A 71,125-nucleotide genomic window follows, 5' to 3' on the forward strand; every position below is an offset into this window, starting at 1 on the left:
CATTGGCAACAACAATGAGATGGCCTACAGAGAAGAGGTAAAGCGCCTGACCACGGTGTGCTGACAATAACCTGCTCCTCAACACCAACAACACCAAGTGGACTTCCACCACAGTGGACTTCAGGAAGGCGAGAGGAGGCACACACAACCCCATCCACATCAATGGGATGGCCATCAAGCGTGTCTCCAGCTTCAAGTTCCTGGGGACCCGCATCTCCGCGCCGTACTGCTGCTGTCCACCGACTCGTCACACTGGATGCTAAACCACCTGCAGCTCGCCAGATCACGGTCCAGCTGGTCGGCCAAGTTCCCGGACATCGCAGATACTCTTCTTACCATCGTAGCTGCCCCCAGTTGAACATCAAGCGAGATTGGAGATCACGTCTTCAAGTACAGTTTTAGCAATTAACATCATTGCTTCTTTAACTACCTCCCCGTCTGAAAATGCCTTCTTCTTTTTAATCAAGAATTGCGTAGCTCTAAATGAGGCTTCGGTTGCTTTTTGGGAGGCTTTAACTGGCCTTGTGAAAAAAGCTTGCTGTTTGCACAAAGCTGCCTTTAACTCTCGGGCTTTTTCTGCTCGCAGTGCACTGCCCTGTGGGTAGTTAGCATGGTAGCTTGTGAGACACGTCGTGAAATGTCTCTCCACATTGTGCCGTTTCGCCGTCGCCACAGTCGCCCCGCAAATAAGACAAATGCATGCTCCTTTCACAGTGGTAAAAAAAAAAATCGACCTCCCATTCGTCGTGAAAATAATATGTCTTCTTTCTTTTTTCTGTGAAGAATCTAGGAATAACTTTTGATCAAAATCTCTCCTTCAACTCACACATTAAATTAGTCTCTGGAAGTGCCTTTTTTCACCTGAGGAACATAACAAAGATTAGAAAGCTACTGACGCGGCATGATGCTGAAAAGTTAATTCATGCTTTTGTTACTTCCAGGCTGGACTATTGTAATTCTTTTTTACCAGGGTGTCCAAACAACTCTTTAAGAAGCCTCCAGTTGATCCAAAATGCTGCAGCCAGAGTTCTGACAGGTAATGACAAAAGAGATCATATTACTCCTGTAATGGTGTCTCTTCATTGGCAGCCCGTTAAATTTAGAATAATTTTTAAAACCCTTCTTTTGATCGACAAGGTCTTCAGAGGCCTAGCTCCATCCTACCAGGAGGAGCTAGTGATACCTTACCAGCCCAATAGAGCGCTCCGCTCTCAGAATGCTGGTCTACTTGTGGTCCCCAGAGTCTCTAGGGGTAGAACATTTATCTACAAGGCCCCCCTACTGTGGAACTGTTAGGTTCAGATGACCTGAAACATGAGAAAAACAAATGAGGCAAAGAAAACAGTTTTGAATTTTACTTGCAAGGAGAACGGAGAGATGTGCTCAGTTACAGATCTCCAACACGTTCTGATGCACAAGTTCTGCCATCCTTCTTTTATTGAAATTAGGAGGTCCCTAGTTACACAGAATTCAATGTATCTAAGGGAGGGAGAAAACACAAGATAGCAGGTCCCAAACAAAGCAAAAGACTGTAAATCATAATGGTGAGATTATACGTAGGTCTTCACTGATTTGATTAGCTTAGCTCGCACACAGCACATTTTTCCATATCAGACAGATTAAAAGAACACCTACTGTGTCATGGCCAGCAGCTCTATCTCCAGTCAATGTCACTTCCCCACAGCAGCTGCATTTCTGTCGTCCTTGACCAGAGAAGTTCGAGTTGACATATCATATATTTTGATTGATACCTTTTCGCAACCTCCTCCACCCTCAAGTGCTTTAATTGTAACGAGGAGGGTCATCTCGCCAGGGCTTGTCCGAGCTGCGTGGCCCCGGACGCGCCGGCAGCAGAGCCCGTCGGTGGTCCGGTGCGGAGGGAGGCTCCGCTGCCCCGGACAGGGCGGCACGGGAGTCGCAGGTGGAGGAGAAGCGGGGCGAGTGTGTGCGGGACAGTGAGGTGAGTGGAGGGAGCGAGATCGTGGAGATGGTGGTGGAAATGAATGACGAGAGTGGTGAGGCACGGGGGAAGGTGGATTTAACTGGGCTGGTGGTTGATGTGAGTTGTGTGATGAGTGATGTGACGTGTGATTCAAATGAACTGGGGGAAAATGGTGAGGTGATGGGTGAAACAGTTAAACTGGGTGAGGCAGGAGAGACTGGAAACCTGATCCAAACAGGCGAGCAGGTTAGAGTGAGTCAGGTGATAGGTGAACATGGGGTGCCAGAGACAGCGGCTGGCAAGCAGGGTGAAGGAGAAGGGGGCATAGTGGAGCGAGGTGAAGGAGCAGTGAGCACAGGTGAGCGGGGTGAGGGAGGAGTGAGCACAGGTGAGCGGGGTGAGGGAGCAGTGAGCACAGGTGAGCGGGGTGAGGATGGAGTGAGCACAGGGGAGCATGGTGAGGGGATAGTCAGTACAGGGGAGCGAGGTGAGGAAGCAGTCAGCGCAGGTGAGGGCACAAGTGGCACGCCCGAGTGGTGGCTTGTTCCCGCAAAGCGGCGGAACAAGCAGAAAAGCGCCATGAAGGACAAGGGGGGCAAGACCGTAAGGCTGGAGGATACAGCAGCAGACACAGACACCAGCGACTGCGAGTCTATGTCGGACGGCAGCGAACTGTCCGGCACAATGCCAGAGGGCAGGAAATTGACCTGTACCCTTCAAGCTTGTTTAAAAAGTTCCTTACCCAGACAAAGGGCATGAAAGGCCTTGATATGGGAACATATTTTCCTTACAGGCTCCATTTTATCCGGTCAGTAAGCTTTTTAATTAGAAATAAGGCAACGTCAGGCCTCACCGACCCTGACATTTACAGGCTCAGGAAGCACATGGACAAAGCAAGAAAACAGCTAATTTGAAAAAAAAACATTTACCATGTTTCCTTGTACAGTACTTACTTTTTACTGTCTTTGATTTTAATCTTTCCCCTCGGCATGAACACATTCAAAATTGGAACGTTGAATGTCAACGGAGCCCGGGACGCAAGAAAACGGGCACTAGTGTTCGACACAGCAAAAAGAAAACGCATCGATGTCCTGTTCCTCCAGGAGACCGACAGCGACTGCGGCATAGAAGTGGACTGGGAGAAGGAGTGGGAAGGACAGGTGCTGCTGAGCCACAACACCACCCTCAGTGGTGGCGTGGGCCTCCTTTTTTCAAGGGGCTTCACTCCATCATCCCTGGAGGTGAAGGTGGCATGTGGTGAGGGGACGGTGTCTGACGGTGAAAGCGTGCCTCCAAAACCACTCCTTGGTTTTTATTAATATTTATGCTCCCACCAATGGTACAGAGAGGAAGAGAAAAAGTCAGCACTGTTTTAAATGGTTGTGGGGAAGATTTTTTATTCCTGGGTGGGGATTTTAATTGAGTCTTTTTTAGACCGCAACCATGCAGAGCCTCATCCAGCCTCGCAACATTGTCTGAGACAGCTGGCCTATTCTCATGGCCTGGTGGATGTGTGGAGGAGGATGTACGCAGACAGCAGGCAATACACTTGGTCCCGCTTGAGTGAGGGTAGGATCTCCTCGGCCAGACTTGACCGATTTTATTGTTTTAAACATAATTTTAGTGTTTTTAGGGGCTGTAGCATCACGCCAGTCGGTTTTACAGATCACTTGTTGGTTTTAGGCGAAGTCGCCGTGAAGAACATCTTGCCCAAGAGTGCATACTGGCATTTTAATTCCAGCTTAGCTCAAGATAACAGTTTTAGAGATGTTTTACAGCACTTCTGGTTGGGGTTTCGAGAGAAAAAAATCCGATTTTACGTGCCTAAGACAGTGGTGGGACCATGGAAAAGTAGAGATACAGCTCCTGTGCCAGCAGTATACTCTCAATGCCACGCAGGACACACGCAGGTCGATCAAAGACCTGGAGATGGAGATAGTGGAGCTAGAGGTGATTGGCAGCTCCACAGGAGATCAAGGGTGTATTGAAACCCTCCAATCCAAAAAAATGGCCTTGGCCAGCCTGCTGGACAGTCAGGTACAGGGTGCACTGGTCAGGTCCTGGATTCAAGACCTCACTGAGATGGATGCTCCCTCTAGCTTCTTTTTTGGACTGAAGAAGTGCACAGAACCTGATAATCCATTCACTGTTATCGAGCACAGGGCAGGAACTCGTAGAGACAGGCCAGATAAGGAAGCGGGCAGTGGAGTTCTTTTCCTCTCTGTACGAGAGTGAGTACCGCAGGGATGAAGGCCTGTTCTGCCTTTGTCCTGCAGGAGAGCGATGGTCACCCTCCTGCCAAAAAAGGGCAACCTGCAGGAGATTAAGAACTAGTGCCCTGTGTCTCTGCTGTGTATGGATTATAGGATTCTGTCCAAGACTTTGGCTTCCAGGCTAAGAGAAGCTATGGAGCAGATCATCCACCGGGACCAGACTTACTGTGTGCCTGGCAGGTTCATAGTAGATAACGTCCACCTAATTCGAGATGTTTTGGAAGTCTCTAGATCATTGGATGTCGACACTGGTCTCATTTCGCTAGACCAGGAAAAGGCTTTTGACTGGGTTGAACACACGTTCCTCTGGAAGGTGATGGAGAGGTTCGGGTTCAGCCCTGGCTTCATAGCGATGATCCGCATCCTGTACTGTGACATTGCGAGTATGCTGAAGTTCAATGGCAGTCTGGGTGCGTAGAGGCATCTGGCAGGGCTGCGCCCTCTCCGGAATGCTCTACGCTCTCTCCCTCGAACCCCTTCTCTCTAGGATCCGTGCAAGCGTGGATGGCCTGTTTTTACTGTCCTTTCACAGAAAAATAGTTTTATCTGCTTACACAGATGACATAATAATAATGGTGCGCAGCCAGAGGGACGTAGATATTTTATCTAATTTAACGGTTTTATTCAACCGCCTGTCTGCGGCCAGGAATTGGCTGGACACATTAGCAAAAGTAGAGGGGGAAATTCAGAAGTGGAAATGGCTCCGCCCCGCATGTCTTACAGAGGCAGGACTCTTGTCCTGAATAATCTGTGCTTTGGCACAGGCTAAATTGCATGGAGCCCCCCTCGGGGTTGCTAGAACAACTTCAGGCAAGAGTTCTGTCTTTCTTCTGGGATGGCATGCATTGGGTCCAGCAGGGGGTGTTGTACCTGCCTAGAGAGGAGGGAGGACAGGGCCTCATCCCCCTCTCTTCTCTTCTCCTCTCTCTCTACCCAGCCGGCCATCAGCAGGAGGGTCCCCCTACATGAGCCTGGTCCTGCTCAAGGTTTCTTCCTGTTAAAAGGGAGTTTTTCCTTGCCACTGTTACTTGTTTGGGGTTAGGCCCTGGGATTCTGGAAAGCGCCTAGAAACTGTTTTGATTGTAAAAGACGCTATATAAATAAAGATTGATTGATTGACTTATAGTTTCAGGCATTTAATGTAAATACCCATTTATAAAATATTTTCATAGTACAATCCTGTAAACAACAGTAAACTACTGTAACAATATAAACCACACATATTGTATTTATTAACTCATTATATCTGCACTTGCTGCTTCTTTTGCACTTCAGATGCAAAACTGCATTTTGTTGCTCTGTACCTGTACGTGTGCAATAACAATAAAGTTGAATCTAATCTAATCTACAGCTGGTCCAGAATGCGACTGTTCGACAATAGGTGAAGGCAGGTCCATCCCTGGATGAGTCACAAGTTCATTGCATTTGGGTGATTTGGTACCTTGCTCTAGGATAGCAGTATAAGGGGAAAAGACTGCAGCTACTAAGCCCCATTTCTCTGGAACCAGGTCCCAGTCTGGATCCAGGAGCAGAAACTGTTTCATTGTTTAAAACCTGACTTAAAACCTTCCTTTTTGATAAGGTTCATGATTAAGGTGAACATAGAACTGCTCTATTCTGCTGCTATAGGCTCAGACTGCTAGGTACTTATTGTCCCCCCAGGTATTTAATGTACCCCACGCCTCTCCCTATTTCTCTGTTCCTCATACACTTCCCAAATATATATTCTGTGCAACTGTGCAATTTGTAAAGCCCCCCCAAGGAAAAATCTTTGGGCTCTAAATACAATAAACTTGAACTTGAACAGGATGTTCCTCCTGCAGCGACACTGCTGACTTCTATCTCCAACTTGAAGGGTCAGGTGAAATCCAGTAGATCTCTACTGGAAGAGGTGTGCTGCAGAAGTGAGCATCACAGGGCTGGAAAGCATGCTGATGTTCAGTTAACCACAGCATTTTCATACTGGTTAGGCTAGTGAGAGGAGTAACAACATCAGAGAGGTTTCTTCAGAAACTACGATGGTACCATCAATCCAAAACAGAGGCGCTCACATCTGGTTTGGAGGACAGGATCTGCTCAGGTAGCCTGGATTTTGGTCTTATTAGGATGCACCCTGACCTACTTGCTCACCAAGACTGTGATCCGGCCCAAGTCACACTTGACCAAATTCAAGGTCAACCTTGCCTCCTTTAAACAGCAATTTATTTCTCTGTGTGTAGATGCTAGTACCAGGATTCAGAGCACATCATGACTCTATACTGGAGAAAACTATAACGAGTGAAAAAAGCAGAAATTTCAGTGGTAGGATAGGTTCACACATAAGGATTTTCTAAACCTTTAGAGATTTTCTATCTGTTAGTAAAGATCAAGATGAAAGACAAAAAAATCTATCATTGAACAGTTTTGATTGTCCTGTGAGTGATGTGTTGAGTACGGCAGTATGATTAGGATTCTGTCCCACCGGCGAACCACTAGCTATTGGTAGCACACATCAAGGTAAACAAATACTAATGTCCCCCTTCATTCATGCCAACAAGGACTTTGTGTTCAAAAGGTTCTCACATCCTGGGAATGGGCTGTGATGGAGCAGGAGGAATGACCTGATTGGGTTTTTTTGGTACACACAAGAGTGGCAGAAACAGGTGAAACCGGTCTTCAGAACTGGTGCAAAGACATGCAAAATGTGCTGATATGTCTTCTAATCCCAGGTGGCCACGTACCTCATCACAGCAAGACGAATAAGCCGTTATCAGAAGTCCTGTGGCACTACAACCTGCTTAATGGCATTCTCCAGTTTTCTCAGTTTCAGCTTCACTTTTGTTGTCTCATTATTGAAACACCTAAATGACTCAGGCAGGTTTAACTCATCAACTAACTTACACGACTGTGCACGTATTACAACACAAGTGGGAATGCTTAAGCAATACTTCAGGATAAGCCATAGCATTGTTGAGGAAACTTCCTTTACCTACACGTTCCTCGTGCCCTTCATTTACTCAGGGAGAAATAGACAAAGAATCAATTCTGAATCAATGACCTATGTGATTTTTATTTATGACAGAAAACTGAAATCACTTAAAGAGACTTCTGAGCACTGTGTCTCAGTTCATAAGGAAGGGCCCCGATCATCCTTGTGTCACGTGTATTTGTACCACAGCATGGGGGTCAACTCCTTCTGCTAACAGAACTCTATTTTGATGAATTCCTTTCCCTTATCTGGTCTTGATCCTCTCAAACAAACCCCAAGAACTCACAATCTCACATACCTTCCAACACTTTCAGTTTCTTCCCTTTAAAGCATTGTGATAAAAACAGTACACACAATGATTCTGAGCACAATGATCAATTCTCCCAAAACTCACACATGACTATATTTAAAATGGCTGAGTTGAGTTCTGACAGGAACTAGCCAGAGCCCACATGACTCCTGTGCTGATTGCTGATTGGAGGTGTCAGCAGGAGGCTGCAGGAGGTAAATGGAGCCCACAGCTTTCATGATGGATGCCTAAAACAGTGGAAGAGCAGCTGCACCTGCAGACATCAGGGAGCCACTTCACCTGTTCAACACAGAAGGTTCTCACTGCCTCCAGCCAACACCTGCTGAGCACCGCATGCTAACAGACTGCTGACATCTAGATTTTCTCAATTGCTTTTCTAGTATGACTCATTTTACTTATATTTAATTTTGAATTGATACAAAGACTCTGTCTTACAGGTTTGTTGCATAATAACAAAGTTTATTATCAGGACAAAATGGTGAACTGGTAATACAGAACATCTGGCAGGAATCTAAAATTAAAGCTGTTCTTTGGGCTCTTCTCAATGAAGAAGCTGCAGCAATATCTGAACTCTCTTGTTGGCAAATCTAGATGTTTTCACCCGTGTGGGTGCTCAGGTGCTGCACTAAATCACAATTCTGGGTGAAAGTTTCCCCACATGTTTCACAGACATGTGGTTACTCAACTGTGTGAATTCTAATGTGATACTTTAATACAGAACTTTGTTTGAAGGCTTTTCCACATGTTTTACACACATATGGTCTCTCACCTGTGTGAACTTTCATGTGGTCATTTAATGAAGTACTAGTTATAAAAGCTTTCCCACATGTTTTACACACATATGGTCTCTCACCTGTGTGAATTCTCATGTGGACATTTAATACAGAATTTTGTTTGAAGGCTTTTCCACATATTTTACACAAATATGGTCTTTCACCTGTGTGAACTCGCATGTGGATATTTAATGAAATATTATCTCTCAAGGCTTTCCCACATGTTTTACACACAAATGGTCTCTCATCTTTGTGAATTCTCATGTGGACATTTAATACACAATTTTGTTTGAAGGCTTTTCCACATATTTTACACAAATATGGTCTTTCACCTGTGTGAACTCGCATGTGGACATTTAATGAAGCATTATCTCTCAAGGCTTTCCCACATGTTTTACACACAAATGGTCTCTCACCTGTGTGAACTTTCATGTGGACATTTAATGAAGTACTATCTATAAAGGCTTTCCCACATGTTTTACACACATATGGTCTCTCACCTGTGTGAATTCTCATGTGGACATTTAATCCATAATTTTGTTTGAAGGTTTTTCCACATGTTTTACACACATATGGTCTCTCACCTGTGTGAATTCTCATGTGGACATTTAATCCATAATTTTGTTTGAAGGTTTTCCCACATGTTTTACACGCATATGGTCTCTCGCCTGTGTGAACTCTAAGGTGTCGCTTCAGTGATTTTGACAGTTTGAAATCTTTCCCACATGTTTGACAGATAAACAGTTTGGTTGCTGTTTCCTTAATTTTGTCGGCTGATGAGAAACAACCCTCTCTGGAATCTTTCCCACATGCTGAGTCAAGGTGTTGGTATTTAATAGTGGAATGTCCTTTCAAATCTGTCCTGACCTTTCCCTGTTGTTCACCTGTGTTACATGCAGATGTTTTAGCACCTGTGTCTGTATCACAGTCCACTGCTGACTCTGCTGGGCTGTTTACATTCCCAGTCTGACATTTAGGATGGTTCTGCTTCATGGCTTGTTTTGGCTCTTCAGCTGTGGTCCACCTGGAGTCTTCGCTGGTCCTGTTTTCCTCATCTTTGCTCTGAGATATATGAGGACTGTAGGAGAGCAGCTGCAGGTCACAGTCTGGATCTGGTAACACAGGGCTTTGAACTGTTGTGTTCACCTCAGGCTTTTCCTGGCTATGATCAGGATTCAAGCCCAGTTCACCGTTGTTCTCTTGCTCATGTATAGGAGTCACCATTGAGGTGTCCATCTCCTGCTTCACAATCAGCGACTCTCCGTCCTGATAACAGCAGGTTTCCTCCTGGTCCTCTTTGATTTGTGGAGGCTTCGACTCGTCCTGGTCTAGACTGTAGCTCCTATCCTGATGCTGGTCATCATCCTCTTCCTCCTTCCACAAAGGTAGCTGCTGTGAAAGCTCTGAAAATGCAAGAGAAATCATCAAGAATGGAAAGAAGCATGTGAGCATAAGCGATAGGTTTAGGGGCAACTGAACAAAGGGCAGTTTTTAACCATCCAACGAGCCACAACAACGGGCAGCTCACAATATCAATGTTCAAACCTGCAGCCTGTGAATTTCTGCATCTCTTCTCCAAACATCTGAAGCATCAGTCACCTCTGAATGAGTAAATCTGAGGCTGCCCTCTTTTTCGCAAACGTACATTACAAGAGAAAAACAACAGATGAACAAAAGATGTTTACTTGGACAAAACAGAACTAGAACAGCAGGGTAAAACCTGAACAGAACAGAAACCTTGAACAGAACCAGGCTCATAAGGGGGGACTCTCTTGCTGCTGATGGCTGGCTGGGCAGAGAGGGAGGAGAGGTAGAGGAGAGAACAGGTAGAGATCATGCAAATACGTTAATGACACTGAGCTGGGGCTGCACAGTGTGTATTAATATTAATATGTGCCACAATCACGTCACAGACCAGTCCTTGGAGTGCCACAAGTCAAGAAAAACTAGCTCCGCTTGCTTCAGCCTTGTCCACAGCCATAAAATGAGTGTGCATGCCACCAAAACTACACTTGGAAGCTGACACGGTCATCTGCAAGAGCAGCAGCAGCGGCTGCTTTGTGATTGGTGACATGAGCAGCAATAACCTCTGCTGCTCTAAAACAACTAATTTGGCCAGATTGTCAAAAGTATCTACCTGTAGTTTAAAAACAGTACACAGCTCTGAAAGTGTGTATTCAAATCCCAGGTGTCTCCCATCACTTTTCTTCTATGTCCAGAATTGTTGCCTGTGAGCCTCAGGAACCAACTCGTAGGTCTTTAACAGAGCTGATTTTACAGCCTTGCTACAATCAGAAACAGGCAAGAATGAACAGACCTGGATAAATCTTTGAATACACACAAACGTCTTAATCAAAGACAAAGTAGGAAAAGGTTTCTCTGTTTCGGTATATGAAAACATGGCTGCTATAATTTTTGGACTATTGAGCGCACGTGAATACAGTGGGACCTCTTACTTACGAAATTAATTGGTTCCGGAAGTTGTTTTGTAACCTGAAAATTACAAGTAGAGACATGTTTTCCATGTAAATGCCCTAATCCGTTCCAAACCCCCAAAAATTCGGACATAATATTTTTTATAAAATCATAAAAATGCATCAAAACATGTAACAAATACGTGTTACAATTAGATTACTGCACAATAAATGTAGGAATTCAGCGCAAGGATTCTCCAGGAACAAAATGAACTTTATTCCAGGCTAATCTTACATTAGCCGTCATTACTAGCAACGAACGTTAACACTTGTGGTAACACCGCCATCTAATGAACAAACATACATACACCCACAATAAATAAAAGTTAAACGAAGGCGACGCTGGGATACACACAAACTTGTACAGATTGGGTTTGATTGGGATTGGAAGATGCTAGGCAATAGCCAATGGCAGAGCAGCTACAAGCATGTTTGTGTTCGCTAAACTCCGCGAGCTGCAAGTAGCAGCGGTAGCGTATTTTTTCCTTTCGTATCCTAAAATTTCTTTCGTAACAAGAGGAAATATTTTCCCGTTGAGACGTTTCGTAACCTGAAAAGTCCGCATGTAGAGTTGTTCGTAAGTAGAGGTCCCACTGTATAAGCCGCACCTGAGGGCGTGTGCATGATGGATGAAATGACAGTTCAAAATCAAAACTAGTGTCTTCTTTGGTGCATAATCTTTCCCCACGTGTCTGTATCACTTTTGTGTTTACTGCTAGAGAGTGCCCCCGGTGGCCATTAGCCCATAAAACTCTATGAATTAACTGCACTGTTGTGTAGGCTGCAGGATTCAAATCAAGGGAAAAAAGTAGCGGCTTATAGTATAAAGAATTCCAGTAGTTAATCGTTATTTCATGTGTATATTTTAATTTTGGTAGAAGGCTACATAAAATGCTGGTTAGTTAACACAATAGACATATTTAACATACAGTATGTAAGATGTATTTGTAATGAAAGCCATCATGGCGCGCCTCACTCCACTACAGGATGGGTCACACATGAATCTGCAGGCAGGCTCGGTCCAGTTGGTGTGATGCGTGTTCACAACGTCACTATGCCAGAACGTCTCTTTCACCATGTTAGCCTATTGAAAATCTATTTTTGGGCCCAATGGAAGTAAATGACCTTTGCCATCTTGGCAGTACCTCTGTTCGGCCAGCAGGGTTTATGCGTTGAACTGAGGGGTAGTTCCTGTATCCAGCTGTCTTAAAATGCGCTCTGTCCAAAACCATCCCCTATACCTGAGGTAGTGCGCTCAGTGTATCCCACAATGCATTGCGAAAAGTCGTGTACAACTTATGCACCCTAACACAGTAATATATCCCATCAGCCTTTGTGGTATCACGTGACCACTTGTTAATGGTTGGTAAACCGGGGCACGGAGAGCTGTCATACAAATGTAAGAATTGTCCGCTATGTGTAATATGTTACTTTCTGGAAGCGCAGTGCTTCTTTCACTTGAGAAACATATTGGTGCATCCTGTGTAGTATGTTTTAGCCTTAAAGACATTAGCATTCAAGCGATAATAAGCATCTTTGGCTCGTTGCTCTTTCATACCATTTTAATTATACTGTACTAGAGGTTTCACACTTTCAGTGGAGAAGTAAGATATTGTTGGTGCGATATAAACATACTGCAGACTCATCAATTGGACTGATATCTTTAGCGAGTGACGGTGATGTCCATAGTTTGATCCGCAGCTGGGTGGAGAAGGACTAGCTGTTTTCTGAGGGTTCAATGCTTTCAACATTCCTCAGGTGGACATTGTGCAAAATGGTGCAACATGCAATCACCTTTGTGGCAAAGGCAGGCTTCACCTCCAAGGCTTTGTAAAATATTACCCAGCATCTGGTCATTGTCCTTTCTATGCTAGATTGAGCTTTTGCACGATGTATGTTGGCCGCTATCAGACCCAGTAGGTCTCCTGTACTCTCTAAATAGTGTTATCAACACTACAGACTTGGACATACAGGGATACCACCGTTCCCTATGATGCAATAACCCTCAGTTTTCTGTTAAAGTAACACTAAGCAGCTGCACCAGGGAGCTTGATCCTAAGGTGGCATCCATCTATACTGCCAACCACTTTAGCAGAAGCTGGTGATCCAGTCAACACCTGCCCTTAGAAAAAGTAATTGGACATATTTTCAGGGCAAGTACTTTATCTGAGAGCCAACAAATTATGTTTTCAGAAGGGATGAAATGTAGGCATCGTAAAATATTTCAACATAAAGGTGGAAATAAAAACCATAATCAACCATCATTGCTGTTTTTTCTGTCACAATTTGATTACATCTTGATCATAGAGCCAAAATAGTCCTAAGGAAATGTCTATTCCACACCAGAGGATAGGATCTCAAAAGAAACTTTAAAAAGATGATGAACAGATGAATAGACATTTTCCAATCAAAATCCAGTTTAAATTTTGTAAGACTTGATGTCACGATGTGAAAATGTCACTGAACTTTAATTTAATATCATTTTTTATTTGTTTTTTTTATTGATGTCAAAAATTTATAGGGGGAAATGATACATGAAGAAAAAAACAAACTAAGGGTGATTGTGTTATGTTTTTTTATGGGTTAGAATAATTAAATAGACTTGGCCGCTCTCGCCCGCGAACGGGTTCATATTTATTATGCAACGTTATGACGTCATTTAGCTTGCGCCATCGTAGTGTACGAAAACGAATATAAAATTCAGTTAACTCCATAGTGTACTCAATCCAACTCCCCGATGAAGTGAGTAGAGAATAGGGAACGAGTGTGTGGTTTCGAACACAGCGATGATCCATAAACTCTGTCAGCTACACAGACACAGAAGTGTAATGAGGTCGTTATTCTTTCAGATCAATGAACCGCGCTCACCAAGGAACAACAACAGCAGCAGCTATGGCCTGTTACCCAGCAACATGTGTGCTGCTAACTCTTGTAGCTTTGCTATTGCTCCCCCAAACATGTGGAGTTATTGTGTCAATACTCTGAGCAGTGGAGACACATTTGTTAGCTTCTTCATTGCTAACATCGCCACCTACTGGCCTGCCATGCTCACTACCTTTTCAGTCCTCAGAGGTTTACATTTAAATTGGTATAAATCAACATTTAGCGGCACATTTCCGTTGCAGAAGCACTGCTTCAGTGTCACAATGAACATTCTTCCATATTTTGTCTTGTTAAAGTCTTACATACCTGTCCTGTGTAACTTTATTTGGGGTCTCCAAACACTTTCCACCAGTCTGCGCTGATAATCGAGCTCTTCTTCACATCCGTCGAGCTTTTGTTGAAACACTCGGAATATTTCTTCAGCAGCAACAGTCAGTCGCTCCATGACGAACGTCCTCAAACACTCAACAGAAGACATTCTTGTTGCTTCCACACCACAATACGATCAAACATACAAAAACCGTCTGCTCAGAGCCGCTGTTACCGATTCCTGCCGAATGTTACACATTAAAGTTCCGCAAAAACAACAGCGGGAGCATTGGTTCCGGTGTGGTGTGTGTTACCCTGGGGCAGTGCTTCTCCATTATTTTCTGTAACAATCTCACACACAATCGTCGCCGCGACTATAAATAGTATTTGTCAATAAAATTGTTGTAAGTACACCTCTGCATAACACTGAATCCTCAACAAGGAAGAAAGAAAGAAAGATTTTTTTTATTTTAACAAAAATACTTTATTTCCAATTTGCACTGGGGCATAAACACCATGTTGGACACGCAGTACTGACAATAAATAAATAGAATCAACAAAACAGTTCCTCTACAAGGAGTTTTTCGCTGGGCCAACAGAGTTGGGCCGATATACAACTACAAACAAAAGTGGCTTTTGGGGATGGAGCCCGCCCCTGCTGGAGGGTCACCTCCAGTGGAGTATCCTACATGGGGCCGTTGCCCTGAACGCTCTCCTCTCCAGAATGAACACTGCTGTGTCGGACCAGTGCCCGTTTTGTTCTGGGCAAGAGACTGTGTTCCACGCGTACAGTGAGTGTGAGAGGCTCACTGTACTTTTTAATGTCATGAAGGGTGTTTTTAATGGTTTTAATGAAACCTTTTCTATTAGAACTTTTATTTTTGGTGCAAGATACAAGAAAGCCGCTCATAACAAGTGGCAACTCCTGAATTTTATCTGTGTTGAGGCAAAAATGGCAATTTACGTCTCCAGGAAAAACAAAATTTCAAAAACTGAAGATAGTGAGGCCACCTCTGTGTGGCGCTGCAATGTCCGGTGTAGGCTGACGTTGGAGTTTGGGTTTTATAAAATGATAAACGACCTCGGAAAATTCCACGATATATGGTGTCACAAAAACGTTTTATGCACTGTTACAGAGGATTTTTTGCACTTTGCACACCCCCTGGTGGGATAAATTGTATTGTATTGTTTTCTTAATATTTATTTATTTATCATTTTTTAATTGTGGTTGTTGGTATCATTATTATAACTATTATTATTGTTATTATTATTACTAATACTATTATTATTATTATGATTACTATTATTGTTGTTCTGTGTTTTTTTTCTAAAAAGGGTGTTTTGTGGCCCTGTGTAAATTTGTGATTAAAGTATTTTTGTAAAAAATCCAAAAAACAAATCCCTTCTCTTCTCTCCTCTCTCTCTACCCAGCCGGCCATCAGCAGGAGGGTCCCCCTACATGAGCCTGGTCCTGCTCAAGGTTTCTTCCTGTTAAAAGGGAGTTTTTCCCTGCCACTGTTACTTGTCTGGGGTTAGGCCCTGGGATTCTGGAAAGCGCCTAGAAACAGTTTTGATTGTAAAAGACGCTATATAAATAAAGATTGATTGATTGACTTATAGTTTCAGGCATTTAATGTAAATACCCATTTATAAAATATTTTCATAGTACAATCCTGTAAACAACAGTAAACTACTGTAACAATATAAACCACACATATTGTATTTATTAACTCATTATATCTGCACTTGCTGCTTCTTTTGCACTTCAAGATTCAAGAGAACTTTATTGATCCCTTTAGGGGGTGTCCACCAGGGAAATTAGCATCTCCAAAGATCTACAGCATCTACAAAATTTCCCACCACCATTTCACCCCATCAAACCTATTAAAGATAATAAAATATAAGAAAATAAGAAATAAAATAGAATAAATTAAAAATAGAATATGAATATAAATATAAAACTATAAAAATGTTCCAGTCCTTCTGTTGGCCCTCCTCCCCCCCAGTGAGGAGTTGAACAGTCTGATGGCTCGGGGGATGAATGAGTTCCCCAGTCTGTTGGTCCTGAACTTGGGGAGGCGCAGCCTCTGGCTGATCAGGCTTCTCTGGCTGTGGATGACAGTGTGCAGAGGGTGGCGGACATTGTCCACGATGCTCCGCAGTTTGTCGATAGTTCTCCTCTCTGCCACTGTCGCCAGAGGTTTCAGCTTCATCCCCACCACCGAGCTGGCCCGCCTGATCAGCTTCTCCAGCCTGGAGAGGTCTGCTTTTGTCGCACTCCCCCCCCAGCACACCACAGCGTAGGACAGGACGCTGGCGACCACAGACTGATAGAACATCCAGAGGAGTTTCCTGCAGATGTTGAAGGATCTGAGTCTCCTCAGGAAGTACATCCTGCTCTGGGTCTTCTTGTACAGCTGCCTCGTGTTGCTTGTCCAGTCCAGCCTGTTGTCCAGCCACAGCCCAAGATATTTGTAGGTCTGCACGCCCTCCACCTCCTCCGTTCCTATCTGAACTGGTCTAGGTCTCGGTCGGTCCCTCCCGAAGTCAATGACCAGTTCTTTAGTTTTGGAGGTGTTGAGCTGCAGGCCGTTGTTGTGGCACCAGGCAACAAAGTCCCTCACCAGGCACCGGTACTCCTCCTCTTGGTCGTCTCTGATACACCCAACGATGGCTGTGTCATCAGCGAACTTCTGAATGTGACACATTTCAGAGTTGTAACAGAAGTCCGAGGTGTACAGAGTGAAGAGGATGGGGGACAGCACAGTCCCCTGTGGAGCCCCGATGCTGCTGACCACAGTGTCAGACGTGATGTCCTTCATCCTGACGAACTGTGGCCTGTCGGTGAGGTAGCTGGAGATCCAAGCAACCAGGAAGGGGTCCACTCGCATCTGTAGAAGCTTGTCCTGTAGGACAAGGGGCTGGATCGTGTTGAAGGCACTCGAGAAATCCAAAAAGAGGATTCTCGCTGTGCCACTCCCCTTGTCCAGATGCGAGTGGACTCGGTGCAGCAGGTAGATGATGGCGTCCTCTACACCGACCTTGTCCCGGTAGGCGAACTGTAAGGAGTCCTCAGCGTGCTGCACCTGGGGCCTGAGGAGGTTGAGGAAGAGCCGCTCCAGAGTCTTCATCAGATGTGAGGTGAGTGCCACCGGCCGGAAGTCGTTCAGCTCACTCGGTCTGTTCTTCTTGGGGACAGGAATGATGCAGGACGTCTTCCATAAGGTGGGCACTTTCCCCAGCTCCAGGCTGAGGTTGAAGACCCGTTGTAGTGGCTCCCCGAGTTCAGCAGCGCAGGTCTTGAGGAGCCGGGGGCAGACTCTATCCGGTCCAGCTGCTTTTCGGGGCCGGAGCTTCCTCAGTTCTCCCCTCACCTGGTCAGCTGTGAAGCAGGGAGGATGTGGAGATGGTGAGAGCAGGGGGATGCAGGGAGGATGTGGAGATGGTGAGAGCAGGGGGATGGGGGTGGTAGAAGGTGGAAGGGTGGGAGGAGGGAGGTCAGCAGAGGGAGGGGAGGAGGGAGGAGGGGAGGCGGGGTTGGGGGAAGTTGTGGTGGGTGGCTGGTTGGAGGGAGGGGGGGTAGAGGGGAGCTCAGCTGCTGGGGAGGGGGGGGAGGGGTGGAGGGGAGCTGGGCTGCTGAGGTGGGGAGCAGAGGATTGGAGTGGAGTGGGCTGACTGAACCTGTTGAAGAATTGGTTCAGGTCGTTTGCCCTCTCCACTCCTTCCCCTTCCGTGCTGGTCTTGGCTTTGTGACCAGTGATGGTCCTGACACCTTCTCAGACGTCCCGCATGTTGTTATCAGCCAGCTTCTTCTCCACCTTCTTCCTGTAGGTGTTCTTTACCTCCTTCAGGCAGCGTTTCACCTCCCTCTGCGCTTCTTTCATCTCCTCCCTGTCTTTATTTCTGAAGGCCTTTTTCTTCTTATTGAGGACATCCTTGACTTCCTGTGTTACCCATGGCTTATTGTTAGGATAACACTGTACAGTCTTGGTGGGGACAACCACATCTACACAGAAGTTGAGGTAGTCTGTGAGACGGTCGGTCATCCCATCTATGTCCTCTTCATGTTCCCCCAGCAGTACCTCCCAGTCCGTGATGTTGAAGCAGTCCTTCAGAGCCTCCTCTGCTGCAGGAGTCCATCTCCTGATGGAGCGTGTGGAGGCTGCCTGCCTTTGGACCAGTGGGGTGTACTGGGGCTGCACGTACACCAGGTTGTGGTCCGACTTGCCCAGTGGGGGCGCTGTGCAGCGGAGGAAGATCACGGGTACAAGCGGCTGAAATGAGCTTCCTCCGTAGGGTGGCTGGGCTCTCCCTTAGAGATAGGGTGAGAAGCTCTGCCATCCGGGAGGAGCTCGGAGTAGAGTCGCTGCTCCTCCGCGTTGAGAGGAGCCAGATGAGGTGGCTTGGGCATCTAGTTAGGATGCCCCCTGGACGCCTCCCTGGTGAGGTGTTCAGGGCATGTCCCTCCGGTAGGAGACCCCCGGGAAGACCCAGGACACGTTGGAGAGACTATGTCTCTCGACTGGTCTGGGAACGCCTGGGGATCCCTCCGGATGAGCTGGAGGAAGTAGCTGGGGAGAGGGAAGTCTGGGCTTCTCTGCTTAGGCTGCTGCCCCCGCGACCCGACCCCGGATAAGCGGTGGAGAATGGATGGATGGATGGATTTTCTAAACCTTTAGAGATTTTCTATCTGTTAGTAAAGATCAAGATGAAAGACAAAAAAATCTATCATTGAACAGTTTTGATTGTCCTGTGAGTGATGTGTTGAGTACGGCAGTATGATTAGGATTCTGTCCCACTGGCGAACCACTAGCTATTGGTAGCACACATCAAGGTAAACAAATACTAATGTCCCCACTTCATTCATGCCAACAAGGACTTTGTGTTCAAAAGGTTCTCACATCCTGGGAATGGGCTGTGTTGGAGCAGGAGGAATGACCTGATTGGGTGTTTTTGGTACACACAAGAGTGGCAGAAACAGGTGAAACCGGTCTTCAGAACTGGTGCAAAGACATGCAAAATGTGCTGATATGTCTTCTAATCCCAGGTGGCCACCTACCTCATCACAGCAAGACGAATAAGCCGTTATCAGAAGTCCTGTGGCACTACAACCTGCTTAATGGCATTCTCCAGTTTTCTCAGTTTCAGCTTCACTTTTGTTGTCTCATTATTGAAACACCTAAATGACTCAGGCAGGTTTAACTCATCAACTAACTTACACGACTGTCCACGTATTACAACACAAGTGGGAATGCTTAAGCAATACTTCAGGATAAGCCACAGCATTGTTGAGGAAACTTCCTTTACCTACACGTTCCTCGTGCCCTTCATTTACTCAGGGAGAAATAGACAAAGAATCAATTCTGAATCAATGACCTATGTGATTTTTATTTATGACAGAAAACTGAAATCACTTAAAGAGACTTCTGAGCACTGTGTCTCAGTTCATAAGGAAGGGCCCCGATCATCCTTGTGTCACGTGTATTTGTACCACAGCAACTCACAATCTCACATACCTTCCAACACTTTCAGTTTCTTCCCTTTAAAGCATTGTGAAAAAACAGTACACACAATGATTCTGAGCACAATGATCAATTCTCCCAAAACTCACACATGACTATATTTAAAATGGCTGAGTTGAGTTCTGACAGGAACTAGCCAGAGCCCACATGACTCCTGTGCTGTTTGCTGATTGGAGGTGTCAGCAGGAGGCTGCAGGAGGTAAATGGAGCCCACAGCTTTCATGATTGATGCCTAAAACAGTGGAAGAGCAGCTGCACCTGCAGACATCAGGGAGCCACTTCACCTGTTCAACACAGAAGGTTCTCACTGCCTCCAGCCAACACCTGCTGAGCACCGCATGCTCACAGACTGCTGACATCTAGATTTTCTCAATTGCTTTTCTAGTATGACTCATTTTACTTATATTTCATTTTGAATTGATACAAAGACTCTGTCTTACAGGTTTGTTGCATAGTAACAAAGTTTATCAGCACAAAAGGGTGAACTGGTAATACAGAACATCTGGCAGGAATCTCAAATTAAAGCTGTTCTTTGGGCTCTTCTCAATGAAGAAGCTGCAGCAATATCTGAACTCTCTTGTTGGCAAATCTAGATGTTTTCACCCGTGTGGGTGCTCAGGTGCTGCACTAAATCACAATTCTGGGTGAAAGTTTCCCCACATGTTTCACAGACATGTGGTCTCTCATCTTTGTGAATTCTCATGTGGACATTTAATACAGAATTTTGTTTGAAGGCTTTTCCACATATTTTACACAAATATGGTCTTTCACCTGTGTGAACTCGCATGTGGACATTTAATGAAGTATTATCTCTCAAGGCTTTCCCACATGTTTTACACACAAATGGTCTCTCACCTGTGTGAACTTTCATGTGGCCATTTAATGAAGTACTATCTATAAAGGCTTTCCCACATGTTTTACACACATATGGTCTCTCACCTGTGTGAATTCTCATGTGGACATTTAATCCAGAATTTTGTTTGAAGGTTTTCCCACATGTTTTACACACAAATGGTCTCTCATCTTTGTGAATTCTCATGTGGACATTTAATACAGAATTTTGTTTGAAGGCTTTTCCACATATTTTACACAAATATGGTCTTTCACCTGTGTGAACTCGCATGTGGACATTTAATGAAGTATTATCTCTCAAGGCTTTCCCACATGTTTTACACACAAATGGTCTCTCACCTGTGTGAACTTTCATGTGGACATTTAATGAAGTACTATTTATAAAGGCTTTCCCACATGTTTTACACACATATGGTCTCTCACCTGTATGAATTTTCATGTGGTCATTTAATGAAGTACTAGCTATAAAGGCTTTCCCACATGTTTTACACACATATGGTCTCTCACCTGTGTGAATTCTCATGTGGACATTTAATCCATAATTTTGTTTGAAGGTTTTTCCACATGTATTACACACATATGGTCTCTCACCTGTGTGAATTCTCATGTGGACATTTAATCCAGAATTTTGTTTGAAGGTTTTCCCACATGTTTTACACACAAATGGTCTCTCACCTGTGTGAACTCTTAGGTGCATAGTTAATTTATCATTTTGTGTAAAGGCCTTCCCACATGTTTTACACACATATGGTCTCTCACCTGTGTGAATTCTCTTGTGGATATAAAATGAAGAATATTGTTTAAAGGTTTTCCCACATGTTTTACACGCATAAGGTCTCTCGTCTGTGTGAACTCTAAGGTGTTGCTTCAGTGATTTTGACAGTTTGAAATCTTTCCCACATGTTTGACAGATAAACAGTTTGGTTGCTGTTTCCTTAATTTTGTCGGCTGATGAGAAACAACCCTCTCTGGAATCTTTCCCACATACTGAGTCAAGGTGTTGGTATTTAATAGTGGAATGTCCTTTCAGGTCTGTCTTGACCTTTCCCTGTTGTTCACCTGTGTTACATGCAGATGTTTTAGCACCTGTGTCTGTATCACAGTCCACTGCTGACTCTGCTGGGCTGTTTATGTTCCCAGTCTGACATTTAGGATGGTTCTGCTTCATGGTTTGTTTTGGCCCTTCAGCTGTGGTCCACCTGGAGTCTCCGCTGGTGCTGTTTTCCTCATCTTTGCTCTCAGATATATGAGGACTGTAGGAGAGCAGCTGCAGGTCACAGGCTGGATCTGGTAACACAGGGCTTTGAACTGTTGTGTTCACCTCAGGCTTTTCCTGGCTATGATCAGGATTCAAGCCCAGTTCACTGTCGTCATCTTGTTCATGCATGGTCACCATTAAGGTGTCCATCTCCTGCTTCACAATCAGCGACTCTCCGTCCTGATAACAGCAGGTTTCCTCCTGTTCCTCTTTGATTTGTGGAGGCTTCGACTCGTCCTGGTCTAGACTGTAGCTCCTATCCTGATGCTGGTCATCATCCTCTTCCTCCTTCCACAAAGGTTGCTGCTGTGAAAGCTCTGAAAATGCAGGAGAAATCATCAAGAATGGAAAGAAGCATGTGAGCATAAGCGATAGGTTTAGGGGCAACTGAAAAAAGGGCAGTTTTTAACCATCCAACGAGCCACAACAACGGGCAGCTCACAATATCAATGTTCAAACCTGCAGCCTGTGAATTTCTGCATCTCTTCTCCAAACATCTGAAGCATCAGTCACCTCTGAATGAGTAAATCTGAGGCTGCCCTCTTTTTCGCAAACGTACATTACAAGAGAAAAACAACAGATGAACAAAAGATGTTTACTTGGACAAAACAGAACTAGAACAGCAGGGTAAAACCTGAACAGAACAGAAACCTTGAACAGAACCAGGCTCATAAGGGGGGACTCTCTTGCTGCTGATGGCTGGCTGGGCAGAGAGGGAGGAGAGGGGGGAGGACAGGTAGAGGAGAGAACAGGTAGAGATCATGCAAATACGTTAATGACACTGAGCTGGGGCTGCACAGTGTGTATTAATATTAATATGTGCCACAATCACATCACAGACCAGTCCTTGGAGTGCCACAAGTCAAGAAAAACTAGCTCCGCTTGCTTCAGCCTTGTCCACAGCCATAAAATGAGTGTGCATGCCACCAAAACTACACTTGGAAGCTGACACGGTCATCTGCAAGAGCAGCAGCAGCGGCTGCTTTGTGATTGGTGACATGAGCAGCAATAACCTCTGCTGCTCTATAACAACTAATTTGGCCAGATTGTCAAAAGTATCTACCTGTAGTTTAAAAACAGTACACAGCTCTGAAAGTGTGTATTCAAATCCCAGGTCTTAATCAAAGACAAAGTAGGAAAAGGTTTCTCTGTTTCGGTATATGAAAACATGGCTGCTATAATTTTCGGACTATTGAGCGCACGTGAATACAGTGGGACCTCTTACTTACGAAATTAATTGGTTCCGGAAGTTGTTTCGTAACCTGAAAATTACAAGTAGAGACATGTTTTCCATGTAAATGCCCTAATCCGTTCCAAACCCCCAGAAAATTCGGACATAATGTTTTTTATAAATCATAAAAATGCATCAAAACATGTAACAAATACGTGTTACAATTAGATTACTGCACAATAAATGTAGGAATTCAGCGCAAGGATTCTCCAGGAACAAAATGAACTTTATTCCAGGCTAATCTTACATTAGCCATCATTACTAGCAACGAACGTTAACACTTGTGGTAACACCGCCATCTAATGAACAAACATACATACACCCACAATAAATAAAAGTTAAACAAAGGCGACGCTGGGATACACACAAACTTGTACAGATTGGGTTTGATTGGGATTGGAAGATGCTAGGCAATAGCCAATGGCAGAGCAGCAACAAGCATGTTTGTGTTCGCTAAACTCCGCGAGCTGCAAGTAGCAGCGGTAGCGTATTTTTTCCTTTCGTATCATGAAATTTCTTTCGTAACAAGAGGAAATATTTTCCCGTTGAGACGTTTCATAACCTGAAAAGTCCGCATGTAGAGTTGTTCGTAAGTAGAGGTCCCACTGTATAAGCCGCACCTGAGGGCGTGTGCATGATGGATGAAATGACAGTTCAAAATCAAAACTAGTGTCTTCTTTGGTGCATAATCTTTCCCCACGTGTCTGTATCACTTTTGTGTTTACTGCTTGAGAGTGCCCCCGGTGGCCATTAGCCCATAAAACTCTATGAATTAACTGCACTGTTGTGTAGGCTGCAGGATTCAAATCAAGGGAAAAAAGTAGCGGCTTATAGTATAAAGAATTCCAGTAGTTAATCGTTATTTCATGTGTATATTTTAATTTTGGTAGAAGGCTACATAAAATGCTGGTTAGTTCACACAATAGACATATTTAACATAGAGTATGTAAGATGTATTTGTAATGAAAGCCATCATGGCGCGCCTCACTCCACTACAGGATGGGTCACACATGAATCTGCAGGCAGGCTCCGTCCAGTTGGTGTGATGCGTGTTCACAACGTCACTATGCCAGAACGTCTCTTTCACCATGTTAGCCTATTGAAAATCTATTTTTGGGCCCAATGGAAGTAAGTGACCTTTGCCATCTTGGCAGTACCACTGTTCAGCCAGCAGGGTTTATGCGTTGAACTGAGGGGTAGTTCCTGTATCCAGTGTGAGAAGAATTATTGTTGTTATTACTATTATTGTTTCAATGCTATAGTAAGTATAGTAAGTAGATTTAGAATGTTTAATCAAAAAGAATGTATGAGTGTTTGACTCAAGTATTGTAGCTGTTATGTTCCCAGCACTGGGAGGTATCATGTTCAAGGACACGAGGAAGTCGTAGAGATAGGAGGAGAAGGAATCATGAAGTTGTTTTGATACAAATGTTGTGTGAACCAAATAAAAGAGGAGAGCGAGCAGCAGACGGACGGAGTTGAGAGAGGAAGCTTGAACTGCTCGTCAGCTCTCCCTTGCAAGGCACTCCTGTTGTCTGTGTGGTTGATCTGAGTCTAGTAAACGAACAGCGCGGGTGACCAAACATCACCCTCACACCAGCTGTCTTAAAATGCGCTCTGTCCAAAACCATTCCCTATACCTGAGGTAGTGCGCTCAGTGTATCCCACAATGCATTGCGAAAAGTCGTGTACAACCTATGCACCCTAACACAGTAATATTTCCCATCAGCCTTTGTGGTATCACGTGACCACTTGTTAATGGCTGGTAAACCGGGGCACGGAGAGCTGTCATACAAATGTAAGAATTGTCCGCTATGTGTAATATGTTACTTTCTGGAAGCGCAGTGCTTCTTTCACTTGAGAAACATATTGGTGCATCCTGTGTAGTATGTTTTGCCTTAAAGACATTAGCATTCAGGCGATAATAAGCATCTTTGGCTCGTTGCTCTTTCATACCATTTTAATTATACTGTACTAGAGGTTTCACACTTTCAGTGGAGAAGTAAGATATTGTTGGTGCGATATAAACATACTGCAGACTCATCAATTGGACTGATATCTTTAGGGAGTGACGGTGATGTCCATAGTTTGATCCGCAGCTGGGTGGAGAAGGACTAGCTGTTTTCTGAGGGTTCAATGCTTTCAGCATTCCTCAGGTGGACATTTTGCAAAATGGTGCAACATGCAATCACCTTTGTGGCAAAGGCAGGCTTCACCTCCAAGGCTTTGTAAAATATTGCCCAGCATCTGGTCATTGTCCTTTCTATGCTAGATTGAGCTTTTGCACGATGTATGTTGGCCGCTATCAGACCCAGTAGGTCTCCTGTACTCTCTAAATAGTGTTATCAACACTACAGACTTGGACATACAGGGATTCCACCGTTCCCTATGATGCAATAACCCTCAGTTTTCTGTTAAAGTAACACTAAGCAGCTGCACCAGGGAGCTTGATCCTAAGGTGGCATCCATCTATACTGCCAACCACTTTAGCAGAAGCTGGTGATCCAGTCAACACCTGCCCTTAGAAAAAGTAATTGGACATATTTTCAGGGCAAGTACTTTATCTGAGAGCCAACAAATTATGTTTTCAGAAGGGATGAAATGTAGGCATCGTAAAATATTTCAACATAAAGGTGGAAATAAAAACCATAATCAACCATCATTGCTGTTTTTTCTGTCACAATTTGATTACATCTTGATCATAGAGCCAAAATAGTCCTAAGGAAATGTCTATTCCACACCAGAGGATAGGATCTCAAAAGAAACTTTAAAAAGATGATGAACGGATGAATAGACATTTTTCAATCAAAATCCAGTTTAAATTTTGTAAGACTTGATGTCACGATGTGAAAATGTCACCGAACTTTATTTTAATATTATTTTTTATTTGTTTTTTTTATTGATGTCAAAAATTTATAGGGGGAAATGATACATGAAGAAAAAAACAAACTAAGGGTGATTGTGTTATGTTTTTTTATGGGTTAGAATAATTAAATAGACTTGGCCGCTCTCACCCGCGAACGGGTTCATATTTATTATGCAACGTTATGACGTCATTTAGCTTGCGCCATCGTAGTGTACGAAAACGAATATAAAATTCAGTTAACTCCATAGTGTACTCAATCCAACTCCCCTATGAAGTGAGTAGAGAATAGGGAACGAGTGTGTGGTTTCGAACACAGCGATGATCCATAAATGATCTGTCAGCTACACAGACACAGAAGTGTAATGAGGTCGTTATTCTTTCAGATCAATGAACCGCGCTCACCAAGGAACAACAGCAGCAGCAGCTATGGTCTGTTATCCAGCAACATGTGTGCTACTAACTCTTGTAGCTTTGCTATTGCTCCCCCAAACATGTGGAGTTATTGTGTCAATACTCTGAGCAGTGGAGACACATTTGTTAGCTTCTTCATTGCTAACATCGCCACCTACTGGCCTGCCATGCTCACTACCTTTTCTGTCATCAGAGGTTTACATTTAAATTGGTATAAATCAACATTTAGCACCACATTTACGTTGCAGAAGCACTGTTTCAGTGTCACAATGAACATTCTTCCATATTTTGGGTTGATAAAGTCTTACATACCTGTCCTGTGTAACTTTATATGGGGTCTCCAAACACTTTCCACCAGTCTGCGCTGATAATCGAGCTCTTCTTCACATCCGTCGAGCTTTTGTTGAAACACTCGGAATATTTCTTCAGCAGCAACAGTCAGTCGCTCCATGACGAACGTCCTCAAACACTCAACAGAAGACATTCTTGCTGCTTCCACACCACAATACGGTAAAACATACAAAAACCTTCTGCTCCAAGCCGCTGTTACCGATTCCTGCCGAATGTTACACATTAAAGTTCCGCAAAAACAACCGCGGGAGCATTGGTTCCGGTGTGGTGTGTGTTACCCTGGGGCAGTGCTTCTCCATTATTTTCTGTAACAATCTCACACACAATCGTCGCCGCGACTATGAATAGTATTTGTCAATAAAATTGTTGTAAGTACACCTCTGCATAACACTGGATCCTCAACAAGGAAGAAAGAAAGAAAGATTTTTTTTGTTTTTACAAAAATACTTTATTTCCAATTTGCACTGGGGCATAAACACCATGTTGGACACGCAGTACTGACAATAAATAAATGGAATCAACAAAACAGTTCCTCTACAAGGAGTTTTGCGCTGGGCCAACAGAGTTGGGCCGATATACAACTCCAAACAAAAGTGGCTTTTCTGCCTTCCAGCTCAGATGGGTGATGCCAAGAGTCAGGCTTTCAAATGAACTGGAGCCATATTTTGGTCTAGGATTAATTAATAACTTGGAGTGATAGATTGCTGCCACTCCCCCTCCTCGACCAATAACACAAGGAATAAGATAATTAAAATGGGTAGGAGGAGTAGATTCTTTTAAGCTAACATACTCCTCCTCCTGAAGCCAGGTCTCAGTAAGACAAAATAAATAAACAGTCCACACTTAATTGTGATATCAGTTTCTCCAACTTGTGCTTTAGTATTAATTTTAATAAGATTTTGGTGATTGACCGCTCCCCTGCTCTGTGCTTGGTGAACTTTTAACCATGGAACAGAGACTACCTCTATACTGTTAAATATGTTATTGTTGGTGGATGAGGGTTCTATGGAAGCAGCAGAGAGGTGTGTAAGACTACAACTCTGCCTCCTGGTCTGGACCCTGGATTGTCAGGTCACTTTGGGTCTAATAGAATTAGCCAAATTACTAGAAATGAGAGAGGCACCATCCTGTGAGGGATGGACACCGTCTCTCCTAATCAGACCAGGTTTTCCCCAAAAAGTGTTCCAATTGTCTATAAAGGCCACCTGGTTTTCAGGGCACCACCGTGACAGCCAGTGACGAAGCGACGACATGCGGCTAAACATCTCATCGCTGGCCAGATTGGGGAGGGGACCAGAGAATGCTACGGAGTCCGACATTGTTTTTGCGTAGTTGCACACCGACTCCGAGTTAATTTTGGTGACCTCCGACGCTGGGTGTCGTTGGCTCCGACGTGAATAATAACTTTTCCAAATTTACGTTTATGTCTCGCCAGCAGCCGTAAATTTGCTTCTATGTCGCCCGCTCTGGCCCCCGGAATGCACCTAACTATGGTCGCTGGAGTTGGCTTCACGTAGCGCAAAACAGAGTCGCCAATTACCAGGGTCGGTTTCTCAGCGGGTGTGTCGCAGAGTGGGGAAAAACGGTTAGCCACGGGAAGTGGGTGGTGGTGCACTGTGGGCCTTTCTTTTGGGCTACGCTTCCTGCGAACCGTCACCCAGCCGCCCTGGCTAGCTGGCTGCTCGGCTGCTGCCGGGGGACCGCTAGCTGAAGCTACGCTAGGCGGCTCCGCTGCAGCTAGCTTCTCCTGGCTACCTGACGCAACTCCAGCTAACTCCAAGCTGCGGAACCGCGTCTCAAGCTCGCTAAGTCTCGCCTCCATAGCCGTAAATAAACTACACTTTCTGCACCTATTCCCTTCACTAAGGGAGGCAGAGGAGTAACTAAACATTTCACACACTGAACAGACAAAGACACCGGGTGAAACAGACGGTGAGGCCATGCTAACGCTAATAATCGGCAAAGCCCTGTATTTGTTTAATATGGGTTGTTTCTCACTGTTGTTATCAGGTGACTAGAATGTCCCAAGTATAGAAAGTAGGAAAGTGGCGCCACCATACTCCCTGGAGAAAGAACCAACAAAGAACACCAAAACAATACCCAAGTCCCTGACACTGTGTGTTCAAAAGGTTCCGTAATACTGGGAATGGGCTATGATGGAGCAGGAGGAATGGCCTGATTGGGGTTTTTTTGGCACACACGACAAAAGTGTCAGAAATCGGTCTTCAGACTTGGCTCAAAAAAAATGCAGTAAGACAAATAAGATGTTATTGGAAGTACAGTGGTACTACAACCTGTTCAAATGAATTTGCCAGTTTTCGCAATTTCAGCTCCACTTTCATTGTCACAAACTTGTCATTGGGACACCTAAATGACAGGTGGGCTTAACTCATTACCAAACTTACATGACTGTGCACGTATAACAACATAAGTGGGCAACACTTAAGCAAAACCATCAGGACAGGCTGGAGCACCACAGATGCAGCTGTAACATGACAAAAAACGGCAACATATCTGATATGGGCCCAAGGTGCTGATGACTTCGATGACTTGTTTACTCAACTGAAAAGGCCAGAGCCGAAAACCCCGGAAGCTTCCGTAAGTAATTCCAGTATTCTGTTTTGAAACAAACACAACAAAAAATCAGACACATTTCATTCATGTTTTTCTCTCGTAACGTGTTTGTGAAAAAGATGGCAGCCTCAGATTTACTCGTTCTAAGGTGGCCGATTTTTCAGATGTTTGGAGAAGAGATGCGGAACTTCACAGGCTGCAGGTTTGAACATTGATATTGTGAGCTGCCTGTTGTTGTGGCTCGTTGGATGGTAAAAACTGCCCTGTGTTCAGTTGCCCCTAAACCTATTGCTTCACACTGACATGCTTCTTTCCATTCCTGATGATTTCTCCTGCATTTCCAGAGCTTTCACAGCAGCAACCGTTGTGGAAAGAGGAAGAGGATAATTACCAGCATCAGGATAGGAGCTGCAGTCTGGACCAGGAGGACTCAAAGTCTCCACAAATCAATGAGGAACAGAAAGATTCCTGCTGTTATCAGGATGAAGAGCCACTGACTGTGAAGCAGGAGATGGACACCTTAATGGTGACCATACATGAGCAAGATGACAACGGTGAACTGGGCTTGAATACTGATCATAGCCAGGAAAAGCCTGAGGTGAACACAACAGTTCAAAGCCCTGTGTTACCAGATCCAGACTGTGACCTGCAGCTGCTCTCCTATAGTCCTCATATATCTCAGAGCAAAGATGAGGAAAACAGGACCAGCGAAGACTCCAGGTGGACCACGGCTGAAGAGCCAAAACAAACCATGAAGCAGAACCATCCTAAATGTCAGACTGGGAACGTAAACAGCCCAGCAGAGTCAGCAGTGGACTGTGATACAGACACAGGTGCTAAAACATCTGCATGTAACACAGGTGAACAACAGGGAAATATCAAGGTAGACATGACAGGGCACTCCACAATCAATCCTAATGACACCCCAAATGTTGGCTTGGCATGTGGGAAAGGGTCCAGAGGGCATCGCTTCTCATTGGCTGACAATAAAAGTGACAAAGGAGCCAGATTGTTTATCTGTGAATCATGTGGGAAAGATTTCAAACGGTCAACCTTACTGAAAAAACACCTCAGAGTTCACACATGTAAGAGATCACATGTGTGTAAAACATGTGGGAAAACCTTCAAAAGAAATTCTAAATTAAAAGTCCACATGAGAGTTCACACAGGTGAGAGACCATTTGTCTGTGAAACATGTGGGAAAACTTTCAGCATAAATTCAACATTAAAAATCCACATAAGATCTCACACAGGTGAAAGACCATATTTGTGTAAAACATGTGGGAAAGCCTTTACAGAAGGTTCTCCATTGAAACCCCACATGTGAATTCACACAGGTGATAGACCATTCATCTGTAAAACATGTGGGAAAGGCTTTATAGATTGTTCTTCATTAAATATCCACATGAGAGTTCACACAGGTGAGAGGCCATATTTGTGTAAAACATGTGGGAAGACCTTCAAACGACTTTCTGCATTAAATGATCACATTAGAGTTCACACAGGTGAGAGGCCATATTTGTGTAAAACATGTGGGAAAACCTTTCTACAAAGTCATGACTTGATTATCCATTCAAGAGACCACACAGGGGAGAGACCATATGTCTGTAAAACATGTGGGAAAGCCTTTAAAGATTGTCCTTCATTTATTGTCCACATGAGAGTTCACACAGATGAGAGACCATATTTGTGTATAACGTGTGGGAAATCCTTCAAACGAGTTTCTGCATTAAATTATCACATTAGAGTTCACACAGGTGAGAGACCATTCGTCTGTAAAACATGTGGGAAAGCCTTCAAAATAAATTCTGCATTAAATAAACACATGAGAGTTCACTCAGGTTAGAGGCCACATGTCTGTGAAACATGTGGGGAAACCTTCAGCCAGAATTGTGAGTTAGTGCAACACATGAACACCCACAGGAGTGAAAACATCCAGATTTGCCAACATGAGAGTTCAGATATTGCTGCAGCTTCTTCATCTCATTGCGAAGAGTCAAAATAAATGTTTCAATTTTTGATTCCTGCCAGATGTTCACTCTTTAGTCTTAATAATAAACTTTTTTACGATGGAACAAACCTGCAACACAGAGTCTTTATCGTTTCAAAATAAAGTACTGGTAATAAAAGAAAAACGATTGATAATATCTCCATGTCAGCAGTCTGTGAGTGTGTGGTGCTCAGCAGGTGTTGGCTGGAGGCAGTTAGAACCTTTTGTTTTGAACAGCACAAACTGGATACTATAGACAACTCTCCAGCTCTCAGGCTGGGTGATTCCATTGCCTTTGAGCCACTTGCTGCATCCGTCTGAACCTTAGTTGCATGATACAGACCCTTAAAGGCCCGGATGGCCCCAAAATCCAATGTGCAACCTTTGTTGACTGTCCGGAGGAGAGACCAGAGACCTCTGGATAGCTGTTACAGCTGGTCCAGCTTACCCAGGACCATTGTTTACAGAATGGCACTATGCGGGCTGCTGCTCGCAGGACCCACAACCTGTAGGACTTGGCTGCTTGGCTTCATACGCCGTCAGCAGTATCCCGAGTCACCACCGAGATCATTGAATGGTCACTTAGGAGGGATCAGTGAGCCACCAAGTCCAAGGAAAAGACAACAGAGTGGTTCAATGCAGCCGGAGAGCCAACTACGGAAAAGAAGGCTGAAGCTGGACACACTCAGGTGAAGGCTAAACAGGTCTAAATCCCACTGTAGTCTGAAGGTGACCATCACCTTGATGCCTGCAGGAAGTTCGGGAAGCTGACCGCTGATCAGATTGTGAAGTGGCTCAAGGAAGGCAAGCAGTCCTGGAAGTATGATCGCCAGTACACGGAGGATGGATGCACCCTCAATTGACTTTGTAAGACTTGTCAGGAAATGCACTTTACTGGACTGTACGAGCAATTCCTGGACACCAGTAGACAGGTGTACGCAATCTGTCTCCCCACTGTGGTGATACACTGCAGTGATACAGACATTGTTCGAGGTGATACAGACATTGTTCGAGGCTCTCTTAGGATTCCATTGGGTAACGTATTGCGTCACTTCCTGTTTACTCAGTATAGTTTGTTGGTACACTGTACACAGTGTTTGTTGAATTAACTTTATTTAAAATTAAATACTTGGGCAATTCTAGTTACTTGGAGCCTCACCATCTGTCTCACCCTGTATCTGTTCAGTGTGTGAAATGTTTAGTTACTCTTCTGCCTCCTCTAGTGAAGGAAATATGTGCAGAAAATGTAGTGTGTTTATTGCTCTGGAGGCGAGACTCAGCAAGCATGAGACACGGTTCCGCAGCTTGGAGTTGTCTGGAGTTGCATCAGGTAGCCAGGAGAAGGTAGCTGCTGCGGAGCTGCCTAGCATAGCTACAGCTAGCTGTTCACAGGAAGCGTTACCCAAACCAAAGGCCCAGGGTGCACCACCAACCACTTCCCATTGCTAACTGTTTTACCGACTCAGTGACTCACCCGCTGAGAAATCGACTCTGGTAATTGTCGACTCTGTTCTGTGCTATGTGAAGCTGACGCCAGCGACCATAGTTAGGTGCATTCCAGGGGCCAGAGCGAGCAACATAATAGCCAATCTAAAGCTGCTGGTGAAAAGTAAACGTAAATTCAGTAAAGTTATTATTCACGTTGGAGCAAACAACACCTGGCTTCGCCAGTCGGAGGTCACCAAAATTAACATGGAGTCGGTGTTCATTTATGCAAAAATGAGTCCAGACTCCGTAGCATTCTCTGGTCCCCTCCCCAATCTGGCCAGCGATGAAATGTTTATTTGCATGTCATTGCTGGCAGTCACGGTGGTGCCCCCAAAACCAGGTGTCTTTTGTAGACAACTAAAACAGTTTTTGGGGAAAACCTGGTCTGATTAGGAGAGACGGTGTCCATCCCACTAGGGATGGTGCCTCTCTTATTTCTAGTAACTTGGCCAATTTTATTAGACGCAAAGTGACCTGACAAACCAGGGTCCAGACCAGGATGCAGAGTTGTAGTCTTACACACCTCTCTGCTGCTTCCATAGAACCCTCATCCACCAATCAGAATCAGAATCAGGTTTATTGCCATTGTTCATGTAATACACAGTATTACACAAGCTAGGAATTTGTCCTGGTGTGACGCTGCGACATTCAACATAAAAAAGACAACATTAGAATAAGATAAATAAAATAAGACATATGTACAGTATATATATAAATAGTAAGAAATAGTGCAGGTCAATGCAGGAGTAATGTGATGTTCGTGAGTCCGACTGGCTGCTGTACATGGTGCTTAAGTGATAAGTCACTTGGTGTTCAGCAGCCTGATGGCAGAGGGGAAGAAGCTGTTCGTGTAGCGGGAGGTTTTGGTCCGAATGGACAGTAGTCTCCTGCCTGAGGGGAGGGGGGAAAACAGTCCATGACCAGGGTGGGAAGGGTCGGCCGTGATCCGACCTGCACGCCTCCGGGTCCTGGAGATATACAGGTCCTGGATGGATGGAAGCCTGCAGCCGATCACCTTCTCGGCAGCGCGCACGACGCGCTGCAGCCTTAGTCTGTCCCTGGCGGTGGCACCAGCATACCACACGGTGATGGAGGAGGTGAGGATGGACTCGATGATGGCCGTATAAAACTGCGCCAACATCCTGGGAGGCAGTTTGAGCTTCCTCAGCTGCTGTAGGAAGAACATCCTTTGCTGGGCCTTCTTGATGAGGGAGCTGATGGTTGGCTCCCACTTAAGGTCCCGGGTGATGGTGGTGCCCAGGAAGTGGAAGGAGTCCACGATGGTGATGGGGGAGTCCATGAGGGCAAGGGGGGGCAAAGGGGCTGTGACTTTCCTGAAGTCCACAATCATCTCCACTGTTTTCTGAGCGTTCAGCTGCAGGTTGTTGTGTCTGCACCAGGACACCAGTCGAGCCACCTCCCTCCTGTAGGCAGTCTCGTCTCCATTGGAGATGAGCCCGATGAGGGTGGTGTCATCCGCAAACCTGATCAGCTTGACAGACTGGTGGCTTGAGGTGCAGCGGTTTGTGTACAGGGAGAAGAGCAGGGGGGAAAGTACACAGCCCAGGGGTGATCCAGTGCTGATGGTGACAGAGTCCGAGACAGTCTTCCCCAGCCGCACATACTGCCTCCGATCCGTCAGGAAGTGAGTGATCCACCTGCAGAGGGAGGCAGGCACACTAAGCTGGGACAGCTTGTCCTGTAATAACATATGAACAACAATAACATATTTAACACTATAGAGGTAGTCTCTGTTCCACGGTTAAACGTTCACCAAGCACAGAACAAGGGAGCGGTCAATCACCATAATTTTATTAAAATTAATTCATTTAAAATTAATTCCAATAATTAATTGGAGAAACTAATGTCAGAATTAAATGTCGACTATTAAATATTACATCTATTTTGTGTAAATCCCTGATCATGACATTGATTTATTTTGTCTTACTGAGACCTGGCTTCAGGAGGAGGAGTATGTTAGCTTAAATGAATCTACTCTTCCTACCCATCTTAATCATCATATTCCTAATGTTACTGGTTGAGGAGGGGGAGTGGCAGCAATCTATCACTCCAAGGTATAAATTAATCCTAGACCAAAACGTGGTTCCAGTTCATTTGAAAGCCTGACTCTTGGAATCACCCATCTGAACCGGAAGACAGAAAAGCCACTTTTGTTTGTAGTTGTATATTGGCCCCCGGCTGGGCCACATTCAGAGTTCCTATCTGAGTTCTCTGACTTCTTATTATCGCTTCTGAGAATGATTTCGACGACATTTCGTGACCTCGACGTGATCTGCTCCAGAGGAGAGTAGGACAGGCATCATGGGTCTGGATCGACCGGTTCTCGGCATCATTCTGAAAGGGCCCGATTATAAGGTGAGCACTGCCTATTAAATCGAAAGTGCTGAATGATGTCAAGTGAACCGAGTTGATCGTTAAATTTGAAAACGAGTAAAGAGAGGCGTTTGGCCGTTTTGACCGAGAAGTAACAAAGTGATCAAAACCCTCTAACACCGGGCCAAAGAAATACCCACCACATCCCAAGGCAGGAAGAAGGAACAGGACCACATTAAGACAGCTGGGCCTTCACCAAGACCTCAAAAAAACGAGACCCCAGTAAAGAGGAGGAGGAAATGTGAAAAGGAATTTGAGTGTGAAATGTAAATTGAGTGCAAAGGGAAGGGTTGAAATGGAAATTTAGGAAGGGTGTGGTGGCGACTGGGAGAGCAGATGAGTCCATTTGGCACCTCGTGCATTTACAGGAAACAAAGGCGCCCTGAGGTTCAAAGGAGACCTGCGTCAAACGACTGAGGGGGAAGGACATTCTCAGACATTCAACTTCTTGCGCCAGCCGGAACACATGCTGTGAAGGCACCAAACACATGCGGTGTATGCAGCGTACACATGCTGTGAAGACGTCCTGTGTCCTGTGCACGCAGCGCACACATGCTGTGAAGACGTCCTGTGTCCGCGCCTCGGAAGCGGGCCTTCAGCTATATAAGATCAGAACTGTGTATGCTTTGTTAGAGTTGAAACAGAGCAACCCAGTAAAACCCTGCGTGAATCAACAAAAGACACAAACACAGGTACCTTGCAAGGGAGAGCGAGCAGCAGTTCACTCTGGAACACCCTCCGTCGCTCTGCTGCTGCTCTGCAAACCTCCTTTCTTTATTCACATCAGCTCATTATCCTTGTGGAATTTTCACCTCCTCCCAAGATGCTTTTAGGGTTTCAGATAACAATCTCACAGTAAATCTGGTGCTCTGGACAAGTGTACTAAATCGAGAGAGGTGAAAAACACAGTTTCTTCTTCATGTACTTAGGTGCTAAACATACAAATGCAATATAATATAATACAATACAATATAATAATTATTCTCACAGCTTAATAGAGATCTCTCTGCATGCTTCCGTGCATGTATCCTGACCGACTGACAGGAATAAACCATGTCCTACGCAGTAATTTAGATTCATTGTTTACTTCTCCAAACGGCTAAAATTCCGCGACAGAGAAACAAACGCCACAGCATTAAGATCCCCTATCTGTTTGCGGTCTCTGAGAATTTTAGTAGGATCCCCCAAAAACATGACATACCTGTGCAGTTTAAACTAAGCAACACTCTCAGACAGGAGCTGATACAAGGACAAGACACCAATACCTAAACAATCTAATGTCGTTTATGCTGTACAGTGCCAGGAGGAATGCAAGGAACTGTACATTGGTGAAACCAAACAACCTCTCCACAGAAGAATAGCACAACACAGACGTGCCACCTCTTCAGGTCAGGAATCTCCTTACACCTAAAGGAGAGCGGGCACTCCTTTGAGGACAGCCAAATACGGGTAGTGGCCAGAGAAGATGGTTTGAGAGGGGTGTCAAGGACGCCATCCATGTCAAATTGGAAATCCCATCCTTAAACAAAGGTGGTGGGCTAAAGAACTTCCTATCACCCACATACAAAGCAGTCCTCCACTCCTTCCAACAACAAACCAAACATTCACACCATTTCAGGAGACCTTCTGACACACCACCATGTGATGAGTCAGTTTCAGTTGTCCCCAGCAGACAAAAGAGAGACACACCAACTGAAACTAGGTGAACGACCCTACCAACAGCCATGACAACGACTCTCAGGTGGCCAACCAGATCATTAGCATACTAATGGTCCACAAGGCCTATATTTTTAAGCTCTGTCCCCACTGAGTTCAGAAATGAAGAAGCCTTCTGGATAGAAGGTGAAACGTCTATAAAAGAGAAGTAAAAACAGTCCAGTTGACCTAGAAAACTACCTTGGATTCCATTAAGCCGTTTCACCTCTCTTCCAGGAGGCTTCATCAGTGTAGCTGAGTTACAGATACTACTGCTTTTCATGAACCATTAATACATTTGGAGCTTCAGTCGCCTGGTTGTTGGTTGCTCCACCCCTCATTATGCAGGTCGTTGAAACTTCCCCTGATACGATGGGGTTTGTTAGCAGCCTGAAATGCTTCTTCTCCTCCTTGGGATCTTTTTCAAAACTGTATGTAAGCAGGTGAGAGATGATGCCTAAAACCCCCAACTCTGTTTAATGATGGCCCTTCCTGTTTGACATAGATGGCTTCTTTCACTCCTCTCTCGAACCATTTATCTTCACTACCAAAACCTGTACATCACTGTCCTTAAACAAGTGTCCTTTGATGCAGGTGGACTGCCTAGTCCTGTCCTGAGGACTTGCCTGTTCTATGTTGTACCTGTTGCCTTTGAAGTCTGTTGAAATGTTTTTCCTCTTTTTAGTATGATGAAATTAATGTGTGTAAGAGAGACTGTAGAAAATACCAGAGCCATTTAACTTGATCAAGTCATTCGACCACTAATTTCTGTGCTTTTAGGGAGTAAACTGCAAAGATTTTTTAATATTTTATTTTAGAAATGAAACGTGGTTATTCCTGCAGTCCTCTCTGTTCTTAGAGCACAGCTACTGAAATGACATCTCTCGTTGTTGATGTCGGTGTGTAGAGTACGCTTGTGACTTATGTCACAGTTAGAAAATACTTAATTTTGCGAGATATATAGGAATGGTTGCTTGTGAAAGATTGAAACTGATCAGCGAACATCTGATTGACCACATGGTTCTGTGGTGGTGGAAGAGTTTTAGGTTGACGCAAAGAGGGACTAAATAACACGAAGAGTCCAAATATACACTGCGCAATGTTGGAGAAGTTCCCATAACAGAGAACCTGGTGTTGTCAAATCTTTTGTCACTTTAGGTGGGACATTATTTAAAGTTATAAAGGGTACATTTTATTTCTTATGATTCTGAAGGCAGTTCATTTACCAATGAGAGATCGCTACGGGAGAGAAATTAAGACACAAAGTCGTTACGTGTGAAGTGAGCCAGAGTAGGAGAAAAAAAAGAGACTATATCTGTGTTTTATCATCTGTTCTGATGCTCCTTAGTTTGTCTGAGAGCAGAGCAGACTGTTCACTGACTAACGCTGTCTCATACAGTAAAAACACACAGGAGTGCGCAAATGCGCATGGATGAGATGGACAGCAGTGAATCATCTGCGATGTCACTTATAAAAAGCTCAGGAACACATTTGAATGAATCTTTAGGAAAGTTCAAAGACCACACATCTTACGCCAGACAAAAAATCTAACACAGATAAAACCGTTGTTATACATTTATCCAATTTTCCATCAGAGCAACAAAAATCGGAAAAGGAATCGTTATTTTTATCTTAGAGACAAATATTGAAAAAAAACAATTCATTTTCTCATTGTTTCAATTTTGGTTTTATTTTGAAAATTGACTGAACGAATGATACACGGATTGCGGAAAGCCCAGCGAAACAAAAACTGCACAATATCTAAACAAAGTATTGTGAATTTTCTGAAACATGGATGGACTGCATGGATTTCATATATATATATAGACACATCTTCATTTAAGATGTCAAAAAGTGTTTGCGGCTCCCAGTGTTGTGTTTTCCGTGGAAACCGGGTAGAAATGGCTCTTTGAGTGTTAAAGGTTGCTGCCCTCTGTCCTAGCTCAATGGATGCATCTGGTAAACTTCCCCTCCTTCCTCCTCCTGTTAGAAAACCATCGTAACCTTTTGTGCTGTAGGTGTCTGGACAGTGTTTCGTACATCTAAAAATCAAATGTCTCTTCTCGGAGGGGTCAGGGGGACACGCATTCCCCAAAAAGTAGTAGAAAGCTACATGTTGGTCTGAATAGGGTGAGTTATTTATGCTTCTGAATTTTTTAAATGAATTTAATTTCCATCTGTTTGTTCTCAGAGGCCCCATCCCCTGCTGAGATCATGCATACTATTGACCTTTCGATTAGATTAGATTAGATTCAACTTTATTGTCATTACACATGTCACAAGTACAAGGCAACGAAATGCAATTAGCATCTAACCAGAAGTGCTTAAGTAGCAAATAAAACTGTGATGAGGTATATACAATATATACACAAATAATATATGTTTGTGATATCAATACATATGTTTTTATTTACAGAGTTCACAGATATGTAAAGGGTATATAAAAGTCATTGCAACCAAGATAAATATATATACAGGCTGTAACTATGGTGCTGAATTTCCTACAGGATCAATTCAGATTCAGATCCTTTATTGTCCCACACGGGGAAATTTACAGTGCAACAACAGCAAGAGCACGCAGAGAAAAATAAGATAAAATCGAATAGGATAGAATTTGGAATATACAAAGAGGATGTACAGTATATTTACAATAATCCAGGTAAATGTATACTCAGCCCCTGTATACCTGTACATAGTACAGAGGGTGAATACAATATAAATATCAGAATATATAATATTCAGATTGTGCTAGCGGGCGTTATGTTTATTGTGCAGTCTGACAGCAGCCGGCAGGAAAGATCTGCGATACCTCTCCTTCACACAGCGAGGGTGGAGCAGCCGCTCACTGAATGAGCTGCCCAGTGCTGCCAGGGTGTCCTGTAGGGGGTGGGACGTGTTGTTCAACATGGATGACAGCTTAGCCATCAGCCCGTTTCCCACCACCTCCACCGAGTCCAGGGGACATCCCAGGACAGAGCTGGCCCTCCTTACCAGTCCATCTCCTCCTGTCCCTGTCCGTGATGCTACTGGACCAGCAGACAATCCCACAGAAGATGGCTGATCCCACCACAGAGTCATAGAAAGTCCTCAGGAGTGGTCCCTGCACTCCAAAAGACCTCAGCCTCCTGAGCAGGAACAGTCTGCTATTGCCCTTCTTGACAAGGGCGTCTGTGTTGTGTGTCTAGTCCAGGTTATTGTTTAGTGAACACCCAGGTACTTGTAGGACTCCACCACGTCAACATCCGTTCCCAGGATGTTCACTGGTGCAGGCGGGGGGTTGTTACGCCTGCGGAAATCTACCACCAGCTCCTTGGTTTTGCCAGCATTTATCTGGAGGTTGCTCCGCAGGCTCCAGTCCACAATGTCCTGAATAAGTTCCCTGTACTACATATCGTCCCCATCAGCGATGAGGCCGACAGCAGCAGAGTCATCAGAAAACTTCTAGAGGTGGCATGAAGATGTACTGTGTGAAAAGTCCGTGGTGTAGAGGGTTAACAGGAAAGGAGCCAGAACTGTTCCCTGCGGGACACCAGTGCTGCAGAGAAGCCGATCTGACTTGGAGCCCTTCACCCTCACAAACTGTGGTCTTTGTGTGAGGTAGTCCAGAATCCATGTTGTGAGGTGGTGATCCACCCCAGCTACTTGCAGCTTATCCCCCAGCAGCCTGGGCTGGATGGTGTTGAATGTACTGGAGAAATCAAAAAACATGATCCTCACAGTGCTTCTAGCCTTCTCCAGGTGAGTGAGGGAGGTGTGGAGGAGGTAGATGACGGCGCTGTCCACCCCGATGCTCGGCTGGTAGGCGAACTGCAACGGGTCCATGAAGGAGCTCACCAGTGGGCGCAGGTGATCGAGGATGAGCCTCTCCAGCGTCTTCATCAGATGAGATGTCAGAGCTACCGGCCTGTAGCTGTTGACCTCCTTGGGGTGCGGTGTCTTCGGCACTGCAACAATGCAGGACGTCTTCCACAGCTGTGGCACTCTCCCCAGCTTCAGACTCAGGTTGAACATGTGACTGAAGATCCCACACAGCTGGTTTGCGCAGGATTTCGGGAGCCTGGAGCTGATGCCACCCGGACCTCACCTGGTGTGGCGTGAGGGACAGGCTGGAGCAGGGAGGTGTTGGTGGGGGGGATGGGCATGGGCCAGAGTGTAAAGTGTCGGGAATGTGTGAGCTGAAGTTCATGAGAGAGGGGGAGGGGGGACAGGAGGAAGTCTATTGGGAGCACAGACAGTGGTGGGGGTAGCAGCAGAGGAGACTGGGCTGGGGGAGGGGTGGGTACCTGATCGAATCCATTGAAAAACAAGTTCAGGTCGTTTGCCCACTCACGGTTTCCCACAGGTTGGGACTTCTGTTCCTTGAAGCCCGAAATGGTCTTCAGTCCCTTCCATACCCCACAGATGTTGTTCTGTTGCAGCTGGTTTTCCATCTTCCTCCTGTAGTTGTCCTTCTCCTGTCTGATCTTCCTCCTCAGTTCCCTCTGAAGAGTCTTCAGCTCTTCCTTGTCTCCTGACACAAAAGCCCTCTTCTTCTCCTTCAGGAGAGCCTTTATGTCTGGGGTGATCCAGGGTTTGCTGTTGGAGAAGCTGCGTACAGTCCTGGTGGGTACGGTGTTCAGGATAAGCCATAGCATTGTTGAGGAAACTTCCTTTACCTACATGTTCCTCGTGCCCTTCATTTACTCAGGGAGAAATAGACAAAGAATCAATTCTGAATCAATGACCTATGTGATTTTTATTTATGACAGAAAACTGAAATCACTTAAAGAGACTTCTGAGCACTGTGTCTCAGTTCATGAGGAAGGGCCCCGATCATCCTTGTCACGTGTATTTGTACCACAGCATGGGGGTCAACTCCTTCTGCCAACAGAACTCTATTTTGATGCATTCCTTTCCCTTATCTGGTCTTGATCCTCTCAAACAAACCCCAAGAACTCACAATCTCATATACCTTCCAACACTTTCAGTTTCTTCCCTTTAAAGCATTGTGATAAAAACAGTACAAACAATGATTCTGATCACAATAATCAATTCTCCCAAAACTTACACATGAATATATTTAAAATGGCTGAGTTGAGTTCTGACAGGAACTAGCCAGAGCCCACATGACTCCTGTGCTGTTTGCTGATTGGAGGTGTCAGCAGGAGGCTGCAGGAGGTAAATGGAGCCCACAGCTTTCATGATTGATGCCTAAAACAGTGGAAGAGCAGCTGCACCTGCAGACATCAGGGAGCCACTTCACCTGTTCAACACAGAAGGTTCTCACTGCCTCCAGCCAACACCTGCTGAGCACCGCATGCTCACAGACTGCTGACATCTAGATTTTCTCAATTGCTTTTCTAGTATGACTCATTTTACTTATATTTCATTTTGAATTGATACAAAGACTCTGTCTTACAGATTTGTTGCATAGTAACAAAGTTTATCAGCACAAAAGGGTGAACTGGTAATACAGAACATCTGGCAGGAATCTAAAATTAAAGCTGTTCTTTGGGCTCTTCTCAATGAAGAAGCTGCAGCAATATCTGAACTCTCTTGTTGGCAAAACTAGATGTTTTCACCCGTGTGGGTGCTCATGTGCTGCACTAAATCACAATTCTGGGTGAAAGTTTCCCCACATGTTTCACAGACATGTGGTCTCTCATCTTTGTGAATTCTAATGTGATACTTTAATGCAGAACTTTGTTTGAAGGCTTTTCCACATGTTTTACATACATATGGTCTCTCATCTTTGTGAATTCTCATGTGGACATTTAATGCAGAATTTTGTTTGAAGGCTTTTCCACATATTTTACACAAATATGGTCTTTCACCTGTGTGAACTTTCATGTGGACATTTAATGAAGTACTATTTATAAAGGCTTTCCCACATGTTTTACACACAAATGGTCTCTCACCTGTGTGAACTTTCATGTGGACATTTAATGAAGTACTATTTATAAAGGCTTTCCCACATGTTTTACACACATATGGTCTCTCACCTGTGTGAATTTTCATGTGGACATTTAATCCATAATTTTGTTTGAAGGCTTTTCCACGTTTTACACACATATGGTCTCTCACCTGTGTGAATTCTCATGTGGACATTTAATCCAGAATTTTGTTTGAAGGTTTTCCCACATGTTTTACACACATATGGTCTCTCACCTGTGTGATCTCTTAAGTGAAACTGTAATTCATCATTTCGTTTAAAGGTCTCCCCACATGTTTTACACACAAATGGTCTCTCACCTGTGTGAACTCTAAAGTGGACCTTTAAGTCATAATTTTGTTTAAAGGTCTTCCCACATGTTTTACACACAAATGGTCTCTCACCTGTGTGAACTCTCAGGTGCATATTTAATTTATCATTTCGTATAAAGGTCTTCCCACATGTTTGACAGACATATGGTCTCTCACCTGTGTGAACTCTCAGGTGCATATTTAATTTATCATTTTGTGTAAAGGCCTTCCCACATGTTTTACAGACAAATGGTCTCTCACCTGTGTGAATTCTCTTGTGGATATAAAATGAAGAATATTGTTTAAAGGTTTTCCCACATGTTTTACACGCATAAGGTCTCTCGTCTGTGTGAACTCTAAGGTGTTGCTTCAGTGATTTTGACAGTTTGAAATCTTTCCCACATGTTTGACAGATAAACAGTTTGGTTGCTTATTCCTTAATTTTGTCGGCTGATGAGAAACAACCCTCTCTGGAATCTTTCCCACATACTGAGTCAAGGTGTTGGTATTTAATAGTGGAATGTCCTTTCAGGTCTGTCTTGACCTTTCCCTGTTGTTCACCTGTGTTACATGCAGATGTTTTAGCACCTGTGTCTGTATCACAGTCCACTGCTGACTCTGCTGGGCTGTTTACATTCCCAGTCTGACATTTAGGATGGTTCTTCTTCATGGTTTGTTTTGGCCCTTCAGCTGTGGTCCACCTGGAGTCTTCGCTGGTCCTGTTTTCCTCATCTTTGCTCTCAGATATATGAGGACTGTAGGAGAGCAGCTGCAGGTCACAGGATGGATCTGGTAACACAGGGCTTTGAACTGTTGTATTCACCTCAGTATTTTCCTGACTCTGATCAGGATTTAAACCCAGTTCACCGTTGTTCTCTTGCTCATGTATAGGAGTCACCATTGAGGTCTCCATCTCCTGCTTCACAGTTAGCTGCTCTCCGTCCTGATAACAGCAGGTTTCCTCCTGTTCCTCTTTGATTTGTGGAGGCTTCGACTCATCCTGGTCTAGACTGTAGCTCCTATCCTGATGCTGGTCATCATCCTCTTCCTCCTTCCACAAAGGTTGCTGCTGTGAAAGCTCTAGAAATACAGGAGAAATCATCAAGAATGGAAAGAAGCATGTGAGCATAAGCGATAGGTTTAGGGGCAACTGAACAAATGGCAGTTTTTAACCATCCAACAAGCCACAACAACGGGCAGCTCACAATATCAATGTTCAAACCTGCAGCCTGTGAATTTCTGCATCTCTTCTCCAAACATCTGAAGCATCAGTCACCTCTGAATGAGTAAATCTGAGGCTGCCATCTTTTTTGCAAACGTACATTACAAGAGAAAAACAACAGATGAACAAAAGTTAAAAGTTAAAAGATGTTTACTTGGACAAAACAGAACTAGAACAGCAGTGTAAAACCTGAACAGAACAGAAACCTTGAACAGAACCAGGCCCATACAGGGGGACGCTCTTGCTTGTCCACAGCCATAAAATGAGTGTGCATGCCACCAAAACTACACTTGGAAGCTGACACGGTCATCTGCAAGAGCAGCAGCAGCGGCTGCTTTGTGATTGGTGACATGAGCAGCAATAACCTCTGCTGCTCTAAAACAACTAATTTGGCCAGATTGTCAAAAGTATCTACCTGTAGTTTAAAAACAGTACACAGCTCTGAAAGTGTGTATTCAAATCCCAGGTGTCTCCCATCACTTTTCTTCTATGTCCAGAATTGTTGCCTGTGAGCCTCAGGAACCAACTCGTAGGTCTTTAACAGAGCTGATTTTACAGCCTTGCTACAATCAGAAACAGGCAAGAATGAACAGACCTGGATAAATCTTTGAATACACACAAACGTCTTAATCAAAGACAAAGTAGGAAAAGGTTTCTCTGTTTCGGTATATGAAAACATGGCTGCTATAATTTTCGGACTATTGAGCGCACGTGAATACAGTGGGACCTCTTACTTACGAAATTAATTGGTTCCGGAAGTTGTTTCGTAACCTGAAAATTACAAGTAGAGACATGTTTTCCATGTAAATGCCCTAATCCGTTCCAAACCCCCAAAAATTTGGACATAATATTTTTTATAAATCATAAAAATGCATCAAAACATGTAACAAATACGTGTTACAATTAGATTACTGCACAATAAATGTAGGAATTCAGCGCAAGGATTCTCCAGGAACAAAATGAACTTTATTCCAGGTTAATCTTACATTAGCCGTCATTACTAGCAACAAACGTTAACACTTGTGGTAACACCGCCATCTAATGAACAAACATACATACACCCACAATAAATAAAAGTTAAACGAAGGCGACGCTGGGATTCACACAAACTTGTACAGATTGGGTTTGATTGGGATTGGAAGATGCTAGGCAATAGCCAATGGCAGAGCAGCTACAAGCATGTTTGTGTTCGCTAAACTCCGTGAGCTGCAAGTAGCAGCGGTAGCGTATTTTTTCCTTTCGTATCCTGAAATTTCCTTCGTAACAAGAGGAAATATTTTCCCGTTGAGAGATGTAGAGTTGTTCGTAAGTAGAGGTCCCACTGTATAAGCCGCACCTGAGGGCGTGTGCATGATGGATGAAATGACAGTTCAAAATCAAAACTAGTGTCTTCTTTGGTGCATAATCTTTCCCCACGTGTCTGTATCACTTTTGTGTTTACTGCTTGAGAGTGCCCCCGGTGGCCATTAGCCCATAAAACTCTATGAATTAACTGCACTGTTGTGTAGGCTGCAGGATTCAAATCAAGGGAAAAAAGTAGCGGCTTATAGTATAAAGAATTCCAGTAGTTAATCGTTATTTCATGTGTATATTTTAATTTTGGTAGAAGGCTACATAAAATGCTGGTTAGTTAACACAATAGACATATTTAACATAGAGTATGTAAGATGTATTTGTAATGAAAGCCATCATGGCGCGCCTCACTCCACTACAGGATGGGTCACACATGAATCTGCAGGCAGGCTCGGTCCAGTTGGTGTGATGCGTGTTCACAACGTCACTATGCCAGAACGTCTCTTTCACCATGTTAGCCTATTGAAAATCTATTTTTGGGCCCAATGGAAGTAAGTGACCTTTGCCATCTGGGCAGTACCACTGTTCAGCCAGCAGGGTTTATGCGTTGAACTGAGGGGTAGTTCCTGTATCCAGCTGTCTTAAAATGCGCTCTGTCCAAAACCATCCCCTATACCTGAGGTAGTGCGCTCAGTGTATCCCACAATGCATTGCGAAAAGTCGTGTACAACCTATGCACCCTAACACAGTAATATTTCCCATCAGCCTTTGTGGTATCACGTGACCACTTGTTAATGGCTGGTAAACCGAGGCACGGAGAGCTGTCATACAAATGTAAAAATTGTCCGCTATGTGTAATATGTTACTTTCTGGAAGCGCAGTGCTTCTTTCACTTGAGAAACATATTGGTGCATCCTGTGTAGTATGTTTTAGCCTTAAAGACATTAGCATTCAGGCGATAATAAGCATCTTTGGCTCGTTGCTCTTTCATACCATTTTAATTATACTGTACTAGAGGTTTCACACTTTCAGTGAAGTAAGATATTGTTGGTGCGATATAAACATACTGCAGACTCATCAATTGGACTGATATCTTTAGCGAGTGACGGTGATGTCCATAGTTTGATCCGCAGCTGGGTGGAGAAGGACTAGCTGTTTTCTGAGGGTTCAATGCTTTCAGCATTCCTCAGGTGGACATTGTGCAAAATGGTTCAACATGCAATCACCTTTGTGGCAAAGGCAGGCTTCACCTCCAAGGCTTTGTAAAATATTGCCCAGCATCTGGTCATTGTCCTTTCTATACTAGATTGAGCTTTTGCACGATGTATGTTGGCCGCTATCATATGTCTCCTGTACTCTCTAAATAGTGTTATCAAAGCTACAGACTTGGACATACAGGGATACCACCGTTCCCTATGATGCAATAACCCTCAGTTTTCTGTTAAAGTAACACTAAGCAGCTCCACCAGGGAGCTTGATCCTAAGGTGGCATCCATCTATACTGCCAACCACTTTAGCAGAAGCTGGTGATCAAGTCAACACCTGCCCTTAGAAAAAGTAATTGGACATATTTTCAGGGCAAGTACTTTATCTGAGAGCCAACAAATTATGTCATTGGTTGTGGAGTGTGGAATTGAGAAGGCTCTTGACTCCACACAGTAGCAGGCTGCACCTGCCAGCCTAAAGATGATTAAACCCTCCACCTTCAGACTCCAGCCATGGTGAAATCAGTGGAAAGTCTTCAATTCTTTTCAGAAGGGATGAAATGTAGGCATCGTAAAATATTTCAACATAAAGGTGGAAATAAAAACCATAATCAACCATCATTGCTGTTTTTTCTGTCACAATTTGATTAAATCTTGATCATAGAGCCAAAATAGTCCTAAGGAAATGTCTATTCCACACCAGAGGATAGGATCTCAAAAGAAACTTTAAAAAGATGATGAACAGATGAATAGACATTTTCCAATCAAAATCCAGTTTAAATTTTGTAAGACTTGATGTCACGATGTGAAAATGTCACTGAACTTTAATTTAATATCATTTTTTATTCGTTTTTTTTTATTGATGTCAAAAATTTATAGGGGGAAATGATACATGAAGAAAAAAACAAACTAAGGGTGATTGTGTTATGTTTTTTTATGGGTTAGAATAATTAAATAGACTTGGCCGCTCTCACCCGCGAACGGGTTCATATTTATTATGCAACGTTATGACGTCATTTAGCTTGCGCCATCGTAGTGTACGAAAACGAATATAAAATTCAGTTAACTCCATAGTGTCCTCAATCCAACTCCCGGTGAAGTGAGAAGTGAGTAGAGAATAGGGAACGAGTGTGTGGTTTCGAACACAGCGATGATCCATAAACTCTGTCAGCTACAGACACAGAAGTGTAATGAGGTCGTTATTCTTTCAGATCAATGAACCGCGCTCACCAAGGAACAACAACAGCAGCAGCAGCTATGGCCTGTTACCCAGCAACATGTGTGCTGCCAACTCTTGTAGCTTTGCTATTGCTCCCCCAAACATGTGGAGTTATTGTGTCAATACTCTGAGCAGAGGAGACACATTTGTTAGCTTCTTCATTGCTAACATCGCCACCTACTGGCCTGCCATGCTCACTACCTTTTCAGTCCTCAGAGGTTTACATTTAAATTGGTATAAATCAACATTGAGCACCACATTTACGTTGCAGAAGCACTGCTTCAGTGTCACAATGAACATTCTTCCATATTTTGTCTTGTTAAAGTCTTACATACCTGTCCTGTGTAACTTTATATGGGGTCTCCAAACACTTTCCACCAGTCTGCGCTGATAATCGAGCTCTTCTTCACATCCGTCGAGCTTTTGTTGAAACACTTGGAATATTTCTTCAGCAGCAACAGTCAGTCGCTCCATGACGAACGTCCTCAAACACTCAACAGAAGACATTCTTGCTGCTTCCACACCACAATACGGTCAAACATACAAAAACCTTCTGCTCCAAGCCGCTGTTACCGATTCCTGCCGAATGTTACACATTAAAGTTCCGCAAAAACAACAGCGGGAGCATTGGTTCCGGTGTGGTGTGTGTTACCCTGGGGCAGTGCTTCTCCATTATTTTCTGTAACAATCTCACACACAATCGTCGCCGCGACTATAAATAGTATTTGTCAATAAAATTGTTGTAAGTACACCTCTGCATAACACTGGACCCTCAACAAGGAAGAAAGAAAGAAAGATTTTTTTTATTTTTACAAAAAATACTTTATTTCCAATTTGCACTGGGGCATAAACACCATGTTGGACACGCAGTACTGACAATAAATAAATAGAATCAACAAAACAGTTCCTCTACAAGGAGGTTTTCGCTGGGCCAACAGAGTTGGGCCGATATACAACTACAAACAAAAGTGGCTTTTGGGGATGGAGCCCGCCCCTGCTGGAGGGTCACCTCCAGTGGAGTATCCTACATGGGGCCGTTGCCCTGAACGCTCTCCTCTCCAGAATGAACACTGCTGTGTCGGACCAGTGCCCGTTTTGTTCTGGGCAAGAGACTGTGTTCCACGCGTACAGTGAGTGTGAGAGGCTCACTGTACTTTTTAATGTCATGAAGGGTGTTTTTAATGGTTTTAATGAAACCTTTTCTATTAAAACTTTTATTTTTGGTGCAAGATACAAGAAAGCCGCTCATAACAAGTGGCAACTCCTGAATTTTATCTGTGTTGAGGCAAAAATGGGAATTTGCGTCTCCAGGAAAAACTAAATTTCAAAAACTGAAGATAGTGAGGCCACCTCTGTGTGGCGCTGCAATGTCCGGTGTAGGCTGACGTTGGAGTTTGGGTTTTATAAAATGATAAACGACCTCGGAAAATTCCACGATATATGGTGTCACAAAAACGTGTTATGCACTGTTACAGAGGATTTTTTGCACTTTGCACACCCCCTGGTGGGATAAATTGTATTGTATTGTTTTCTTAATATTTATTTATTTATCATTTTTTTATTGTGGTTGTTGGTATCATTATTACAACTATTATTATTGTTATTATTATTACTAATACTATTATTATTATTATGATTATCATTACTATTATTGTTGTTCTGTTTTTTTCTAAAAAGGGTGTTTTGTGGCCCTGTGTAAATTTGTGATTAAAGTATTTTTGTAAAAAATCCAAAAAAAAATCTCTTCTCTTCTCCTCTCTCTCTACCCAGCCGGCCATCAGCAGGACCAGGCTCATGTAGGGGGACCCTCCCCCTACATGAGCCTGGTCCTGCTCAAGGTTTCTTCCTGTTAAAAGGGAGTTTTTCCTTGCCACTGTTACTTGTCTGGGGTTAGGCCCTGGGATTCTGGAAAGCGCCTAGAAACAGTTTTGATTGTAAAAGACGCTATATAAATAAAGATTGATTGATTGACTTATAGTTTCAGGCATTTAATGTAAATACCCATTTATAAAATATTTTCATAGTACAATCCTGTAAACAACAGTAAACTACTGTAACAATATAAACCACACATATTGTATTTATTAACTCATTATATCTGCACATGCTGATTCTTTTGCACTTCAGATGCAAAACTGCATTTTGTTGCTCTGTACCTGTACGTGTGCAATAACAATAAAGTTGAATCTAATCTAATCTACAGCTGGTCCAGAATGCGACTGTTCGACAATAGGTGAAGGCAGGTCCATCCCTGGATGAGTCACAAGTTCATTGCATTTGGGTGATTTGGTACCTTGCTCTAGGATAGCAGTATAAGGGGAAAAGACTGCAGCTACTAAGCCCCATTTCTCTGGACCCAGGTCCCAGTCTGGATCCAGGAGCAGAAACTGTTTCATTGTTTAAAACCTGACTTAAAACCTTCCTTTTTGATAAGGTTCATGATTAAGGTGAACATAGAACTGCTCTATTCTGCTGCTATAGGCTCAGACTGCTAGGTACTTATTTAATGTCCCCCCACGCCTCTCCCTATTTCTCTGTTCCTCATACACTTCCCAAATATATATTCTGTGCAACTGTGCAATTTGTAAAGCCCCCCCAAGGAAAAATCTTTGGGCTCTAAATACAATAAACTTGAACTTGAACAGGATGTTCCTCCTGCAGCGACACTGCTGACTTCTATCTCCAACTTGAAGGGTCAGGTGAAATCCAGTAGATCTCTACTGGAAGAGGTGTGCTGCAGAAGTGAGCATCACAGGGCTGGAAAGCATGCTGATGTTCAGTTAACCACAGCATTTTCATACTGGTTAGGCTAGTGAGAGGAGTAACAACATCAGAGAGGTTTCTTCAGAAACTACGATGGTACCATCAATCCAAAACAGAGGCGCTCACATCTGGTTTGGAGGACAGGATCTGCTCAGGTAGCCTGGATTTTGGTCTTATTAGGATGCACCCTGACCTACTTGCTCACCAAGACTGTGATCCGGCCCAAGTCACACTTGACCAAATTCAAGGTCAACCTTGCCTCCTTTAAACAGCAATTTATTTCTCTGTGTGTAGATGCTAGTACCAGGATTCAGAGCACATCATGACTCTATACTGGAGAAAACTATAACGAGTGAAAAAAGCAGAAATTTCAGTGGTAGGATAGGTTCACACATAAGGATTTTCTAAACCTTTAGAGATTTTCTATCTGTTAGTAAAGATCAAGATGAAAGAAAAAAAAATCTATTATTGAACAGTTTTGATTGTCCCGTGAGTGATGTGTTGAGTACGGCAGTATGATTAGGATTCTGTCCCACCGGCGAACCACTAGCTATTGGTAGCACACATCAAGGTAAACAAATACTAATGTCCCCACTTCATTCATGCCAACAAGGACTTTGTGTTCAAAAGGTTCTCACATCCTGGGAATGGGCTGTGATGGAGCAGGAGGAATGACCTGATTGGGTTTTTTTGGTACACACAAGAGTGGCAGAAACAGGTGAAACCGGTCTTCAGAACTGGCGCAAAGACATGCAAAATGTGCTGATATGTCTTCTAATCCCAGGTGGCCACGTACCTCATCACAGCAAGACGAATAAGCCGTTATCAGAAGTCCTGTGGCACTACAACCTGCTTAATGGCATTCTCCAGTTTTCTCAGTTTCAGCTTCACTTTTGTTGTCTCATTATTGAAACACCTAATTGACTCAGGCAGGTTTAACTCATCAACTAACTTCCACGACTGTGCACGTATTACAACACAAGCGGGAATGCTTAAGCAATACTTCAGGATAAGCCGTAGCATTGTTGAGGAAACTTCCTTTACCTACACGTTCCTCGTGCCCTTCATTTACTCAGGGAGAAATAGACAAAGAATCAATTCGGAATCAATGACCTATGTGATTTTTATTTATGACAGAAAACTGAAATCACTTAAAGAGACTTCTGAGCACTGTGTCTCAGTTCATGAGGAAGGGCCCCGATCATCCTTGTGTCACGTGTATTTGTACCACAGCATGGGGGTCAACTCCTGCTAACAGAACTCTATTTTGATGAATTCCTTTCCCTTATCTGGTCTTGATCCTCTCAAACAAGCCCCAAGAACTCACAATCTCACATACCTTCCAACACTTTCAGTTTCTTCCCTTTAAAGCATTGTGAAAAAACAGTACACACAATGATTCTGAGCACAATGATCAATTCTCCCAAAACTCACACATGACTATATTTAAAATGGCTGAGTTGAGTTCTGACAGGAACTAGCCAGAGCCCACATGACTCCTGTGCTGTTTGCTGATTGGAGGTGTCAGCAGGAGGCTGCAGGAGGTAAATGGAGCCCACAGCTTTCATGATTGATGCCTAAAACAGTGGAAGAGCAGCTGCACCTGCAGACATCAGGGAGCCACGTCACCTGTTCATAACAGAAGGTTCTCACTGCCTCCAGCCAACACCTGCTGAGCACCGCATGCTCAGACTGCTGACATCTAGATTTTCTCAATTGCTTTTCTGACTCATTTTACTTATTAATTTTGAATTGATACAAAGACTCTGTGTTGCAGGTTTGTTCCATAGTAACAAAGTTTATTATCAGGACAAAATGGTGAACAGGTAATACAGAACATCTGGCAGGAATCTAAAATTAAAGCTTTTATTGAGACTCTTCTCAGTGAAGAAGCTGCAGCAATATCTGAACTCTCTTGTTGGCAAATCTAGATGTTTTCACCCGTGTGGGTGCTCATGTGCTGCACTAAATCACAATTCTGGGTGAAAGTTTCCCCACATGTTTCACAGACATATGGTTACTCAACTGTGTGAATTCTAATGTGATACTTTAATGCAGAACTTTGTTTGAAGGCTTTTCCACATGTTTTACACACATATGGTCTCTCACCTGTGTGAATTTTCATATGGTCATTTAATGAAGTACTATGTCTAAAGGCTTTCCCACATGTTTTACACACATGTGGTCTCTCACCTGTGTGAATTCTCATGTGGACATTTAATCCATAATTTTGTTTGAAGGTTTTTCCACATGTTTTACACACATATGGTCTCTCACCTGTGTGAATTCTCATGTGGACATTTAAAACAGAATTTTGTTTGAAGGTTTTCCCACATGTTTTACACACAAATGGTCTCTCATCTTTGTGAATTCTCATGTGGACATTTAATGCAGAATTTTGTTTGAAGGCTTTTCCACATATTTTACACAAATATGGTCTTTCACCTGTGTGAACTCTAAGATGGGTATTTAATTTGTCCTTTTCTATAAAGGTCTTCCCACATGTTTTACAGACATATGGCCTTTCACCTGTGTGAATTCTCTTGTGGAGATATAATGAAGAATGTTGTTTAAAGGCTTTCCCACATGTTTTACACACAAATGGTCTCTCACCTGTGTGAACTTTCATGTGGCCATTTAATAAAGTACTATGTCTAAAGGCTTTCCCACATGTTTTACACACATATGGTCTCTCACCTGTGTGAATTTTCATGTGGACATTTAATCCATAATTTTGTTTGAAGGTTTTTCCACATGTTTTACACACATATGGTCTCTCACCTGTGTGAATTCTCATGTGGGCATTTAATACAGAATTTTTTTTGAAGGTTTTCCCACATGTTTTACACACATATGGTCTCTCACCTGTGTGATCTCTTAAGTGAAACTGTAATTCATCATTTCGTTTAAAGGTCTCCCCACATGTTTTACACACAAATGGTCTCTCACCTGTGTGAACTCTAAAGTGGACCTTTAAGTCATAATTTTGTTTGAAGGTCTTCCCACATGTTTTACACACAAATGGTCTCTCACCTGTGTGAACTCTCAGGTGCATATTTAATTTATCGTTTCGTATAAAGGTCTTCCCACATGTTTGACAGACATATGGTCTCTCACCTGTGTGAACTCTCAGGTGCATATTTAATTTATCATTTCGTATAAAGGTCTTCCCACATGTTTGACAGACATATGGTCTCTCACCTGTGTGAATTCTCTTGTGGAGATAAAATGAAGAATATTGTTTAAAGGTTTTCCCACATGTTTTACACGCATAAGGTCTCTCGTCTGTGTGAACTCCAAGGTGTCGCTTCAGTGATTTTGACAGTTTGAAATCTTTCCCACATGTTTGACAGATAAACAGTTTGGTTGCTGTTTCCTTAATTTTGTCGGTTGATGAGAAACAACCCTCTCTGGAATCTTTCCCACATACTGAGTCAAGGTGTTGGTATTTAATAGTGGAATGTCCTTTCAGGTCTGTCTTGACCTTTCCCTGTTGTTCACCTGTGTTACATGCAGATGTTTTAGCACCTGTGTCTGTATCACAGTCCACTGCTGACTCTGCTGGGCTGTTTACATTCCCAGTCTGACATTTAGGATGGTTCTGCTTCATGGTTTGTTTTGGCTCTTCAGCTCTGGTCCACCTGGAATCTTCGGTGGTCCTGTTTTCCTCATCTTTGCTCTGAGATATATGAGGACTGTAGGAGAGCAGCTGCAGGTCACAGGCTGGATCTGGTAACACAGGGCTTTGAACTGTTGTGTTCACCTCAGGCTTTTCCTGGCTCTGATCAGGATTCAGGCCCAGTTCACTGTCGTCATCTTGCTCATGTATGGGAGTCACCATTAAGGTGTCCATCTCCTGCTTCACAGTCAGCGACTCTCCGTCCTGATAACAGCAGGTTTCCTCCTGTTCCTCATTGATTTGTGGAGGCTTCGAGTCGTCCTGGTCTAGACTGTAGCTCCTATCCTGATGCTGGCCATCATCCTCTTCCTCCTTCCACAAAGGTTGCTGCTGTGAAAGCTCTAGAAATACAGGAGAAATCATCAAGAATGGAAAGAAGCATGTGAGCATAAGCGATAGGTTTAGGGGCAACTGAACAAAGGGCAGTTTTTAACCATCCAACGAGCCACAACAACGGGCAGCTCACAATATCAATGTTCAAACCTGCAGCCTGTGAATTTCTGCATCTCTTCTCCAAACATCTGAAGCATCAGTCACCTCTGAATGAGTAAATCTGAGGCTGCCATCTTTTTCGCAAACGTACATTACAAGAGAAAAACAACAGATGAACAAAAGATGTTTACTTGGACAAAACAGAACTAGAACAGCAGGGTAAAACCTGAACAGAACAGAAACCTTGAACAGAACCAGGCTCATACGGGGACACTCTCTTGCTGATGGCTGGCTGGGCAGAGAGGGAGGAGAGGGGGGAGGACAGGTAGAGGAGAGAACAGGTAGAGATCATGCAAATACGTTAATGACACTGAGCTGGGGCTGCACAGTGTGTATTAATATTAATATGTGCCACAATCACGTCACAGACCAGTCCTTGGAGGGCCACAAGTCAAGAAAAACTAGCTCCGCTTGCTTCAGCCTTGTCCACAGCCATAAAATGAGTGTGCATGCCACCAAAACTACACTTGGAAGCTGACACGGTCATCTGCAAGAGCAGCAGCAGCGGCTGCTTTGTGATTGGTGACATCAGCAGCAATAACCTCTGCTGCTCTAAAACAACTAATTTGGCCAGATTGTCAAAAGTATCTACCTGTAGTTTAAAAACAGTACACAGCTCTGAAAGTGTGTATTCAAATCCCAGGTGTCTCCCATCACTTTTCTTCTATGTCCAGAATTGTTGCCTGTGAGCCTCAGGAACCAACTCGTAGGTCTTTAACAGAGCTGATTTTACAGCCTTGCTACAATCAGAAACAGGCAAGAATGAACAGACCTGGATAAATCTTTGAATACACACAAGCGTCTTAATCAAAGACAAAGTAGGAAAAGGTTTCTCTGTTTCGGTATATGAAAACATGGCTGCTATAATTTTCGGACTATTGAGCGCACGTGAATACAGTGGGACCTCTTACTTACGAAATTAATTGGTTCCGGAAGTTGTTTCGTAACCTAAAAATTACAAGTAGAGACATGTTTTCCATGTAAATGCCCTAATCCGTTCCAAACTCCCAAAAATTCGGACATAATATTTTTTATAAATCATAAAAATGCATCAAAACATGTAACAAATACATGTTACAATTAGATTACTGCACAATAAATGTAGGAATTCAGTGCAAGGATTCTCCAGGAACAAAATGAACTTTATTCCAGGCTAATCTTACATTAGCCGTCATTACGAGCAACGAACGTTAACACTTGTGGTAACACTGCCATCTAATGAACAAACATACATACACCCACAATAAATAAAAGTTAAACGAAGGCGACGCTGGGATACACACAAACTTGTACAGATTGGGTTTGATTGGGATTGGAAGATGCTAGGCAATAGCCAATGGCAGAGCAGCTACAAGCATGTTTGTGTTCGCTAAACTCCGCGAGCTGCAAGTAGCAGCGGTAGCGTATTTTTTCCTTTCGTATCATGAAATTTCTTTCGTAACAAGAGGAAATATTTTCCCGTTGAGAGATGTAGAGTTGTTCGTAAGTAGAGGTCCCACTGTATAAGCCGCACCTGAGGGCGTGTGCATGATGGATGAAATGACAGTTTAAAATCAAAACTAGTGTCTTCTTTGGTGCATAATCTTTCCCCACGTGTCTGTATCACGTTTGTGTTTACTGCTAGAGAGTGCCCCCGGTGGCCATTAGCCCATAAACCTCTATGAATTAACTGCACTGTTGTGTAGGCTGCAGGGTTCAAATGAAGGGAAAAAAGTAGCGGCTTATAGTATAAAGAATTCCAGTAGTTATTTCATGTGTATACCGTATTGGCCCGAATATAAGACGGTGTTTTTTGCGTTGAAATAAGACTGAAAAAGTGGGGGTCGTCTTACATTCGCGGTCTAGACATTATACCCATTCACAACGCTAGATGGCGCCATATATATTTAAAGTGAATGCTGAACTTAACGTCCCAGGCCAAAGCGAACCCCTGTCACGAAGAAGAAAAATAAAAATAGCGGTAGCACGAAGAAGAAAAGTAAAAAATAGCGGTAAGAAAGAAAAGAGAAGAAAATAAGAGAAGAGATAACAGAAAATAGAGAAATGTAGCGACAATCTGGAGAAAAGTGGGTCGAAGATATAATCATTTGTTTCAGATGTACTGTAATTATCTTCTGTATAAAAATTACATTTGGTGTTCAAAAAGTCTTTTTTCAAACTTGAGTCTTGAAAAAGAGGGGGTCGTCTTATAATCAGGGTTGTCTTATATTCGGGCCAATACGGTATTTTAATTTTGGTAGAAGGCTACATAAAATGCTGGTTAGTTAACACAATAGACATATTTAACATACAGTATGTAAGATGTATTTGTAATGAAAGCCATCATGGCGCGCCTCACTCCACTACAGGATGGGTCACACATGAATCTGCAGGCAGGCTCGGTCCAGTTGGTGTGATGCGTGTTCACAACGTCACTATGCCAGAACGTCTCTTTCACCATGTTAGCCTATTGAAAATCTATTTTTGGGCCCAATGGAAGTAAGTGACCTTTGCCATCTTGGCAGTACCACTGTTCGGCCAGCAGGGTTTATGCGTTGAACTGAGGGGTAGTTCCTGTATCCAGCTGTCTTAAAATGCGCTCTGTCCAAAACCATCCCCTATACCTGAGGTAGTGCGCTCAGTGTATCCCACAATGCATTGCGAAAAGTCGTGTACAACCTATGCACCCTAACACAGTAATATATCCCATCAGCCTTTGTGGTATCACGTGACCACTTGTTAATGGCTGGTAAACCGGGGCACGGAGAGCTGTCATACAAATGTAAGAATTGTCCGCTATGTGTAATATGTTACTTTCTGGAAGCGCAGTGCTTCTTTCACTTGAGAAACATATTGGTGCATCCTGTGTAGTATGTTTTAGCCTTAAAGACATTAGCATTCAGGCGATAATAAGCATCTTTGGCTCGTTGCTCTTTCATACCATTTTAATTATACTGTACTAGAGGTTTCATACTTTCAGTGGAGAAGTAAGATATTGTTGGTGCGATATAAACATACTGCAGACTCATCAATTGGACTGATATCTTTAGGGAGTGACGGTGATGTCCATAGTTTGATCCGCAGCTGGGTGGAGAAGGACTAGCTGTTTTCTGAGGGTTCAATGCTTTCAACATTCCTCAGGTGGACATTGTGCAAAATGGTGCAACATGCAATCACCTTTGTGGCAAAGGCAGGCTTCACCTCCAAGGCTTTGTAAAATATTACCAAGCATCTGGTCATTGTCCTTTCTATGCTAGATTGAGCTTTTGCACGATGTATGTTGGCCGCTATCATATGTCTCCTGTACTCTCTAAATAGTGTTATCAACACTACAGACTTGGACATACAGGGATACCACCGTTCCCTATGATGCAATAACCCTCAGTTTTCTGTTAAAGTAACACTAAGCAGCTCCACCAGGGAGCTTGATCCTAAGGTGGCATCCATCTATACTGCCAACCACTTTAGCAGAAGCTGGTGATCCAGTCAACACCTGCCCTTAGAAAAAGTAATTGGACATATTTTCAGGGCAAGTACTTTATCTGAGAGCCAACAAATTATGTCATTGGTTGTGGAGTGTGGAATTGAGAAGGCTCTTGACTCCACACAGTAGCAGGCTGCACCTGCCAGCCTAAAGATGATTAAACCCTCCACCTTCAGACTCCAGCCATGGTGAAATCAGTGGAAAGTCTTCAATTCTTTTCAGAAGGGATGAAATGTAGGCATCGTAAAATATTTCAACATAAAGGTGGAAATAAAAACCATAATCAACCACCATTGCTGTTTTTTCTGTCACAATTTGATTACATCTTGATCATAGAGCCAAAATAGTCCTAAGGAAATGTCTATTCCACACCAAAGGAGAGGAACTCAAAAGAAACTTTAAAAAGATGATGAACAGATGAAAAGGCATTTTCCAATCAAAATCCAGTTTAAATTTTGTAAGACTTGATGTCACGATGTGAAAATGTCACTGAACTTTAATTTAATATCATTTTTTATTCGTTGTTTTTTTTATTGATGTCAAAAATTTATAGGGGGAAATGATACATGAAGAAAAAAACAAACTAAAGGTGATTGTGTTATGTTTTTTTATGGGTTAGAATAATTAAATAGACTTGGCCGCTCTCGCCCGCGAACGGGTTCATATTTATTATGCAACGTTATGACGTCATTTAGCTTGCGCCATCGTAGTGTACGAAAACGAATATAAAATTCAGTTAACTCCATAGTGTACTCAATCCAACTCCCCTATGAAGTGAGTAGAGAATAGGGAACGAGTGTGTGGTTTCGAACACAGCGATGATCCATAAACTCTGTCAGCTACAGACACAGAAGTGTAATGAGGTCGTTACTCTTTCAGATCAATGAACCGCGCTCACCAAGGAACAACAGCAGCAGCAGCTATGGCCTGTTACCCAGCAACATGTGTGCTGCTAACTCTTGTAGCTTTGCTATTGCTCCCCCAAACATGTGGAGTTATCGGGTCAATACTCTGAGCAGTGGAGACACATTTGTTAGCTTCTTCATTGCTAACATCGCCACCTACTGGCCTGCCATGCTCACTACCTTTTCAGTCCTCAGAGGTTTACATTTAAATTGGTATAAATCGACATTTAGCGGCACATTTCCGTTGCAGAAGCACTGCTTCAGTGTCACAATGAACATCCTTCCATATTTTGTCTTGTTAAAGTCTTACATACCTGTCCTGTGTAACTTTATTTGGGGTCTCCAAACACTTTCCACCAGTCTGCGCTGATAATCGAGCTCTTCTTCACATCCGTCGAGCTTTTGTTGAAACACTCGGAATATTTCTTCAGCAGCAACAGTCAGTCGCTCCATGACGAACGTCCTCAAACACTCAACAGAAGACATTCTTGTTGCTTCCACACCACAATACGGTCAAACATACAAAAACCTTCTGCTCAAAGCCGCTGTTACCGATTCCTGCCGAATGTTACACATTAAAGTTCCGCAAAAACAACCGCGGGAGCATTGGTTCCGGTGTGGTGTGTTACCCTGGGGCAGTGCTTCTCCATTATTTTCTGTAACAATCTCACACACAATCGTCGCCGCGACTATAAATAGTATTTGTCAATAAAATTGTTGTAAGTACACCTCTGCATAACACTGGATCCTCAACAAGGAAGAAAGAAAGAAAGATTTTTTTTATTTTTACAAAAATACTTTATTTCCAATTTGCACTGGGGCATAAACACCATGTTCGACACGCAGTACTGACAATAAATAAATAGAATCAACAAAACAGTTCCTCCACAAGGAGTTTTTCGCTGGGCCAACAGAGTTGGGCCGATATACAACTCCAAACAGAAGTGGCTTTTCTGCCTTCCAGCTCAGATGGGTGATGCCAAGAGTCAGGCTTTCAAATGAACTGGAGCCATATTTTGGTCTAGGATTAATTAATAACTTGGAGTGATAGATTGCTGCCACTCCCCCTCCTCGACCAGTAACACAAGGAATATGATCATTAAGATGGATAAGAGGAGTAGATTCATTTAAGCTAACATACTCCTCCTCCTGAAGCCAGGTCTCAGTAAGACAAAATAAATAAACAGTCCACACGTAATTATGATATTAGTTTCTCCAACTTGTGCTTTAGTATTAATTTTAATAAAATTATGGTGATTGACCGCTCCCCTGCTCTGTGCTTGGTGAACTTTTAACCATGGAACAGAGACTACCTCTATAGTGTTAAATATGTTATTGTTGGTGGATGAGGGTTCTATGGAAGCAGCAGAGAGGTGTGTAAGACATTTTTCCATATCAGACAGATTAAAAGAACACCTACTGTGTCATGGCCAGCAGCTCTATCTCCAGTCAATGTCACTTCCCCACAGCAGCTGCATTTCTGTCGTCCTTGACCAGAGAAGTTTGAGTTGACATATCATATATTTTGATTATACCCTTTTCGCAACCTCCTCCGCCCTCAAGTGCTTTAATTGTAACGAGGAGGGTCATCTCGCCAGGGCTTTTCCGAGCTGCGTGGCCCCGGACGCGCCGGCACTGGAGTCGCAGGTGGAGGAGAAGCGGGGCGAGTGTGTGCGGGACAGTGAGGTGAGTGGAGGGAGCGAGATCGTGGAGATGGTGGTGGAAATGAATGACGAGAGTGGTGAGGCACGGGGGAAGGTGGATTTAACTGGGCTGGTGGTTGATGTGAGTTGTGTGATGAGTGATGTGACGTGTGATTCAAATGAACTGGGGGAAAATGGTGAGGTGATGGGTGAAACAGTTAAACTGGGTGAGGCAGGAGAGACTGGAAACCTGATCCAAACAGGCGAGCAGGTTAGAGTGAGTCAGGTGATAGGTGAACATGGGGTGCCAGAGACAGCGGCTGGCAAGCAGGGTGAAGGAGAAGGGGGCATAGTGGAGCAAGGTGAGGGAGCAGTGAGCACAGGTGAGCGGGGTGAGGGAGGAGTGAGCACAGGTGAGCGGGGTGAGGGAGGAGTGAGCACAGGTGAGCGGGGTGAGGGAGGAGTGAGCACAGGGGAGCATGGTGAGGGGATAGTCAGTACAGGGGAGCGAGGTGAGGAAGCAGTCAGCGCAGGTGAGGGCACAAGTGGCGCGCCCGAGTGGTGGCTTGTTCCCGCAAAGCGGCGGAACAAGCGGAAAAGCGCCATGAAGGACAAGGGGGGCAAGACCGTAAGGCTGGAGGATACAGCAGCAGACACAGACACCAGCGACTGCGAGTCTATGTTGGACGGCAGCGAACTGTCCGGCACAATGCCAGAGGGCAGGAATTGACCTGTACCCTTCAAGCTTGTTTAAAAAGTTCCTTACCCAGACAAAGGGCATGAAAGGCCTTGATATGGGAACATATTTTCCTTACAGGCTCCATTTTATCCGGTCAGTGAGCTTTTTAATTAGAAATAAGGCAACGTCAGGCCTCACCGACCCTGACATTTACAGGCTCAGGAAACAAATGAGCAAAGCAAGAAAACAGCTAATTTGAAAAAAAAAACATTTACCATGTTTCCTTGTACTTACTTTTTTACTGTCTTTGATTTTAATCTTTCCCCTCGGCATGAACACATTCAAAATTGGAACGTTGAATGTCAACGGAGCCCGGGACGCAAGAAAACGGGCACTAGTGTTCGACACAGCAAAAAGAAAACGCATTGATGTCCTGTTCCTCCAGGAGACCGACAGCGACTGCGGCATAGAAGTGGACTGGGAGAAGGAGTGGGAAGGACAGGTGCTGCTGAGCCACAACACCACCCTCAGTGGTGGAGTGGGCCTCCTTTTTTCAACGGGCTTCACTGCATCATCCCTGGAGGTGAAGCATGTGGTGAGGGGACGGTGTCTGATGGTGAAAGCGTGCCTCCAAAACCACTCCTTGGTTTTTATTAATATTTATGCTCCCACCAATGGTACAGAGAGGAAGAGAAAAAGTCAGCACTGTTTTAAATGGTTGTGGGGAAGATTTTTTATTCCTGGGTGGGGATTTTAATTGAGTCTTTTTTAGACCGCAACCATGCAGAGCCTCATCCAGCCTCGCAACATTGCCTGAGACAGCTGGCCTATTCTCATGGCCTGGTGGATGTGTGGAGGAGGATGTACGCAGACAGCAGGCAATACACTTGGTCCCGCTTAAGTGAGGGTAGGATCTCCTCGGCCAGACTTGACCGATTTTATTGTTTTAAACATAATTTTAGTGTTTTTAGGGGCTGTAGCATCACGCCAGTCGGTTTTACAGATCACTTGTTGGTTTTAGGCGAAGTCGCCGTGAAGAACATCTTGCCCAAGAGTGCATACTGGCATTTTAATTCCAGCTTAGCTCAAGATAACAGTTTTAGAGATGTTTTACAGCACTTCTGGTTGGGGTTTCGAGAGAAAAAATCCGATTTTACGTGCCTAAGACAGTGGTGGGACCGTGGAAAAGTAGAGATACAGCTCCTGTGCCAGCAGTATACTCTCAATGCCACGCAGGACACACGCAGGTCGATCAAAGACCTGGAGATGGAGATAGTGGAGCTAGAGGTGATTGGCAGCTCCACAGGAGATCGAGGGTGTATTGAAACCCTCCAATCCAAAAAAATGGCCTTGGCCAGCCTGCTGGACAGTCAGGTACAGGGTGCACTGGTCAGGTCCTGGATTCAAGACCTCACTGAGATGGATGCTCCCTCTAGCTTCTTTTTTGGACTGAAGAAGTGCACAGAACCTGATAATCCATTCACTGTTATCGAGCACAGGGCAGGAACTCGTAGAGCCAGGCCAGATAAGGAAGCGGGCAGTGGAGTTCTTTTCCTCTCTGTACGAGAGTGAGTACCGCAGGGATGAAGGCCTGTTCTGCCTTTGTCCTGCAGGAGAGCGATGGTCACCCTCCTGCCAAAAAAGGGCAACCTGCAGGAGATTAAGAACTAGTGCCCTGTGTCTCTACTGTGTATGGATTATAGGATTCTGTCCAAGACTTTGGCTTCCAGGCTAAGAGAAGCTATGGAGCAGATCATCCACCGGGACCAGACTTACTGTGTGCCTGGCAGGTTCATAGTAGATAACGTCCACCTAATTCGAGATGTTTTGGAAGTCTCTAGATCATTGGATGTCGACACTGGTCTCATTTCGCTAGACCAGGAAAAGGCTTTTGACTGGGTTGAACACACGTTCCTCTGGAAGGTGATGGAGAGGTTCAGGTTCAGCCCTGGGTTCATAGCGATGATCCGCATCCTGTACTGTGACATTGCGAGTATGCTGAAGTTCAATGGCAGTCTGGGTGCGTAGAGGCGTCTGGCAGGGCTGCGCCCTCTCCGGAATGCTCTACGCTCTCTCCCTCGAACCCCTTCTCTCTAGTATCCGTGCAAGCGTGGATGGCCTGTTTTTACCGTCCTTTCACAGAAAAATAGTTTTATCTGCTTACACAGAGGGACGTAGATATTTTATCTAATTTAACGGTTTTATTCAACCACCTGTCTGCGGCCAGGGTCAACTGCCACAAGAGTGAAGCCCTGGCCGTTGGCAGGTGGGAAAATGGTCTGTGGGTCTTTCCCCAGGATCTTGCCTGGCGGAGGGACGGCCTAAAATACCTAGGTGTTTTTATTGGAGATGAAGAAACCGAAAAAAGGAATTGGCTGGACACATTAGCAAAAGTAGAGGGGGAAATTCAGAAGTGGAAATGGCTCCGCCCCGCATGTCTTACAGAGGCAGACTCTTGTCCTGAATAATCTGTGCTTTGGCACAGGCTAAATTGCATGGAGCCCCCCTCGGGGTTGCTAGAACAACTTCAGGCAAGAGTTCTGTCTTTCTTCTGGGATGGCATGCATTGGGTCCAGCAGGGGGTGTTGTACCTGCCTAGAGAGGAGGGAGGACAGGGCCTCATCCCCCTGGCCAGCAGAACCGCCACTTTTAGAATCCAGTTTATACAAAGGTTTTTAACAGGGCCGGCAGACCTAATGTGGAGAGATGTGGCCAGATGTGTCTTCAGACGGGTGAGTAACTTGGGGCTGGGTGATGCTCTGTTTTTAACCGACTTAAAATTTGCTAAATTAAATGGGCTACCAAATTTTTATAAAAGTGTTATTGGGCCCTTTTTAAAGTTGAAAAAAAGAACTGGCTCTGACTCTCTGTATTGGCTGCTAAGGGAACCCACGGTGCACGGAGCCAGGCTGGACATCTCGGCCGAAGCCGCGCCAAGGCTGAAGGCAGCACTACACCGGACCCAGACCCTGTCGCTGCAGCACGTAGTGGCCATGGCAGGGCCAGACCTGACGGGCGCGGAGGCAGTGAGTTCCCTGTTAGGCATCCGCCCTACCTAGGCAGATGAGGGGGTGCTTCGGCTATGGAGGAACAGACTCCGCACAAAAGAGAGGCATCTCCTTGAGGACTACGGCCAGGGGACCGAACCCGACAGCGAGGACCCCTTCCCAGAGATCAGGCTGGCTGCCCACCTCGGGAATCTAGACGATCCTCTCCTCAGACCAGGCTCAAGACCTTCTCCCTAGTCACGGTCGATAAGAAGACCCTATATAACAACTGCGTGAGGGTACTAACAGGAGAGGACTGTATAACAGGAGCACCAGCGTGTGGGCTGATCGACTGGGAGGGGATGGAGCCCGCCCCTGCTGGAGGGTCACCTCCAGTGGAGTATCCTACATGGGGCCGTTGCCCTGAACGCTCTCCTCTCCAGAATGAACACTGCTGTGTCGGACCAGTGCCCGTTTTGTTCCGGGCAAGAGACTGTGTTCCACGCGTACAGTGAGTGTGAGAGGCTCACTGTCCTTTTTAATGTCATGAAGGGTATTTTTAATGGTTTTAATGAAACCTTTTCTATTAGAACTTTTATTTTTGGTGCAAGATACAAGAAAGCCGCTCATAACAAGTGGCAACTCCTGAATTTTATCTGTGTTGAGGCAAAAATGGCAATTTATGTCTCCAGGAAAAACAAAATTTCAAAAACTGAAGATAGTGAGGCCACCTCTGTGTGGCACTGCAATGTCCGGTGTAGGCTGACGTTGGAGTTTGGGTTTTATAAAATGATAAACGACCTCGGAAAATTCCACGATATATGGTGTCACAAAAACGTTTTATGCACTGTTACAGAGGATTTTTTGCACTTTGCACACCCCCTGGTGGGATAAATTGTATTGTATTGTTTTCTTAATATTTATTTATTTATCATTTTTTAATTGTGGTTGTTGGTATCATTCTTATAACTATTATTATTGTTATTATTATTACTAATACTATTATTATTATTATGATTATGATTACTATTATTGTTGTTCTGTGTTTTTTTCTAAAAAGGGTGTTTTGTGGCCCTGTGTAAATTTGTGATTAAAGTATTTTTGTAAAAAATCCAAAAAACAAATCCCTTCTCTTCTCTCCTCTCTCTCTACCCAGCCGGCCATCAGCAGGAGGTTCCCCCTACATGAGCCTGGTCCTGCTCAAGGTTTCTTCCTGTTAAAAGGGAGTTTTTCCCTGCCACTGTTACTTGTCTGGGGTTAGGCCCTGGGATTCTGGAAAGCGCCTAGAAACAGTTTTGATTGTAAAAGACGCTATATAAATAAAGATTGATTGATTGACTTATAGTTTCAGGCATTTAATGTAAATACCCACTTATAAAATATTTTCATAGTACAATCCTGTAAACAACAGTAAACTACTGTAACAATATCTGCACTTGCTGCTTCTTTTGCACTTCAAGATTCAAGAGAACTTTATTGATCCCTTTAGGGGGTGTCCACCAGGGAAATTAGCATCTCCAAAGATCTACAGCATCTACAAAATTTCCCACCACCATTTCACCCCATCAAACCTATTAAAGATAATAAAATATAAGAAAATAAGAAATAAAATAGAATAAATTAAAAATAGAATATGAATATAAATATAAAACTATAAAAATGTTCCAGTCCTTCTGTCGGCCCTCCTCCCCCCCAGTGAGGAGTTGAACAGTCTGATGGCTCGGGGGATGAATGAGTTCCCCAGTCTGTTGGTCCTGAACTTGGGGAGGCGCAGCCTCTGGCTGATCAGGCTTCTCTGGCTGTGGATGACAGTGTGCAGAGGGTGGCGGACATTGTCCACGATGCTCCGCAGTTTGTCGATAGTTCTCCTCTCTGCCACTGTCGCCAGAGGTTTCAGCTTCATCCCCACCACCGAGCTGGCCCGCCTGATCAGCTTCTCCAGCCTGGAGAGGTCTGCTTTTGTCGCACTCCCCCCCCAGCACACCACAGCGTAGGACAGGACGCTGGCGACCACAGACTGATAGAACATCCAGAGGAGTTTCCTGCAGATGTTGAAAGATCTGAGTCTCCTCAGGAAGTACATCCTGCTCTGGGTCTTCTTGTACAGCTGCCTCGTGTTGCTTGTCCAGTCCAGCCTGTTGTCCAGCCACAGCCCAAGATATTTGTAGGTCTGCACGCCCTCCACCTCCTCCGTTCCTATCTGAAGTTGTGGTGGGTGGCTGGTTGGAGGGAGGGGGGGTAGAGGGGAGCTCAGCTGCTGGGGAGGGGGGGGGAGGGGTGGAGGGGAGCTGGGCTGCTGAGGTGGGGGGCAGAGGATTGGAGTGGAGTGGGCTGACTGAACCTGTTGAAGAATTGGTTCAGGTCGTTTGCCCTCTCCACTCCTTCCCCTTCCGTGCTGGTCTTGGCTTTGTGACCAGTGATGGTCCTGACACCTTCTCAGACGTCCCGCATGTTGTTATCAGCCAGCTTCTTCTCCACCTTCTTCCTGTAGGTGTTCTTTACCTCCTTCAGGCAGCGTTTCACCTCCCTCTGCGCTTCTTTCATCTCCTCCCTGTCTTTATTTCTGAAGGCCTTTTTCTTCTTATTGAGGACATCCTTGACTTCCTGTGTTACCCATGGCTTATTGTTAGGATAACACTGTACAGTCTTGGTGGGGACAACCACATCTACACAGAAGTTGAGGTAGTCTGTGAGACGGTCGGTCATCCCATCTATGTCCTCTTCATGTTCCCCCAGCAGTACCTCCCAGTCCGTGATGTTGAAGCAGTCCTTCAGAGCCTCCTCTGCTGCAGGAGTCCATCTCCTGATGGAGCGTGTGGAGGCTGCCTGCCTTTGGACCAGTGGGGTGTACTGGGGCTGCACGTACACCAGGTTGTGGTCCGACTTGCCCAGTGGGGGGAGAGCGATGACTCTGTATGTCTCCTTGACGTTGGTGTACAGTAGGTCGATCGTCCTGTTGTTTCTTGTGGGGCAGTCAATAACCTGGTGGAGAGCAGCCAGTGTGGAGTCCAGGGTCACATGGTTGAAGTCTCCAGAGATGATCAGGAGGGCCTCAGGGTGCTTGGTCTGCAGCCGTGCAGCGACGCTGTGGATCTTCTCACACGCAGTTGCTCCATTGGCCGTGGGGGCGATGTACACACACAGGGCGATCACGTGACTGAACTCCCTGGGCAGGTAATATGGCCGCATACTAACGGCTAACAGTTCCAGATTTGGGCAACACAAAACGAGACATGGCCAGGGTTACACCAACGGTTGTTGGTGTCGATGATTAGTCCCCCTCCTTTGCTCTTCCCGCATGCCTTTGTGTCCCTGTCCGCTCTCACCGCGGTGAATCCTCGCAGGTCCGCGTTAGCGTCGGGTATGGTAGCGGTTAGCCACGTCTCTGTGAGAATAAACAAGCTACACTCACGGTAGATCCGCTGGTTTCCCAGGGCTGCCAGCTCGTCTATCTTGTTCGTTAAAGAGTTGACGTTGCCCATAATCACGGAGGGGAGCGATGGTTTGTGCCTCCGCCTGTACTTTAGCCCCGGCTTTGCAGCCTCTGTAGCGCCGCTGCAGCTCAGCTGGGACCCGGTGTCTCAGTCCGTGTTTATTTTTTGCGAGTTCCAGTAACTCCTCTCTGGAGTAAGTGAGAGGTCTGGTTCTTCTCTGTGCGGTCGATGTATCCATGGGATGCATAAAAAGTAACTTCGTGACGAAGTGAAATACTAAAAAACAAGCTAAAATGAGTAAAAAAACACACCATCAGATGCAAAACTGCATTTTGTTGCTCTGTACCTGTACGTGTGCTGTAACAATAAAGTTGAATCTAATCTAATCTACAGCTGGTCCAGAATGCGACTGTTCGACAATAGGTGAAGGCAGGTCCATCCCTGGATGAGTCACAAGTTCATTGCATTTAGGTGATTTGGTACCTTGCTCTAGGATAGCAGTATAAGGGGAAAAGACTGCAGCTACTAAGCCCCATTTCTCTGGAACCAGGTCCCAGTCTGGATCCAGGAGCAGAAACTGTTTCATTGTTTAAAACCTGACTTAAAACCTTCCTTTTTGATAAGGTTCATGATTAAGGTGAACATAGAACTGCTCTATTTTGCTGCTATAGGCTCAGACTGCTAGGTACTTATTTAATGTCCCACCACGCCTCTCCCTATTTCTCTGTTCCTCATACACTTCCCAAATATATATTCTGTGCAACTGTGCAATTTGTAAAGCCCCCCCAAGGAAAAAACTTTGGGCTCTAAATACAAATACCAGAGCACCTGGTGGCTGGACCTCTGCCCATGGAGTCCGGCCGGGCACAGCCCGAAGAGGCAACATGGGACCCCCTTCCCGTGGGCTCACCACCTGTAGGAGGGGCCAAGGGGGTCGGGTGCATTGTGTTTTGGGTAGCAGCCGGAGGCAGGGACCTTGGCGGTCTGATCCCCGGCTGCATAAACTGGCTCTAGGGACATGGAATGTCACCTCTCTGGTGGGAAAGGAGCCTGAGTTGGTGTGAGAGGTTGAGAAGTTCCGACTAGATATAGTTGGCCTCACCTCGACGCACAGCAAGGGCTCTGGAACCAGTGTTCTCGAGAGGGGTTGGACTCTCTACCACTCTGGAGTTGCCAATGGTGAGAGGCGACGGGCAGGGGTGGCAATTCTCGTTGCTCCCCAGCTCAGTGCCTGTATATTGGAGTTTACCCCGGTGGATGAGAGGGTAGCCTCCCTTCGCCTTCGGGTGGGGGGACGGATCCTGACTGTTGTCTGTGCCTATGGTCCAAACAGCAGTTCAGCGTATCCACCCTTTTTGGAGTCCTTAGAGGGAGTGCTGGAGAGTGCTCCTTCTGGGGGCTCCCTCGTCCTCCTGGGTGACTTCAATGCTCACGTTGGCAATGACAGTGTGACCTGGAGAGGTGTGATTGGGAAGAACGGCCCCCCCGATCTGAACCCGAGTGGCGTTTTGTTACTGGACTTCTGTGCTCGTCTCAGATTGTCCATAACGAACACCTTGTTCAGACATAAAGGCGTCCACATGTGCACTTGGCACCAGGACGCCTTAGGCCGCAGATCGATGATCGACTTTGTGGTTGTGTCATCGGATTTGCGGCCGCATGTTCTGGACACTCGGGTGAAGAAAAGGGCGGAGCTGTCAACTGATCACCACCTGGTGGTGAGCTGGCTCCGATGGTGGGGAAGGATGCCGGACAGACCTGGCAGGCCCAAACGTGTTGTGAGGGTCTGCTGGGAACGCCTGTCAGAGTCCCCTGTCAGAAGGAGCTTCAACTCCCGCCTCCGGGAGAGCTTTGACCATGTCCCGGGGGAGGCGGGGGACATTGAGTCCGAGTGGGCCATGTTCCGTGCCTCCATTGCTGAGGCGGCTGACCGGTGCTGTGGCCGCAAGGTGGTTGGTGCCTGTCATGGCGGCAATACCCGAACCCGCTGGTGGACACCAGCGGTGAGGGATGCCGTCAAGCTGAAGAAGGAGTCGTATCGGGCCTTACTGGCCTGTGGGACTCCTGAGGCAGCAGATGGGTACCGGCGTGCCAAGCGGAGCGCAGCTACAGCCGTTGCCGAGGCAAAGACCCGGGCATGGGAAGAGTTCGGTGAGGACATGGAGAACGACTTTCGGACGGCCTCGAAAAGGTTCTGGACCACCATCCGGCATCTGAGGAAGGGGAAGCAGTGCACTGTCAACACTGTGTATAGTGGTGATGGTGTGCTGCTGACCTCAACTCGGGATGTTGTGGATCGGTGGAAGGAATACTTCGAGGACCTCCTCAATCCCACCAACACGCCTTCCAGTGAGGAAGTAGGGCCTGGGGACCTGGAGATGGGCTCTCATATCTCCGGGGCTGAAGTTGCCGAGGTAGTCAAAAAACTCCTCGGTGGCAAGGCCCCGGGGGTGGATGAGATCCACCCGGAGTTCCTTAAGGCTCTGAATGTTGTAGGGCTGTCGTGGTTGACTCGACTCTGCAACATCGCGTGGACATCGGGGGCAGTGCCGCTGGATTGGCAGACCGGGGTGGTAGTCCCTCTTTTTAAGAAGGGGGACCGGAGGGTGTGTTCCAACTATAGGGGGATCACACTCCTCAGCCTCCCTGGTAAGGTCTATTCAGGGGTACTGGAGAGGAGGGTCCGCCGGATAGTCGAACCTCGGATTCAGGAGGAGCAATGTGGTTTTCGTCCTGGGCGTGGAACAGTGGACCAGCTCTACACCCTCAGCAGGGTCTTCGAGGGTGCATGGGAGTTTGCCCAACCAGTCCACATGTGTTTTGTGGACTTGGAGAAGGCATTCGACCGTGTCCCTCGGGGGGTCCTGTGGGGGGTTCTCCGAGAGTATGGGGTGTCGGGCCCGCTTATACGGGCCGTCCGCTCCCTGTACGATCGGTGCCAGAGTTTGGTCCGAATTGCTGGCAGTAAGTCGAACTCATTTCCGGTGAGGGTTGGTCTCCGCCAGGGCTGCCCTTTGTCACCGATTCTGTTCATAATTTTTATGGACAGAATTTCTAGGTGCAGTCATGGTGTTGAGGGGGTCCGGTTTGGTGACCTCAGGATCAGGTCTCTGCTTTTTGCGGATGATGTGGTCCTGTTGGCGTCATCAGCCCGTGACCTCCAACTATCACTGGATCGGTTCGCCGCCGCATGTGAAGCGGCTGGGATGAAAATCAGCACCTCCAAATCCGAGGCCATGGTTCTCAACCGGAAAAAGGTGGAGTGCCTTCTCCGGGTCAAGGAGGAGATCCTGCCCCAAGTGGAGGAGTTCAAGTACCTCGGGGTCTTGTTCACGAGTGAGGGGAGAATGGAGCG

The 71,125-nt window shown here is 44.8% G+C and overlaps 5 protein-coding genes across 5 annotated transcripts; 1 reads left to right on the plus strand and 4 right to left on the minus strand.

Annotated features, from left to right (window-relative positions):
* Positions 1-7,244: 7,244 nt before the first annotated feature.
* On the minus strand, positions 7,245-19,547 carry LOC115249088 (zinc finger protein 260-like). Its single transcript, XM_029833374.1, has 6 exons — positions 19,544-19,547; positions 19,449-19,472; positions 17,916-18,172; positions 10,004-10,055; positions 9,488-9,669; positions 7,245-9,253 (listed from the first exon to the last, which is right to left on the minus strand). The coding sequence occupies exons 1-6, from the start codon at positions 19,545-19,547 to the stop codon at positions 8,171-8,173; spliced, it is 1,602 nt and encodes a 533-aa protein (XP_029689234.1). The 3' UTR covers positions 7,245-8,170.
* On the minus strand, positions 19,272-21,903 carry LOC101072089 (zinc finger protein 345-like). Its single transcript, XM_029833375.1, has 2 exons — positions 21,543-21,903; positions 19,272-21,431 (listed from the first exon to the last, which is right to left on the minus strand). The coding sequence occupies exons 1-2, from the start codon at positions 21,901-21,903 to the stop codon at positions 20,044-20,046; spliced, it is 1,749 nt and encodes a 582-aa protein (XP_029689235.1). The 3' UTR covers positions 19,272-20,043.
* Positions 21,904-30,039: 8,136 nt separating this feature from the next.
* On the plus strand, positions 30,040-31,079 carry LOC115249263 (zinc finger protein 345-like). Its single transcript, XM_029834475.1, is given in 1 exon segment — positions 30,040-31,079. A coding segment is annotated over 1 exon segment (693 nt). The 5' UTR covers positions 30,040-30,150; the 3' UTR covers positions 30,844-31,079.
* An 11,996-nt stretch (positions 31,080-43,075) lies between these two features.
* LOC115249261 (uncharacterized) lies at positions 43,076-48,327 on the minus strand. Its single transcript, XM_029834454.1, has 2 exons — positions 48,061-48,327; positions 43,076-43,866 (listed from the first exon to the last, which is right to left on the minus strand). Exons 1-2 carry the CDS (start codon positions 48,230-48,232, stop codon positions 43,217-43,219), a joined length of 822 nt encoding a protein of 273 aa, XP_029690314.1. The 5' UTR covers positions 48,233-48,327; the 3' UTR covers positions 43,076-43,216.
* A 3,933-nt stretch (positions 48,328-52,260) lies between these two features.
* Positions 52,261-59,598, minus strand: LOC101066919 (zinc finger protein 345-like). Its single transcript, XM_029834381.1, has 2 exons — positions 59,342-59,598; positions 52,261-54,508 (listed from the first exon to the last, which is right to left on the minus strand). Exons 1-2 carry the CDS (start codon positions 59,511-59,513, stop codon positions 52,506-52,508), a joined length of 2,175 nt encoding a protein of 724 aa, XP_029690241.1. The 5' UTR covers positions 59,514-59,598; the 3' UTR covers positions 52,261-52,505.
* Between the last annotated feature and the right edge of the window lie 11,527 nt (positions 59,599-71,125).

Source organism: Takifugu rubripes, chromosome 3, assembly GCF_901000725.2.
Source record: "Takifugu rubripes chromosome 3, fTakRub1.2, whole genome shotgun sequence".
Lineage (NCBI taxonomy): Eukaryota > Metazoa > Chordata > Actinopteri > Tetraodontiformes > Tetraodontidae > Takifugu > Takifugu rubripes.

What these genes read in the sequence shown, in the direction of transcription:
- LOC115249088 (XM_029833374.1), bottom strand. An exon ending in TGAGCCTGGTTCTGTTCAAG is followed by an intron (nt 9,670 to 10,003) that starts GTTTCTGTTCTG and finishes TTGCATTTTCAG; the next exon opens with AGCTTTCACAGCAGCTACCT. An exon ending in AGGAGATGGACACCTCAATG is followed by an intron (nt 9,254 to 9,487) that starts GTGACTCCTATA and finishes CAAGCCATGAAG; the next exon opens with CAGAACCATCCTAAATGTCA.
- LOC101072089 (XM_029833375.1), bottom strand. Translation starts at nt 21,903, where the DNA reads ATGATTTCTCCTGCATTTTCAGAGCTTTCACAGCAGCAACCTTTGTGG. An exon ending in CAGTCCTCATATATCTGAGA is followed by an intron (nt 21,432 to 21,542) that starts GCAAAGATGAGG and finishes GGAACATAAACA; the next exon opens with GCCCAGCAGAGTCAGCAGTG.
- LOC115249261 (XM_029834454.1), bottom strand. Translation starts at nt 48,232, where the DNA reads ATGTCTTCTGTTGAGTGTTTGAGGACGTTCGTCATGGAGCGACTGACT. An exon ending in TATAAAGTTACACAGGACAG is followed by an intron (nt 43,867 to 48,060) that starts GTATGTAAGACT and finishes CTGTATTTCTAG; the next exon opens with AGCTTTCACAGCAGCAACCT.
- LOC101066919 (XM_029834381.1), bottom strand. Translation starts at nt 59,513, where the DNA reads ATGTCTTCTGTTGAGTGTTTGAGGACGTTCGTCATGGAGCGACTGACT. An exon ending in AATAAAGTTACACAGGACAG is followed by an intron (nt 54,509 to 59,341) that starts GTATGTAAGACT and finishes CTGTATTTCTAG; the next exon opens with AGCTTTCACAGCAGCAACCT.